The sequence below is a fragment of the Schistocerca cancellata genome, chromosome 10 (genome assembly GCF_023864275.1).
Source record: "Schistocerca cancellata isolate TAMUIC-IGC-003103 chromosome 10, iqSchCanc2.1, whole genome shotgun sequence".
Classification (NCBI taxonomy): Eukaryota; Metazoa; Arthropoda; class Insecta; order Orthoptera; family Acrididae; genus Schistocerca; species Schistocerca cancellata.
Genome location: NC_064635.1, coordinates 195,319,303 through 195,391,391, shown reverse-complemented (window position 1 = coordinate 195,391,391; position 72,089 = coordinate 195,319,303).

Here is a 72,089-nt window from a genome sequence, read left to right as displayed (position 1 = left end):
TCGAAGGACCCACTGCTAGGCGCCTAAGTTCGAACTGCAGAGTAGTGTCATGTAACTGTAGACGTTTACTGATATCATCTAACGCAATTCAGTTTTGTCGGAAATCCTCACCACATTATTCTTGTCAGTGGCTCGGATGTATGGCCTTCTAAGCTGATTATGCTATAGTTCTCGCACGTCTCTGCCATTTCTATTTTCGGGACTGCATGACGATATTCGTCCGCATATATGTCTTCAAACTCGTAGTTTCTTGAAACGAACTCGTTAGTTTGCCACTTCCCACAGTGACTTTAGAAATTCCGACTAACAGGGGATGCTGAAAGCTGGGCGCCAGGAATGGTGACAGGTTTGCTGGAGCCATGAGTGTGTGTCACGGCGATGCTTAAAAACCTGAATTGGCAGACGAAGATCGACGGCAACAGTTCGGAATCAGTCTATCTACAAAATTTCAAGGCTCAGTATTTAGTGAAGAACATAAGGCCATTACACAGACCCTCTAATCGCCACCCCTCCCCCAAGCACTACTCCCCCTACCTATTGGTTCCATATTGTGCACAAAGATGATAATGATCATTATCATTATGCTTACGCGTTTAAAGCGACTTAACATTGGCTATCGGTCCCTCGTAGCACTGGAAATTCAAAAAAATGGCTCTGAGCACTATGGGACTTAACATCTGAGGTCATCAGTCCCCTAGACTTAGAACTACTTAAACGTAATTAACCTAAGGACATCACACACATCCATGCCCGAGGCCGGATTCGAACCTGCGACCGTAGCAGTAGCGCGGTTCCGGACTGAAGCGCCTAGAACCACTCGGCCACAGCGGCCGGCTCTGGAAATTCACCTTAAACGACATGGAACGAGAATAGAAGTTTTTGACCGTGTCATCGTGGTTCAAAATTCGTGCCACACTGGCTTAAGTCAGATTACTAAAAAGGACGACTTTATAGAGTAGACAATAAATTAGCGTAAACTGTTCGATAAATCTGTGTCTACTGCGTCTACACGATAACTCTGAGGTCATCTTAAGCTAACTTAAACTAACTTATGCTAAGGACATCAAACACACCAATGCCCTAGGGAGGAAATGACTATTCGACTCAACTTCTGAGGTCATCAGTCGCCTAGAACTTAGAACTAATTAAACCTAACTAACCTAAGGACAACACACACATCCATGCCCGAGGCAGGATTCGAACGTGCGACCGTACCGGTCGCTCGGCTCCAGACTGTAGCGCCTAGAACCGCTCGGCCACTCCGGCCGGCCCGAGGGAGGACTCGAACCTTCGGCGGGAGGGGTCTTCGCAATTCGTGACATGGTGCCTCTAACCGAGCGGCCTCTGCAGTTCACAATCAAGTGCCTGGTAGAGGGTTCATCGAACGAATTTCAAACTTTTTCTCTACAGTTAAAATCTCGAATAGGGCGCAGGGAAAACCAACACTTAAATATTACAAAATATATGCCTGTGACAATGGTATTTATTCTGCTTTCGGTTTCGGTCTTAAGGGGCTCCGGAACGCCCTATTTTTGCAATGTTATAATAACGCTTATAAATTACATCTTTCCTCACAAAGTATTTGAGGTAGGAAGTTGAACTTTTTACAGATTATTTATTGGAATATGGGCTACAACTTAACACAGGGATTTTACAAAATTTTAGTTCAGTTATTAAAGATGATTTTTTTTCAATTGTAATGAAAATTCACAACATTTTTTGCAATTTTTTATTTATGTATTCAAAAATATACAGTTTTTTGGTAAAAGGCTGTGTTAAATTATGCAGAAGGTACTGTGTAACATTTACTGAAAGTTTGAAACAAATATGTTTGGAAGATCGTTAGAAAACATGTAATTAGTATGAGAAAATAAAAGTTTTGGGAATCGAGCGACAAAGATTGGATTAACTTTTTAGTGCATTCCAGGTCCATAGGATGGATTATCTTCATCCTCTGCAAACTCCTCCTCCAGCTTCCTCTTGTTCCTCCTCCTGTTTACTCTTGCTTGTATTTCTAGACTCTTTACAGCCCTGTCTGCAGCCCGAAGGCGTTCCTTGTCTAAAGCAAGCATCGCTCGTACCATGTTAGAACCTATCTTCATTCCCATATTTCTAAATACCTTGCACCTTACAATGTTGCCATCATTGAAAGTCGCAACAGCATCATACACACCAAAGTGAAGTGTTTCTATTCCAACAAATACAGTCTTGGGGATTCTCGACCATATAACACTATTTACACTTTCATTGGGGTTTTGAGTTTTTCCGTGAATACACTTTTTCAACAGTTCAGGTGTTGCTAAGTCTCTGAAAATAGGTTTTATCACCTCCATTATTGCATGAGGCAGACTATGCTTATGAGTGTACTACACTTCACCAGTTAGCAATCCTTTGTTATACACTCCTGGAAATGGAAAAAAGAACACATTGACACCGGTGTGTCAGACCCACCATACTTGCTCCGGACACTGCGAGAGGGCTGTACAAGCAATGATCACACGCACGGCACAGCGGACACACCAGGAACCGCGGTGTTGGCCGTCGAATGGCGCTAGCTGCGCAGCATTTGTGCACCGCCGCCGTCAGTGTCAGCCAGTTTGCCGTGGCATACGGAGCTCCATCGCAGTCTTTAACACTGGTAGCATGCCGTGACAGCGTGGACGTGAACCGTATGTGCAGTTGACGGACTTTGAGCGAGGGCGTATAGTGGGCATGCGGGAGGCCGGGTGGACGTACCGCCGAATTGCTCAACACGTGGGGCGTGGGGTCTCCACAGTATATCGATGTTGTCGCCAGTGGTCGGCGGAAGGTGCACGTGCCCGTCGACCTGGGACCGGACCGCAGCGACGCACGGATGCACGCCAAGACCGTAGGATCCTACGCAGTGCCGTAGGGGACCGCACCGCCACTTCCCAGCAAATTAGGGACACTGTTGCTCCTGGGGTATCGGCGAGGACCATTCGCAACCGTCTCCATGAAGCTGGGCTACGGTCCCGCACACCGTTAGGCCGTCTTCCGCTCACGCCCCAACATCGTGCAGCCCGCCTCCAGTGGTGTCGCGACAGGCGTGAATGGAGGGACGAATGGAGACGTGTCGTCTTCAGCGATGAGAGTCGCTTCTGCCTTGGTGCCAATGATGGTCGTATGCGTGTTTGGCGCCGTGCAGGTGAGCGCCACAATCAGGACTGCATACGACCGAGGCACACAGGGCCAACACCCGGCATCATGGTGTGGGGAGCGATCTCCTACACTGGCCGTACACCACTGGTGATCGTCGAGGGGACACTGAATAGTGCACGGTACATCCAAACCGTCATCGAACCCATCGTTCTACCATTCCTAGACCGGCAAGGGAACTTGCTGTTCCAACAGGACAATGCACGTCCGCATGTATCCCGTGCCACCCAACGTGCTCTAGAAGGTGTAAGTCAACTACCCTGGCCAGCAAGATCTCCGGATCTGTCCCCCATTGAGCATGTTTGGGACTGGATGAAGCGTCGTCTCACGCGGTCTGCACGTCCAGCACGAACGCTGGTCCAACTGAGGCGCCAGGTGGAAATGGCATGGCAAGCCGTTCCACAGGACTACATCCAGCATCTCTACGATCGTCTCCATGGGAGAATAGCAGCCTGCATTGCTGCGAAAGGTGGATATACAGTGTACTAGTGCCGACATTGTGCATGCTCTGTTGCCTGTGTCTATGTGCCTGTTGTTCTGTCAGTGTGATCATGTGATGTATCTGACCCCAGGAGTGTGTCAATAAAGTTTCCCCTTCCTGGGACAATGAATTCACGGTGTTCTTATTTCAATTTCCAGGAGTGTATTTACACCAACTGTCTTCTTCTTTGGGACACAAGCTACGTTGGGGATATTCATCGGTTGAAGAAGTATGAAAAAAAGAGCCCAAACAGCCTTCTTCATTTCGTCGACACTTTGTGTATTTTGCCTAATAGCCATTCCATAATAGTTCTGTATTTTGTCAATTACACTGTCAGTTAACCTTCCCTTCCCATCCAACCCTTTACCATCACTGAGTTTTTGTTTTTTGTACGAAGCTTTCAGTCGCCGAAGTCTTGTTCCCATTCGCTTCTGTACGTGTCCAATACACTCAAATTTCTGCACTACAACATCATCACCATAGGGCTTCAGTCCTTGAACATGTGTGAAGATTTTAGAATCACCGTCACCAAGGTAATTAACATATCGCACATTATCACACGCCTCAGAACGCTGGAATATACTGGCAACACCAGCCACTTCCATTCCTCCACTACTGCCACTATAGTTAGCTTTGCAATTATTTTCATGTGTACCTTTATATTTTTGTGGACATCTACAATACTTTGATATTACTGCTACATCTAAAACTTTCCCTGTATACATACTGGTGGCAGATACTACACCATGAAGAGATGTGTGTCCCCGTTTATGCCAGGTACCATCGAACGCTGCAGTCAAATCTCTGTTACCATTATTTTCCATTACTGCCTATTCCACAGCGTTCTTCATAGATTCTATACAGACATCTTCTACTTTAGACTCTATTAATTTATTATAGATCGTAAACTTGGTTGGGGGATTTGGAAGATTCATGATGCCACAGAAAATTGCACCTGCAGTAGCACCCTTACCAACTGAACGCAAGGAATAAACAAATCTAATGTTGTGTTCGTAGAGTTTGCTACCATTTTCTTCAGTTGCAGTTACTGCAACACTGTTCCAAAAGGTGGTCATATGTGAACACTTATCACATTTCAGTTGTATTTCACTAGTTACGTGCTTTATTATGGAGAGTTCCAGACCAACTTCACTACAATGAATACATCTTACACAGTTTGAAAAAATTCCTTTGAGAACCGACATATCAAATATTTCATTCACATTCGATTCGCCCATAAAACATTCATAGTTTTCACTCATTGAACCAAGCTTCTTCTGTGAAGTATTTTCTTTCCCACTTTGACTGCTATGGGCAGGTGTACTTGAGACGTTAGGTTCACTCACTTGGTTATCGTCTTTATTGTTTACAGTAATAACACATACCTTTGGCTTTCCAACATTTCTCCTTTTCTTAAAAGCCTTCAGAGGATTTCTAATAACTTTACTTTTACTCATTATTATACTTCAACAAAACAGAGACTCAAGAAACAGAATTAATTACGAATATTTTCGAGATAACGACAGAGTAAATAAACATGAAACAATCGACAATCACACCAGCGATATATATTGAACCATCACAGGTTAGCCACAACACATACTTTATCTCACATCACTAAAATGTACCTGATGAACACGGACGTTAATAATAACACCATTTGACAGCAGTTTAACAGCGCCACAGTGGGTAACGCCCATGTAGAACACATTTCAAAAAAAATTTAAAAATAGTTTTAGTCTTCGGAATTGAATAAATTATATATCTATTAAAAGGTAATAGTCTGCAGATTCAGAAAACGCAAAAAAGTAAAAATTGAACTTTTCATGATTTTGAGCCTTTCCGGAGCCCCTTAAACCATCTTCAACGGCAGAAAACTTATCACATCGTACATGCTTTGACATACGTTAGTTTTGAAAACCATAGTAGCCAATATAATGGAAAGTCGTAGAACGATTACTTATTGTACACTGGAGGCCAGCGATCTTAAAAACGAAACTAAATTAAATCGCACAGAGGAACTAGGCACTCCTTCTCATCGCGTTCCATAACCGGTAGGTGCATTCGAAAGTACCCTCCGTCACACACTTCACAGTCGTTTACTGAGTGTGACCGTAGATACAGATGCCTCCTGCATTGGAAGGCGGCTACTACGGCGTAAACCGCAATGCTAAGTGATCATTTCAAATCTTCGCGAGGGTCCTTTCACTCCGACAGCAATAACACCGCACTGCTTGTTGCAGGCCTTTACTCGTTTCTCGAGCGGCAACTGGGACAATTGGAAAAGCGCGTGGGACCATTCCGCAATAGCCCACAGGCGTCTTCTGGACACTACAGTAGGAGCGGAAGACACCGGCGCTGAAAGGTCAACAGCACCGCGACATTTGTCCGCGAGGACGCCTACACTACGTCCGCTTCTCTCTGCTTTTCACCGCGAAGGCCAAAAGCCGAAAGTCCGGTTCCTTGCCAGGGAGTCGGGCGAAGCACTGGGGAAACGCCTCGACGTCACAATTATACATCATTACCAGGACGTAACTCTCGATGACAAACGTCAGGAAGGGTACCAGATGTATGTTGCTGTCAGACAAACACTCGGGGAAATTTTCAAAACTTACAGCTAATGTTAAAAATAAAATAGCCTTAGCGCCACTGGGGAAATGATGTATCGCCACATGAGCGTAAGAATTGCAAAAACCCTGACGCTGTGGGGTCACGACGTTCGACTTCAGTTATTAATCTTGTATCGATAAACGTTTTTTTCTAACCTTAGCTGCACTGCCAGAAAATATTATGCCATTGCGCAGTATAACGTGAAAGAAGCCAAAGTACGCTTTCGCTTCTGTTGATGAACTATTGAGAGAGTTTTCTAACTATAAAGCAAACTGAACTGAGCGTCGTTTTAGAAGGTTACCCATTATTTTGGCAGAGCCTCACATTGTTACCTGTCTGGGTACGTATGAACTCAATTCAAGCAGGTTTATGTACTATTTCGTCGTTCATAACTGTTTGTAGTATCAGCGAGACATTTTTATTTGTGTAGGATTATATAATATGCGTTTCTCTAATAATTAGAGTTGAATTTGAATCAGTTATGATCCAGTTATTCCCTCACCTGTGTGATGTAGGAGTGTGTCTGGGACTTCTTATTTTATTGGATCTTCAGCGAAACACCAAAGTTTATGAACAATCTTTCAATACATTTGGCGCACCCTTTACGTAGGTCAGGAAGTGAAGTGGACAAAACACTAAACCTTGTCGGACATCATATTTCACGTTTCTTCACACTAATCATCATCATCATCACCGTCATTATCATCATAATTTAAGACTGATTATGCCTTTCAGCGTTCAGTCTGCAGCACAGTCCCCCTTATAAAATTCCTCCATGATCCCCTATTCAGTGCTAACATTGGTTCGTCTTCTGACGTTAAGCCTATTACTTCAAAATCATTATTAACCGAATCCAGGAACCTTCTCGTTGGTCTATCCCGACTCCTCCTACCCTCTACTGCTGAACCCATGAGTCTCTTGGGTAACCTTGCTTCTCCCATGCGTGTAACACGACCCCACCATCGAAGCCTGTTCGCCCTGACTGCTACATCTATAGAGTTCATTCCCAGATTCTTTTTTATTTCCTCATTGTGGACACCCTCCTGCCATTGTTTCCATCTACTAGTATCTGCAATCATCCTAGCTACTTTAATATCCGTAACGTCAACCTTATTGATAAGGTAACCTGAATCCATCCAGCTTTCGCTCCCATACAACAAAGTTGGTCGAAAGTTTGAACGGTGCAGAGATAACTTAGTCTTGGTACTGACTTCCTTCTTGCAGAAGAGAGTAGATCGTAGCTGAGCGCTCACTGCATTAGCTTTGCTACACCTCGCTTACAGTTGTTTCACTATGTTGCCATCCTGTGAGAATATGCATCCTAAGTACTTTTGTTCCTCCTATTTGGCACTCAATCCGTTTATATCTCTTTCCCACTGACATTACTTTCGTTTTGGAGATGCTAATCTTCATACCATAGTCCTTACATTTCTGATCTAGCTCTGAAATATTACTTTGCAAACTTTCAATAGAATCTGCCATCACAACTAAGTCATCCGCATATGCAAGACTGCTTATTCACACTGATAACAAAATTTAAAAATTACGAAGCTATACACTGCACCGAGAGATGGACGAAATCCGGAGTAGAAATCTCCGAAATTTATGACAAGGCTTGGAATTTGTATCTAAAATAAAGGTTAGGCGCGATGGGAGGAAGGATGTTCGTTGCACTGAACGAAAATACTGACTATCGATGTCGAAATGTGACTGCATTGCTATCTGGACGGGACATGCCGATCTAGGTGGGCTCAGTTAATTGTCAGACGATTTTACCGGCGACCTGATTCCGACGTAACAGTCGTAGAAACATACAAAGAAAGTCGACGCTCAGTAGCGCTGAAGCATCAGGGTCAGGCAATACGAATTGCGAAATTCACCTGTCGAATATAGGCGGAGAAGTTTTCTTGTGACGTAGTTCTGAACCCAGTTTTCGGAAAGCTGTCCTGAGCAGCTAGTTCGAGAGCCCACATGCCAAGTGAACATTTTAGACCTTGTAGCTACAGTCACGAATACCCTGTCACTATAGTGGCAGGGATCAGTGGTAACGATGATATTATAGAGGCAATGGTTACTAGTATTGTATTGTATGCTAAGTTGGTGGCTACAAACGACGGAGAGGCTCCGTCCCCGCCGCAGCCGCAGTGGTCCACAATCCCACGACGACTACCGCAGTCCACTTCACCCCTCCGCCGCCCCACACCGAACCCAGGGTTATTGTGCGGTTCGACCCACGGTGGACCCCCAGGGAACGTCTCACGCCAGACGAGTGTAACCCCTATGTCTGCGTGGTCGAGTAATGGTGGTGTACGCGTACGTGGAGAACTTGTTTGCGCGGCAATCGCCGACATAGTGTAGCTGAGGCGGAATTAAGAGAACCAGCCCGCTTTCGCTGAGGCTGATGGAAAACCGCCTAAAAACCACCCACAGACTGCCCGTCTCACCGGACCTCGACACAAGTCGGCCGGGCGGATTCGTGCCGGGGACCAGGCGCTCCTTCCTAATCCGGAAAGCCGTGCCTTAGACCGCACGGCTAACCTGGCGGTCGTTACTATAGCTAATAAATCAATCAGAAAGCTATGAGGTTTTTATGGTGTTTATGGTATTTAACAATGAAACTCCGGAAATGGTAAGGAAACAGAGATTGTAGCGATCTCAGTTCAAAAAGTAACGTGAAAGTGCCGAAAAACAAAACTTAGTACAAAATATTTTGCGTCTATAAAAAGTTCCTTGGGCTAATGGTACAAGAACTTCCATCGTTATACTTCAGATCTTGCCTAGAACCCGATAAAATTCTGGTCCTACGTAAAATTAATAGGAGCCACACGTCGATAAGGCTAGTGTGGTAACAGAAGACAGCAAAAGAAAAGCTGAAGTTTCAAAGTTAGCGTTTAAGTAATCACTAACGCACAAGGAACCTACAGACATATTACCGTTTGCCTGTCGCACAGTCACACGTATGCAGGACATTGAAATAGGAATCTCTGGCAAAAGAGTTCAAAACAAATATTATGATGATGATGGTTTGTGGAGCGCTCAACTAAGTGGTTATCAGTGCCCATGCAAAGCCCCAATCTTTGCGCTGTCCTGTCTCGCCACCTTCCCGAAAGAGGATGAAATGATGGGGACGACACGAAGACGCAGTCCCCGGCCGGGAATCGAACCCGGAACCCCACTAAAACAAAAAAGTCGCCAGGTCCGGCTGGAATCCCAAGTCTGTTTTAAATGGAGTACTCTATGGCGTTGGCTCTGTACTTAGCTTGCATTTATCGCAAGCTTTTCGTCCAGCGCAAAGTCCCAAGCGGCTGCAAAAAAGCGCACGTGATTCCTGTATTTTTTTTTTTTGGTCATCAGTCTACTGACTGGTTTGATGCGGCCCGCCACGAATTCCCTTCCTGTGCTAACCTCTTCATCTCAGAGTAGCACTTGCAACCTACGTCCTCAATTATTTGCTTGACGTATTCCAATCTCTGTCTTCCTCTACAGTTTTTGCCCTCTACAGCTCCCTCTAGTACCATGGAAGTCATTCCCTCATGTCTTAGCAGATGTCCTATCATCCTGTCCCTTCTCCTTATCAGTGTTTTCGAGATATTCCTTTCCTCTCCGATTCTGCGTAGAACCTCCTCATTCCTTACCTTATCAGTCCACCTAATTTTCAACATTCGTCTATAGCACCACATCTCAAATGCTTCGATTCTCTTCTGTTCCGGTTTTCCCACAGTCCATGTTTCACTACCATACAATGCTGTACTCCAGACGTACATCCTCAGAAATTTCTTGCTCAAATTAAGGCCGGTATTTGATGTTAGTAGACTTCTCTTGGCGAGAAATGCCTTTTTTTGCCATAGCGAGTCTGCTTTTGATGTCCTCCTTGCTCCGTCCGTCATTGCTTATTTTACTGCCTAGGTAGCAGAATTACTTAACTTCACTGACTTCGTGACCATCAATCCTGATGTTAAGTTTCTCGCTGTTCTCATTTCTACTACTTCTCATTACCTTCGTCTTTCTCCGATTTACTCTCAAACCATACTGTGTACTCATTAGACTGTTCATTCCGTTCAGCAGATCACTTAATTCTTCTTCACTTTCACTCAGGATAGCAATGCCATCATTCTTCTTCACTTTCACTCAGGATAGCAATGTCATCCTGTATATAAAGATAAAAGAACGGACTCGCAAAACTACGGACCAAAACCTTAAAGACCGGTTTCCTTCAGAATTCTTGAACACATTCTGAGCTCGAATATAACATATTTGCTTGAGCTTCTGTCCAAAAGTCAACAAGGATTTAGAAAGCAACGTTCGTGCGAAACGCAGTTGTCTTTTTCCTGAATAGCCGGCCGGTGTGGCCGAGCGGCTCTAGGCGCTTCAGTCTGGAACCGACGACCACTACGGTCGCAGGTTCGAATCCTGCCTCGGGCATGGATGTGTGTGATGTCCTTCGGTTAGTTAGGTTTAAGTAGTTCTAAGTTCTAGATGTTAAGTCCCGTAGTGCTCAGAGCCATTTGAACAATTTTTCCCGAATAATATCCAGCAAATCGCGGATAACTCAACCAGTCTGCAGACTGTTAAGGAAGATCCGAGCATGCGAAATGGGCTTACATGTATAGCAGGTTTCTTCAAAAAATTCCGAAACTTTGTCCACAAAATTTTTCTGCATTTGCCTTTTACGTTTTGTGCGTGATCTCCTTCGAAATACTCCCCTTCACAATTGATAAACCGCTTGCAGCGCCGTTTCCACTTCCGGAAGTAGTCTCCATGAGCCTCTTGCTGGATCACGCGAAACGCCATCTGCGTATTTTCTTGGATCTCGTCAATCGTTGCAAATCTTTGTTCCTGCAACGGGGTTTTCAACTTTGGAAATTAAAAGAAAAAAATCAGCAGGGGCCAGGAAGCGGCAGCACAGTGATTTTCTGTGCAACAGTCAAGCACCAACAGAATGAATGTACGTTTGCGATACCGTGAGGCATCAGCCATGAACTGTCTCGCCACATTTCAGGCTGTTTCCTTCTCACATTTGCTCGTAGGCGTCGCAACGTCACCGAGTAACAGTTTGTCTCCGTGGCACGAATACATGACAAACTAACCCTTCAAAGTCAAAACTATCAGCACGGCTTTCACATTCGACCTGAGCTGACGAGCTTTTCGTGATCGTGGAGAACATTTCCTGATCCGTTGTAAAGGTTGAACCTTGGTGCAACACCATAACCCTAGGCCCACAACTCATCACCAGTAACGATTCTTAAGGAACATCTCGTTCTCATTTTCGCAATCCAAAAGCTCCTCACAGACTGCGAGGCGAAGGTCTTTCTGGTCTTGACTCGTAAGCCGTTGGACGAACTTGGCCGCTACACGATGAATTCCAAGATGCTGTGACAGGATTTCATGAACCAACTGAAATGTTATATTTTTTCTGCAATCTCTCTGACAGTCAGTTTTCGATTGGCAGCACAATTCCATTGACGTTCTTGACATGAGTGTCGTCGGTATACCTCGAAGGACGTCCTGAACGAGGGTCACCTTTAACTTACTTCCAGCCATTTTGAAACCGTATGAACCATTCTTAACACCGAATACGGTTTAAACACTCATCACTGTAGGCTTCCTGCATAATTTTATGGGTCTTTGTAAAGGTTTCCTAGAGTTTCACGCAAAATTTACTACAGACGTGTTGTTCCTCTAACTCTACCATCTCGAAATTCGCAAATTGTGCGGCAAAGAGGCCTATACAATACAGCACTGAACAATAACTACAGTAACTAACAGACATACAACTGTGAAACTTCCTGTAGCTGCCGGCCGGAGTGGCCGAGCGGTTCTAGGCGCTACAGTCTGGAACTGCGGTCGCAGGTTCGAATCCTGCCTCGGGAATGGGTGTGTGTGATGTCCTTAGGTTAGTTAGATTTAGGTAGTTCTAAGTTCTAGGGGACTGATGACCTCAGCAGTTATGTCCCATAGTGCTCAGAGCCATTTGATTTTTCCTGTAGCTACACGTGAAACACAGGCGTGTGCATCGATGCCAACCACATTTCGGTCTAACCCACCATTGGCGTAAAATTACGAATGTTCCGGAATTTTTTGTACAGACCTCTTAGAAACCAGAATGAACACACTTCCTAGTCCGCGATCGCAGTCTAGACACTTTTGTTGTTCAACAATAGAAGTGCCTACGCTGCAATCGCGGTTTGGAAATGTGTTCGTTTTCAACCATGCCGACTGCCCCACAGCACACCATGTGCACCGTACAAAAGAAACCAGAATGTCATCTGGGACAGCAAGGGTTCATCAGAGACAAGGGTATCGTGAGGAAAGCCCCAACAAGTTGTGGTGTTGCCGCTGTTTTCTTTACGTAAATAAATGATGTGGTGAATAGGGTAAGCAGCTATCTGCATCTATTTTGTCATGACGTTGGGATGTACGGAAAGTGGGATTAACTGATGCTTTTAAAAATATCGGGAGTCCTATACAGGGAGTAAATTTTACGTTGGCATACCAGAATAACTCGAAAAATAAGCTTCACACGAAAAAATGTGTAGAATCCAAAGTTGATAATTTTCGAGGCAGACCTGCTGGTGCTAAAATTATCCCACCACCCCAGTCCCCTGCGGTGGGGCGGGAGGCAAGTTTAAAATATCAAATGGAAACCACCATTTTTATTGCAGAATCAGATTCAAGAAAAAACTACTTACATTTTATCTTAAACATTTATTTTGATTCTTGCTAGTTGGCGCTGTAATTCAAGAAAATCCATGTTCTCATTTTTGCGTGGAAAATGGTTACGGATAAATAAAAAAAACTTATTTACTTCGTAAATTTTGATTCGCTAAAACTAAAACTCTCCCTCTCTCCCCATTGGGTGGGGTTTGAGAGAGAGGAATTATAGTTTTACACATGTTGACCCAAATACTGTATTAATTTTTGTCCGCAGATTCGGATAAGTTTTGTTTGTTTCGTGGTAATGAGGCCACAGAACCTTTAATTACCAAAAAAATCATCTGACTAACTAACTAACTAACTAACTAACTAAACGTCCTACTTTTTACTTATCCGTAACCATTTTCCACGCAAAAATAACATAGATTTTCTTCAGTTATAGCGCCTACTACCAAGAATCGAAACTAATATTTACGACAAAATGTATGTAGTTTTTTATGTAAAATCTGATTCTGCAATAAAAAATGGGGGTTTCCATTTGAAATTTTAATCTTGCCTCCCGCCCCATCCAAAGGGACTGGGGTGGGGGGCTAGTTTTAGCACTAGTAGATGTCCCCCCTCGAAAACAATCAACTTTGGATTTTACACATTTTTTTCGTGTAAAGCTTATTTTTCGAGTTATTCTGCTTTGTCAACTTAAAATTTACAGCCTGTATATCGATATTTAAAAAGTATGTCATATTAGGTATGGAATCCTGCTCACTCATCTCTTATTGAGTGCCTAGGAAACTGTTTTCTCGGATAGCTAGACAACATACAAGCAAATCATATTAATAGAGTTTATTACAGTAATTGAATTGACATTACTTGACTTGCGTATGTACAAGGCGGTGTCGCAAGCAAATGGCGACATGGAAATAATCAGTGTACTCCGAAAAGTACAGTTTCCGTGCAAGCTAATCACACAAGTTCATAAGTCACGGCTCTTCTAGTGCGTGACTTCCAGTGCGTGGCTTTTATTCTCTTCGTGTGGAGGCCACTCCTGTCGTGGTGACGTCCTGGTCAGCGTGCTAATCGCTGACGTCATCTCACAGCCCCCTTTACTGTATCGTTCTTGATCTTCGTGCCAGAGCTTGCCTTTACACCTGAGCATTAGGTACTCTGTATACCTAGGGAGACTGTATACAGAGAGAGTGGCCATAGGTGAAGTTACCCGTGATTGGTTGATTATCATTGGCGCCATTTTTCTGCCAAACGTCTCTCGCGCTTCCTATGTTCGCCGTGCCTTTGGGTTGAATTGAAGTTCAGAGGACTTTTGGAAACGATTAAAAGGTATTTGAATTATTGAGAGACTTTTTATGCGTTGTGCATGCATGTTCGATTTGGTTGTATATCGTTTTTAGTACGTAATTAGCGTTTGCGATCTGACAGTGCTTGCTGGAAACGAAAAGTTCCTGTAATTGTTGTGCCATGCTCATTCGACTTTATAGCGTCAAACTTTATTCCTTTCCGAATCAGGACACTAGTCATTATTTTGGTTTCAGTATTATTTGCTGACTGTTGACCCAGGCAAGTTGTGAGCACGTTTTCCGCAGTTGTCGTGGTTCCTGAGACATTATTCGTAGTAAATAATTGTAGGTACTCTTGAAGACAGTTTTTAATAGGCCTACTTACTGTGGGGTAGAAGGGATACGGTAGTTTTCTTGTTATATTTGGTCGTTATTACAGTTGTCTACATTTAACATTACCTCATTTTTGTAATCTTTTTCGTTTGTTATCTACGAGAGGTATTCAGTATATATATATTTACTTGTGACCTGCAAAAAGTTTGGAGACGTGACAAGAAGTACTAATACGTCTCACACTTTTTGCGTGTCACATGTAACCAATTGTTTACGACTTTCATTCATCTGACGTAATACAGGCACGTTAAATCTTTAGCGTTATGCACTTCCGATACAAAACAAATGCTATACACTATATTTTTTTTAATTTACGTTACTTTCATTGCAATATGTCTAGTAAACGAACTTTAAAGGAGATAAATGCAAGTAACGAATAATTTTTACAGCCACTGTATCAAATTTTCCTGTGTTGTACGTAGTAGACTACTATGAGTACATTATAGCTGTAAAGAAAGGCATTTAACGAATGATTTCGCCATAATGTCTGGTGCTTTTGATTCGGTGAGTGTGTACTCCACTACTCCACTACTGGCCATTCAAAAGTCCCGCCCGCAGTTTGGAAGAAAAATGGCCGCCGTATCGTCCGGTTGGCCACTCTCTCCCTGTACAGGCTCTCTAGGTATACCGAATAAAGTATCGATATATTGATATGTCGACGTAAAAAACAGCGACACCGGCCTAAAAAAATATCGTCTGCACATTGTAAATATACTGCCGGTTTTACAGATGTATATATAAATATTAATTTATTATTAGATATTAGGTACGTCAACAAGTTATCAGTCTGCTTATCCCCATTAGAGCAAGAATTGAACGGAAAAGGATCCACGTTCACTCTTGCCGATAACCACTTTTCTAACAATTGTAACTGAATATAAGGGGCACGATAAAAAGTTTCCGACGGGTCCGTCGTTCGGTTTCGTCACATTTCGGATTTGTCCGGAACACTTCATGCATGCTTCTCCGTTATTTTATTTCTGCAAACGCCAGTGACCGAGTAGTTGTAGAGTCAAAATTTCGAGGTGAACTTTCTGTTGGCAGCGCCGAGCGCCGATTACGTCAGCATTTCCCCTCACACATCCGCGCCCACTGCAAAGGTCAATCTTGTCATTTAGATTTTAGTTCATCACTTTCAGCAACTGTTTTTGAAGAACGCCGATGTGAAGAAATAGCACACAAGCAGTCGCAGCATGTTGACGTTACTTGAAAAGGCGCTTTTAGTGAAGCAGTATTATCAGAATTGGGAATGTGCTAGTTCAGCGTTATGATCCTGTCGCCATAGGAAGGGCATTCGAACGAGTAAAGGTCCGTTGACAAATGCAGCTGTGGCGAGAATGATTTCGAAGTTTGAAGCCACGGCCTGTTTAGACGACGTAGTGGCCGACCGAGCACAAGGCGTAATGCTGCTGAGACAGTTCAAGAAGAAATGGACACTGTAGCGGGTTCTTCTATGCACGGGGAAGTCAGCGCTCGTGCAGTCGCACGTCGCACCAGCATTCCATACACTACTGTTTGGTTGGCACTTAGGCGTACCCTCCGATGTTATTCGTACAAAATCCATCTGCATCATGAACTGTTACCTGGCGATTTAGTGAAGCGGAGGGCATTTGCGGTGTGGGCGTTTCAAAAGATGGCGGAAGATGACGATTGGTTGAGTAACGTGTTGTGGACCGACGAAGCTCATTTCACGCTCCGAGGGTCTGTCAACGCCCACAACTGCAGAATTTGGGCTACCGAAAATCCTAGAACTGTCGTGGAAACTCCATTGCACGACGAGAAAGTCACGGTCACTGGCGTTAAGTCTGGAACAGGATACGTAAATAATGTTATAAAGAAAAGTACGTAGCTCATGTGATACTTAACTTTTAATCCATCATTTGCATACAGTATTCTTGATTATACAAGTGAGACTCTCTCCAGAAATGGTTAAAGGCGCCTTGCTAGGTCGTAGCCATGGACTTAGCTGAAGGCTATTCTAACTGTCTCTCGGCAAATGAAAGAAAGGCTTCGTCAGTGTAGTCGCTAGCAAAGTCGTCGTACAACTGGAGCGAGTGCTAGTAAGTCTTTCTAGACCTGCCATGTGGTGGCGCTAGGTCTGCAAGTACTGACAGTGGCGACACGCGGGTACGACATGTACTAATGGATCGCGGCCGATTTAAAGCTACCACCTAGCAAGTGTGGTGTCTGGCGGTGACACCACAGTATGGGTTGGATTTACCACATCTACCGTTATCGGGCCTTTTTTCTTCGAGGAAATGCGTGATTCTGGTTTTGTAACTGCTACCGTGATGGGTGAGAGGTACGCCGATATGTTACAGAATCGCATCATCCCCAGCCTGGCTGATAAACACCTGCTGGAACGTACGATGTTTATGCAGGATGGCGCTCCACCCCATATTGCTACACGCGTGAAAGATCTCTTGCGCGCGTCGTGTGGTGATGATCGTGTGCTCAGCCGCCACTTTCGTCATGCTTGGCCTCCCAGGTCCCCAGACGTCAGTCCGTGCGATTATAGGCTTTCGGGTTACCTGAAGTCGCAAGTGTATCGTGATCGACCGACATCTCTAGGGATGCTGAAAGACAACGTCCGACGCCAATGCCCCACCATAACTCCTGACATGCTTTACAGTGCTGTTCACAACATTATTCCTCGACTACAGCTATTGTTGAAGAATGATTGTGGACATATTGAGCATTTCCTGTAAAGAACATCATCTTTGCTTTGTCTTACTTTGTTATGCTAATTATTGATATCCTGATCAGATGGAGCGCCATCTGTCGGACATTTTTTGAACTTTTGTATTCTTTTGGTTGTAACAAAACCCCATGTCATTCCAAGCACGTGTGTCAATTTGAACCTCTCTATCTACATTATTCCGTGATTTTCAAATTTATACTGACTTTTTGATCACCTGGTACATAAGCAAACGTCCTAGTTAGTGCTCCATATCTGATGTCTGTTTTGTGCGCCGGAAAGTTTCGAACCGTTCTGGCAGATGGCAGAGCCGTAGTGCATTGTCAAAATGGCGTCTACGTACGACTCACGTTGCAAGCAGCGTGCTGTTATTGAATTCTTGTGTGGAGAAAAAGAAACCGTGGTGAACATCCAGAAACGTTTGTGTGCCGTGTATGGCGATCGATGCTGTAGTACAGTTGAGGGATGGGTAAAGAAAGTTACAGCCTCAGATAATGCGGAACAGAGCTCCTAGATCAGCCACGCTCGGGACGCCGTGCCACAGCCACTGCTCCAGACATGCTGAATCGTGCGGATGTCATTATTCGTGCGACCGGCGCATCACAAATCGACAGTTTGCTCTGCAGTTGTCGGTCAGCACTGGAAGTGCGTCTGGAATGATCGAGACTCTCGGTTATTCAAAGAAGTGCTCACGATGGGTTCCGCGAATGCTCACAGCGGACCACAAGAGTCAAAGAAAGGCCATTTCGTCTGAATTGTTGGAGCGTTTTGAGACCGACGGAGAGGCCTTTCTGTCGCAGGTCGTTGCGGGGGCGAAAGTAGTGAAAACATGGCTACGCCTACAGGACAAGACCCAGCAGGGGGCAGCCCGCGGTGGTCTAGCGGTTCTAGGCGCTCAGTCCGGACCCGCTGCTCAGTCCGGAACCGCGTGACCGCTACGGTCGTAGGTTCGAATCCTGCCTCGGGCATGGATGTGTGTGATGTCCTTAGGTTAGTTAGGTTTAAGTACTTCTAAGTTCTAGGGGACTGATGACCACAGATGTTAAGTCCCATAGTGCTCAGAGCTATTTGAACCATTTGGAGTACCTGGCGGTAGGTGGCAGCCCAACGCATCTAATATGAAAATCATATCTCAAAATGGTTCAAATGGCTCTGAGCACTATGGGACTTAACATCTGTGGTCATCAGTCCCCTAGAACTTAGAACTACTTAAACCTATCTAACCTTATGACATCACACACATCCATGCCCGAGGCAGGATTCGAACCTGCGACAGTAGCGGTCACGCGGTTCCAGACTGAAGCGCCTAGAACCGCACGGCCAAAAATCATACCTTTTTGGGGGTGTCTGGATACTTTTGATCACATACTGTATGTGTACCTGTTTTGCTCTTTAAATCTAACAGCACTTTGTTGTCCTGTCTGTCCTACGTAAAACGCTAGGCATGTGACACAGCTAATTTTATAGATACCTGAGTCTTGTAGGGTGGAATGGACTGGTTTCAAACTATGTATAAGATTGTTTTACAAATATTGTTAGTAGAAAGTGCTGCTTTGCTGTCACATGCGTTTTGGAGGAGCCGCTGAATACTGTATGGTAGAGGTCCTCAAAAATGATACAGATTTTTTTTATCATTTCATTACGTTCGTTATTAGGAGAAAGATTTTTATTATCTAACGACAGCAGCTTGGTATTTTGATCACAGTGTAAGTCTTTCATTTCACTAACACAACTTTGACTGTTGAATAATTGAATAAGTACTTTGAAAGACGTAAGTTTTTTTTAAAAATTGTCGTGAAGAAACCTTGCTAAGTCGTGATAAGCACTATTCATACTACTTGAAATATGGCGAATCGGATGATCCATTTTGTGAACATCAAACTTAGAGCGCAACTTTGGAAGTTGAGGGTTCATGTTGATCAACTGTCTAATATGAAACGGTCCAAGAAAAAAATTTAGCGTCATCATGAGATGATCTAATTTCTCTTTGCAAAGCTGAGTGTGGTTCCCATGTAGCTCAAAAAAATTGATTCAGTCAAAAATTAGTAAATAAATAAAAATAAAAGTAAAAAGTACTATAAAATTATTTGAGCCGTGCATCGACTCGTGCTACTCCTTGTGTTTAGATTGCATTGGTTTTCCTTTTCCTCCCCTGACATGTTTGTTTGATATGTTGTCTGTCATTAAGTGGCTGCTTGGTTGCCTTTCCCTCTGATATCGATATCTGCGTTCGCTTCCGGGAAACTGCTATGGAGGAAGTGAAATCTTTGACAGGTGGTAACCTCGTGTGGTGGCGCGGAAGTAGGGGCGTGGCGCGCTCAGAGAGTGTGGTGGACACGGGAGGGCAGTGTGGCTCTCCAGCGCGGACCAGGCGTGGTCGGCTGTACCGAGTCGCCACGTGATGTACAATCGCACCAAAAAGTATTGGCACAGTTACATTTTAGTGGTTGTAGGTTAAACGAAACATATATTTCAGAACAGAACCCATACATGTGACACCTTACATTACATAGTTTACAAATATGTCAAAATCACCTGTCCTTAAAGTAACATACAGTGTCATGAAAAAAAACATCGCTCTTCTGCACCCAAAAAAGTATTGGCACACGCATATGAATCGGACAGTGTGTTCGTTTTCTTCATTGATGTTCACCATCTAATAGCTAGTGTGCATCCCTTTAGCATCTATAACAGCACGTAAACGCCTAGGAATGCTTTGTATTAAATTCCGGGTGATATCAGGGGTAATTTTCGACCATTCCTCCAGGAGCACTTTCTCCAAGTCGTTTTTACCGGACGGACGCCTTTTTCTGACTTGTGTGTCAAGATGAGCCCACAGGTTCTCAATGGGGTTCAAATCAGGGCTCTGAGGTGGTGTTAGAACCCTTCTGGGGGCATTGTACAGTAACCACTCCCGGGTTTTCATGGCGGTATGTTTTGGGTCGTTGTCTTGCTGGAACTGAAACACCCCAGTAAGGCCCAATTTCTGTGCACTAGCGTGTAAATTACCTCGCAACACGTCAATGTATCTCATATGATCCATTGTGCCGTGAATTACAGCTAGATTTCCAACGCCGGAAGCCGCCATACAGCCCCAGACCATGATACCGCCCCCACCGTGTTTGACTGTGGGATGCATGTGTTTGATGTCGAGGTGCGTATTCGGCTTGCGCCAAATTTTCTTTCTTGCATCAAATCCGAACACATTGAACTTCGATTCGTCGCTAAATATCACAGTGTTCCAAAACTCCATCGGCTTGCTGATGTAGTCCTTGGCAAACTGCAGGCGTTTCTGCCGGTTAATTTCCGAAATGTATGGCTTCTTCCTGGGAGAACGTCCATGCATGTCAGCCTCATTCAACACATTTCGTATAGTCTGAACACTAACCGTCTTGTCGGACGTTGTCTGAACAATCTCAGCAATAGTTGCTGCACTTGTAGCAGGTTCCTTCCGAGCAAGTGCGATGATATGGCGACGCTCTCGGGTTGTAAGCACTTTTGGACGTCCAGGACGACACTTATTCACTGTTGTTCCAGTCTCTTTATATTTCTGAATGATGGCTCTTACCGTGGTGTAGCTCACAGACACCTCTGCTCCGATTTGTCGATAGCTTCTCCCTTGTGAATTGAGCAATACCACTCTCTCACGCAACGCCACTGAATGTTCCTTCTTCTTCGGCCCCATGCTGACCACTATCGCGCACTACAGCAACATACTGGCGACCGGGCCGTCAACAACACGCAGTGTCTAATGTGTCAGCAGATGGCGTTCCGGTACCTGAAAACCCAGCAATATACCGAGATGCCATGCTCTGTGCCAATACTTTTTGTGTGCAGAGGAGATACGTGTTTGCCCATAACACTGCATTTCTTTGTTAATGGTAGGCACTATGGGCAGAATTGTAATGTCTGGTATGTGAGGTAGCACGTACATGTACTGTGTACCGGAAAGTGCGGCGTTTGTAACCAGCAACGATAAATACGCACGTGTGCCAATACTTTTTGGTGCGATTGTATGTCGGTTGTGTGTGACGAGCGGGTCGAGTTGACGGAAGAGTTCCCCGCTTGTTGGTTGTATACGGAATCGCCCCACGACTAGTTGCTGTTCATCTCGCCTTGGTGGGACGTTAACAAGCTTCTTTAAATCCTCAGTTTCTACACTGGAGTTTAAAAAGGAGGCACCTAACATGCAGGAGCGGTCACTACCCGTCAACGTTGCAGAGAAGACGTGAACTCCGGTGACAGAGCGTGTTGTCGCTTGACCGTGGCGTGTTGGGTACGCTGGCGACGCGTGCGCGGTCGGATGTGTGGATCCTTGCCATAATTGCAAGATAAGTTAGTGGAAGGTTTAATCATTGAGTAATAAGTTTGCGTAACCAGTGTCTCTTCTGCCCTGTGGCCTCCGGCGACCGGGTTTCCCTTCCCCGCCACCGGTGTAATTGAAGACAGTGATCTTTCCTTCTCCTCTCGTTACTGCCCGATGGGAGGTGTAGTTTTGGCAGTTTAATTGTTTCGCTATTCTGTCGTGTGTTACGAGTAAATTCATCCTTCTTGTTGGTTGATCATGTGGTCGCTCATTCAGGACTGTCATGGTGTAGTGTTTCATTGCACGGGGTTAGATCTAATTCTGTCAGCAAGTTAAGCCATCTTATTACAAGTTTTCGCTGGCTAAAAGTCGATGCAGAGACCAGCCTGAGAGTGGCAATTGTGTTTACGGGCGTATTTAAATTAGTCAGTATTCTGTCTAGCCTGAGCATCCCTGAGTGGGTGATTTGTGGCCGCCTTACACGGGTCCGTCATATCTGTCATGTTCTAATGACATTCCAGGACACTTTTCTTTAACAACTTTTTAAATTCCTCCATTCCTTTATTGCCATTAATTGTGTGTTTTCTGAGACCTTTGATTTTTATAATGGCGGTGTTGGTAGCTTCACTGCCTCACCATACTTTATTAACAAAGTTCTGTATTTACTTTAGTAGCCTGTTTACTAATGTTCTTTAAATTTTTTTAAACTGTTGTATTGCTATAAATGACTTGATTGCCGTTTTTAAAAGAAATTTTAAACGGTTGCATAGCTGTAAATGACTTGATTGCCGTTAGCGGCGTGTTTTGAAAGGTTGTTGATTGCCGTACTGTTACTTTTTTTTAAAAAAAGCAATTTTTTCTTAAATTGTTGTATTGCTATAAATTACTTGATTGCTGTTAGCGGCGTGCCTAAAAGGCTGTTTACTGCCGTACTGCTAGTTTCTATAAGATATGAATAAAACATTTGTGTGTGAAAATCTCAACTCGACAGTAAACTACTAGAAATTTGGCCCCGTTTCCCAACTTGTGGTGTGGCTTGTAGTAACCGTAACCACTGTGTGTGTCATTATCCTTACTTACCACTGTCTGTTAGCAATAATGAGGGCATTCTCTCTATCGTTATCTTTACTTTGAAAATTAGCTAAATTTTTGCTTCCAATATTGCTCATGTCACGAGCTATTCTGGTCTGGCGAAGACTTCCCATTTTTATGCTGTCGAGACCAATTTTTAGATAAGAATCAGGCATAAATTACAGATGAGACACGAAGAGCAAATCTATTCACATTCACAGACAACTAAGTTCACATTCCAGAACGAAACTGGATGTGGAGGACAGTAACAAGTGGTGACTATACAGACATCACTGCTCAACTGGCAACGACCAGGCGTTAAAAGCTACCATTACATACGCTCTCTAATCAGGCGTATCCGGACACGTATTAGTGAACACAAATATGGGATGTGTCCACCCTTCCCATTTTTGACGGCTTTAACTCTGTTGGTCCACACGCATCGGTCCCTCGACTTTCACATTACTTAAACGAACTTATGCTATGCACAACACACCGCCATGCCCGAGGGAGGACTCGAACCTACGTCGGGAGGGGCCGCGAAATCCGTGACATGGCGCCTCAAACCGCTCGGCCACTCCGGGCGGCCCAAAGGTGTTCCAGTGCGTCCGGGTGTCCCAGTGCAGAAGGCCTGACAATTTCTGGAATGTTATTGTGCGCAAGACATTGCCTCTCCTGTACGTAGTACACAACGCTGTAAAGTGTGTTCATATCCACCTGCATCTAAAGCAATAAGAGGAGCACACCGTAACCGCGAAAAACAAACCAAATCGCAACATCACCTCCTCTTTACTTCACTGTTGGCACTAGAGATGAAGGATGTTAATCTTCTCCAAGAATTTCTGCCAGCACTCCAGAAGTGAGAATGTTGCGGAAATATCGCTCAGCCACACCCAGCGGAATGCATCCAGAAAGTTTCACTGTTTTAAGTTACATTTGCTGTACTGAAAATGACCAGACAGAGAACTAAATCTGCATTTTCGGTGTAAACATTACTTGCGACTGATTGCTGCAACCTTTACTACTTAAATCCGCCAGACACATTTCAGCTCTTTTGAGGCTGCCCCATTAGATTGTTGGCGTCGGGATTTTGAAGTGGAAACAGAAGGAGCAACAACAACAGCGAAACCAAGATAAGGCAAAGGTCACGCACTGGCGAATCACTCGTGAGTTCCAAAGTACTACCAACTACCAACAGTCCAGCAACGGTAATAAATTTGTTCAGGCAGTTGCAAATATTGGGATGCTGAAACTTCCTGGCAGATTAAAACTGTGTGCCGGACCGAGACTCGAACTCGGGACCTTTGCCTTTCGCGGGCAAGTGCTCTACCATCTGAGCTACCGAAGCACGACTCACGGCCCGTCTTCACAGCTTTACTTCTGCCAGTACCTCGTCTCCTACCTTCCAAACTTTACAGAAGCTCTCCGGCGAACCTTGCAGAACTAGCACTCCTGTTACGCAAGATGGAGGACCCGGACGACCGTTTACCGCCACAAATGAAGATACCATTGAGCATTCACGTGAAATGATGGACAAATGATTAACTATTCAAAATTGGTACATCGTATGCAAATTAGACACAGTTCTGCCTACGAAATCATCCACAACCGACTGGGTTTTCATAAAGTTTGAGCAAGATGGGTCCGAAAACAACTCACACAGTTGCATAAACAAACGCGATTCGACATCTGCAAAAAATCATTTGGATCGCTATGGTGACGAAACATGGATCCAGCATTACGAGCCGGAGAGCCGGCCGCGTGGCCGAGCGGTTCTAGGCGCTTCAGTCCGGAACCGCGCTGCTGCTACGGTCGCAGGTTCGGATCCTGCCTCGGGCATAGATGTGTGTGATGTCCTTAGGTTGGTTAGGTTTAAATAGTTCTAAGTTCTACGGGGACTGATGACCTCAGATGTTAAGTCCCATAGTACTCAGAGCCATTTGAAACATTTCGAGCCGGAGAGTAAACGGCAGAGTATGCACTGGAAACATCCAAACTCGATGTGTAAGAAAAAGTTCAAGACCCAACCGTCTGCAGGAAAACTGATGCTTATGGTTTTTTGGGACTTACAAGGTCCAGTACTGCAACATTATGAGGAAAATGGTACAACAATAAACAGTGTACGTTACAGTGAGATGCTTACTTCCAGGCTAAAGCCTGCAGTTCGAAGTAAACGCCGAGGATTGCTGTCAAATGGTGTTGTGCTGTTGCACGACAATGCTCGTCCGCATACTGCTGGCCACACTGCTGAAACGCTCCAGAAACTCTAATCTGAAGTACTGGATCATCCTCCATATAGTCCCGATCTTGCCCCTTCTGATCATCACTTGCTTGGTCCACTCAAACAGGCATTAAGCGGCCGTCGATTTGCCTCGGACGAAGCAGTGAAAGAAGCGGTGCATTCCTGGCTCGCAGCTCAACCGAGAACCTTTTATGAGGGCATCAGGTAGCTTGTACAACGATGGACCAGCTGCGTTGAAACGCAAGGAGAAAATGGTTCAAATGGCTCTGAGCACTATGGGACTCAACTGCTGTGGTCATAAGTCACCTAGAACTTAGAACTACTTAAACCTAACTAACCTAAGGACAGCACACAACACCCAGCCATCACGAGGCAGAGAAAATCCCTGACCCCGCCGGGAATCGATGCCGGGAACCCGGGCGTGGGAAGCGAGAACGCTACCGCACGACCACGAGATGCGGGCAAACGCAAGGAGACTACGTCGAAAATTATGTTATTGTAAGTTTACTATTTGATTACAATAAAATTTTATAACTACACTACTGGCCATTAAAATTGCTACACCACGAAGATGATGTGCTACAGACGCGAAATTTAACCGACAGGAAGAACATGCTGTGACATGCAAATGATTAGCTTTTCAGAGCATTCACACAAGGTTGGCGCCGGTGGCGACACCTACAACGTGCTGTCTTGAGGAAAGTTTCCAACCGATTTCTCATACACAAACAGCAGTTGACATGCGTTGCCTGGTGAAACGTTGTTGTGATGCCTCGTGTTACGAGGATAAATGCGTACCATCATATTTCCGACGTTGATAAAGGTCGGATTGTAACTATCGCGATTGCGGTTTATCGTATCGCGACATTGCTACTCGCGTTGGGCGAGATCCAATGACTGTTAGCAGAATGTGGAATCGGTGGGTTCAGGAGAGTAATACGGAACGCCGTGCTGGATCCCAACGGCCTCGTATCACTAGCAGTCGAGATGACAGGCATCTTATTCGCATGGTTGTAACGGATCGTGCAGCCACGTCTCGATCCCTGAGTCAACACATGGGGACGTTTGCAAGACAACAACCATCTGCACGAACAGTTCGACGACGTTTGCACCAGCATTGACAATCAGCTCGCAGACCGTGGCTACGGTTACCCGTGACGCTGCATCACAGACAGGAGCGCCTGCGATGGTGTATTCAACGACGAACCTGAGTGCACGAATGGCAAAACGTCTCTTTTTCGGATGAATCCACGTTCTGTTTACAGTATCATGATGGTCGCATCCGTGTTTGGCGACATCGCGGTGAACGTACATTGGAAGCGTGTATTCCTCATCGCCATACTAGCCTATCACCCGGTGTGATGCTATGGGGTGCCATTGGTTACACGTCTCAGTCACCTCTTGTTCGCATTGACGGCACTTTGAACAGTGGACGTTACATTTCAGATGTGTTACGACCCTTGGCTCTACCCTTCATTCGATCCCTGCGAAACCCTACATTTCAGCAGGACAACGCACGACCGCATGTTGCAGGTCCTGAACGGGCCTTTCCGGATACAGAAAATGTTCGACTGCTGCCCTGGCCAGCACATTCTCCAGATCTCTCACCAACTGAAAACGTCAGGTAGATGGTGGCCGAGCAACTGGCTCGCCACAATACGCCGGTCACTACTCTTGATGAACTGTGGTATCGAGCTGAAGCTGCATGGGGAGCTGTACCTGTAGACGCCATCCAAGCTCTGTTTCATTGAATGCCAAGGCTTATCAAGGCCGTTATTACGGCCAGAGCCGGTTGTTCTGGGTACTGATTTCTCAGGATCTATGCACGCAAATTGCGTGAAAATGTAATCACATGTCAGTTCTAGTATAATATATTTGTCCAATAAATACTCGTTTATCATCTGCATTTGTTCTTGGTGTAGCAATTTTAATGGCCAGTAGTGTACTTTACGGATAATAATTGACTTACCCTCGTATGTGGAGATTCTTATCACACGCGCATCGATTTTTGGCAGTACTGGCAGACTCCACATGCAAAGGCTGCACGTTGTTCGTGTTATGGCGCATTTGCCACGCCCCCACTAAGGTCGCATGTTTCCGGCGTGGCAGGTGCCCGCCATATTGGGAACGAAACGTTGCGACTAGCCCTTGGACTAGTTCCGCTTTACGGGAGTTTCAGCGGTCCGGATGGGCGCATTGTGTTTCCACTGAAAAGCCACAACATCAAGACCATTGACTTACTATCGATATAAAATGGTGCAAGCTGTTCGAGATTCTGAAAAAAGTAGGGGTAAGCTATAGGGAGAGACGGGTCATATTCAATATGTACAACAACCAAGAGGGAATAATAAGAGTGGACGATCAAGAACGAAGTGCTCGTATTAAGAAGGGTGTAAGACAAGGCTGTAGCCTTTCGCCCCTAGTCTTCAATCTGTACATCGAGGAAGCAATGATGGAAATAAAAGAAAGGTTCAGGAGTGGAATTAAAATACAAGGTGAAAGGATATCAGTGATACGATTCGCTGATGACATTGCTATCCTGAGTGAAAGTGAAGAAGAATTAAATGATCTGCTGAACTTAATGAACAGTCTAATGAGTACACAGTATGGTTTGAGAGTAAATTGGAGAAAGACGAAGGTAATGAGAAGTAGTAGAAATGAGAACAGCGAGAAACTTAACATCAGGATTGATGGTCACGAAGTCAGTGAAGTTAAGGAATTCTGCTACCTAGGCAGTAAAATAACCAATGACGGACGGAGCAAGGAGGACATCAAACGCAGACTCGCTATGGCAAAAAAGGCATTTCTGGCCAAGAGAAGTCTACTAATATCAAATACCGGCCTTAATTTGAGGAAGAAATTTCTGAGGATGTGCGTCTGGAGTACAGCATTGTATGGTAGTGAAACATGGACTGTGGGAAAAGCGGAACAAAAGAGAATCGAAGCGTTTGAGATGTGGTGCTATAGACGAATGTTGAAAATTAGTTGGACTGATAAGGTAAGGAAGGAGGAGGTTCTACGCAGAATCGGAGAGGAAAGGAATATGTGGAAAACACTGATAAGGAGAAGGGAGAGGATGATAGGACATCTGCTAAGACATGAGGGAATGACTTCCATGGTACTAGAGGGAGCTGTAGAGGGCACAAACTGTAGAGGAAGACAGAGATTGGAATACGTCAAGGAAATAGTTGAGGACGTAGGTTGCAAGTGCTACTCTGAGATGAAGAGGTTAGCACAGGAAAGGGATTCGTGGCGGGCCGCATCAAACCAGTCAGTAGACTGATGACGAAAAGAAAAAAAAAACCGTTCAGGCGAGAGCAGCGTCACCTGGCGCCGAATAATTGCTAGTCAGACACACGCACAGTGGATGTAGTATTAGCGAGCGTTCTGTCCGTGAGTAGAATGGGGAAGGCGCGCTATTTATGACTGCCAGCAGATTGCGATGGCTCGGAGGCTTGGCACAAGCATTACGGAAACTCCACGAATTGTTAGGTGTTCGAAGGATGCAGTGGTGAGTGTCTTCAGCACGTGGCGAAGCGAAGGTGGAACGGAGTCCAGACGTCGTGGTGATGGGTGGATGGACACCCCTCGTCGCAGACGTCGGACGTCGCAGGCTGGGAGACTGGTGAAACAGGACAGGCGGCCGGCCAACTGTAACGGAGCCAACGTCAGACTTTAATGCCGGGCAGAGTACAAGAGTGTCTCAACACAAACAGCACCGAACACTCCTAATGTTGGACCTGTGCAGCCGACGTCTCATCTGTGTGGCGACAATGGACGACAGAGGGGTAGAGAAACAATTAAACTCGCTCAAACGAGGAAAGGCCGCTGGACCTGATGGGGTACCAGTTCGATGTTACACAGAGTACGCGAAGGAACTTGCCCCCCTTCTTGCAGCGGTGTAGCGTAGGTCTCTAGAAGAGCGTAGCATTCCAAAGGATTGGAAAAGGGCACAGGTCATCCCAGTTTTCAAGAAGGGACGTCGAACAGATGTGCAGAACTATATCTCTAACGTCGATCAGTTGTAGAATTTTGGAACACGTATTGTGTTCGAGTATAATAACTTTTCTGGAGACTAGAAATCTACTCTGTAGGAATCAGCATGGGTTTCGAAAAAGACGTTCGTGTGATACCCAGCTCGCGCTATTCGTCCACGAGACTCAGAGGGCCATAGACACGGGTTCCCAGGTAGATGCCGTGTTTCTTGACTTCCGCAAGGCGTTCGATACAGTTCCCCACAGTCGTTTAATGAAAAAAGTAAGAGCATATGGACTATCAGACCAATTGTGTGATTGGATTGAGGAGTTCCTAGATAACAGGACGCAGCATGTCATTCTCAAGTAAGAGTGATTTCAGGTGTGCCGCAGGGGAGTGTCATAGGACCGTTGCTATTCACAATATACATAAATGATCTGGTGGATGACATCGGAAGTTCACTGAGGCTTTTTGCAGATGATGCTGTGGTGTATCGAGAGGTTGTAACAATGGAAAATTGTACTGAAATGCAGGAGGATCTGCAGCGAATTGACGCATGGTGCAGGGAATGGCAACTGAATCTCAATGTAGACAAGTGTAATGATCTGCGAATACATAGAAAGAAAGATCCCATATCATTTAGCTACAATATAGCAGTTCAGCAACTGGAAGCAGTTAATTCCATAAATTATCTGGGAGTACGCATTAGGAGTAATTTAAAATGGAATGATCATATAAAGTTGATCGTCGGTAAAGCAGATGCCAGACTGAGATTCATTGGAAGAATCCTAAGGAAATGCAATCCGAAAACAAAGGAAGTAGGTTACAGTACGCTTGTTCGCCCACTGCTTGAATACTGCTCACCGGTGTGGGATCCATACCAGATAGGGTTGATACAGAGATAGAGAAGATCCAACGGAGAGCAGCGCGCTTCGTTACAGGATCATTTAGTAATCGCGAAAGCGTTACGGAGATGATAGATAAACTCCAGTGGAAGACTCTGCAGGAGAGACGCTAAGTAGCTCGGTACGGGCTTTTGTTGAAGTTTCGAGAACATACATTCACCGAGGAGTCAAGCAGTAGATTCCTCCCTCCTACGTATATCTCGCAAAGAGACCATGAGGATAAAATCAGAGAGATTAGAGCCGACACACAGGCATACCGACAATCCTTCTTTCCACGAACAATACGAGACTGGAATAGAAGGGAGAACCGATAGAGGTACTCAAGGTACCCTCCGCCACACACCGTCAGGTGGCTTGCCGAGTATGGATGTAGATGTAGATGCGTGGCAATGTTAACACCACGACGTCGGCAACTACGACTGAAATGGACACGTGACCATCGGCACTGGACGCTGACGCAGTGGCAGGGCGTTGCATGGTCTGGTGAATCCCGATACCTTCTCCATCATGCCGACCGCACCGCACGAAACCACCGTCTTCCGGGGTAACAGCTCCTCGGACCGCGTACTGCGGGACGGAGACAAGTTGGCGGCGGCTCCATTATGCTCTGGGAAACATTCCCGCGGGCTTCTGTGGGTAATGTGGAGCTCGTGCAAGGCACCACGAACGCTCAAGGAGAAACGTACACTGGTTGCAGACCACGTAAAACCCCTTATGGCATTTTTCAACAAGACAATACGCCATATCACAAGATTGTGATGTAGTGGTTCGAAGAACACAGTGGCTAGTTCCAATTGATGTGCCGTACCGCCCCCCCCCCCCCCCTCCTGCATTGCTTCAGATTTGAACCCTATCGAACGCGCCTGGGATGTCATTGAACGCCGGTCACAGCTCATCTTGGAATGTACTGGAATTTTGCGCGTGCAGATATGGTGCTAACTCCATCCAACGATCTACATAGGTCTTCTATGCCACGATGTGCTGCCGTTGTTATCCGTGCCAAAGGACATATCGGCTATAGGGTAGGTGGTCATAATCTTCTGGCTGCTCAGTGTACGCGAAGAAATGTGAGAGTGAAGCCCAGCAAAGGGGGGGGGGGGGGGGGGGGTTGGAGGCATCGTGGCCAGGACTATCCACACTGTCTCCTCCAGCCTTTAGATGACTGGTGGGATCCTATTAAAAAAAAATCGTCCAAAGCACTGAGAAACCTCTCAGAGAGAAAAAGTTGGTGGATCACTTGCCAACGAAAGACGAAAGTCCCGAGTTTGATTCCCTGTCTGGCACGCAGTTTTGATCTACCAGGGAGTGGCAATAACATTGAACTTACATTTACTGCACTGAAGATGGCCACGCAGTAACCGAAATCTCGAATTGCGATAAACATTATTTACCACTGATTTATGTATCCTTTATACTTGAAATAAAAACAGTCTGCTTCCACGTACAATCTTGCCTGATGTGATGCATTTGTTAGGTGGAAGCAGCAGTACAGGGGTTAAGTAGTAATGGTAGACAGCGACTGAAGTACGCAACCAAACAGGTTATTGAGAAAGTTGTGCACGTAAGTGACGTTTAGCACAAAACAGGAAAAGATGGAGGCAGACTCCACTAAAAAACATATAACTTTAGAAAACAAGCCAATGCAATGTATGAAAGCAAGACACTGTAGTGCGGTTGATTTGTAACTGGTTTAACATCGCTCCCAAACGGGCAGAAAGTAACTTTGCCGGCCTGTGACACCAAGCGCCGCACCATTCACGCACTACGTAACCGTGTGAAGGCCGTGTAATACTTCTCCACTAGTGCAGGTAAACAGGTTAAAGAGACGAGTCAACTTGCTGTAGGAGCGACGCTATAAAACCAGACACAGACTGCAGCTTAGCTGGTCTCCTCTTTGGAAATGCCACCAACAGCAGCTTGTGAAAATGCAACCGTGGCTTCAATGGAATTTCAATATCCCTTACCAAATGCCACATCTCAGAGAAAAACCGCTAACTGCTTTACCAGTTATACAGGGTAGCGCAGGGAAACGGGAAACTTCGAAATAACGTAATTTCCATGAATAAATTCATAAAACTAGTAATTTATTAACGAAAGTGAATGTATTCAGTATGCCACTATTCAGCGTGTCTTTACAATCAGAATGTCCAAAATTGTCTCTTTACTTTTTAAAGATGAGGTCGGGAAGATGGGCTCCCATGCGGCGTTCACACTCTAACGGCCTGTTATGAAAACTCTGGAATGCGCGGCGCAGCAAATCTTGGGGAACGGCAGTGATTTCGTTTTAACGTTCTCCCTCAGTTCATGGATTGTTGCAGGACGTGTACGGTAAACCTTGCCTTTAAGATATCCCCACAGGAAGAAGTCGCACACACTAAGATCAGGGGATCTCGCAGGCCATGCAATGTCACCGTTACGTGAAATAATGCGTCTTCCAAACAACTGACGAACTGCTGCCATCGACTGTCGAGCAGTGTGTGACGTGGCTCCGTCCTGCTGAAACCACACGTTTTCGACGTTAAGATTAAGCTCGTACAGTGTCGGTGTAAAGAATGTTTGAAGCATTTCAACATATCGAGCGGATGTTACTGTCACTGCGCTACCATCCTCACGTTCAAAAAAATAAGGGCCGATAACACCATGACATGATACAGCAGACCATATTGTGACCTTGGGGCTATGAAGTGGTCGCTGGTGAAACTCACAAGGATTGTCCTGTACCCAGTAACGAAAATTCAGTTTGTTCACGAATCCGTTCAGGTGGAAATGGGCTTCGTCTGATATCCATTAAGTTACCAAAGAAATTCGCGTCCTCGTTGATTTTAGCCAATATCTGGCTGCTAAACTCCATACGTGACGCTGGGTCTCGTTCATGTAAGTGTTGCACAATCTGCAACTTACAGGGATGGAAGTCTAATTCGTGCAGTATTCTTTGTTAGCTTCGTCGCTTAATCCCTAGCGAAGACGCATGCTGTCGAACGGAGCGGCGAGGACTTCTCTCGACTGCAGCTCTGGCAGCTGCAATGTTCTCTGGGGTGCGTACCGTTGGAATGCCACCTGGAGGTTTCTTTTTCAAGGCAGATCCTGTCTCTTCAAAATTACGCACCCACGTTGTAATCGCATGCGCAGATGGGACACGTCCGTGACGTCCAAGCTGGTAATGCTGTCAAAATGTTCTCTGCGCGGCGGTCGCACTATCACCATTTTTGTAAAACGCTCTCACAGCTACTGCACGTTTCGCACCAGTCCAGTTCTCCATGATTACTAAATGGCAATGCGTTCACATCAATTGCGCAAAGTTTCGAACGTCTGCCGGCGCTACAGTGCTGCCAACTGTAGCGTTCAAAATTTCCCGTTCCCCTGCGCCACCCTGTACATCTTCATTAGTTCAAATGCTTCAAATGGCTCTGAGCACTATGGGACTTAACTTCTGACGTCATCAGTCCCCTAGAACTTAGAACTACTTAAACCTAACTAACCTAAGGACATCACACACATCCATGCCCGAGGCAGGATTCGAACCTGCGACTGTAGCGGTCGCGCGGTTCCAGACTGTAGCGCCTAGAACCGCTCAACCACCCTGGCTTCATTAGTTAATGGATACAAGATCTTTCGGTAATGTGCTGCTCCCGTCAGCTTTGTTGGTGTTAACAACAGTTAACGTTAGTATGTTCAATGGGGTTCTTATATTTCTTTATCTTTTGGGGGGCAGGAACAGTAGTGTGTAAAAGTAGGGTGAAGCAAACAGCTTGGTGGAATGATACAGTCAAGGCAGGCTGTAAAAGCAAAAAGAAGGCGTACCAAAAATGGCTACATACTAGAACCCAGGTAGACAGAGAAAGTTATGTTGAAGAAAGAAACAAAGCCAAACAGATATTTGCAGCATCCAAGAAGAAATCTTGGGAAGACTTTGGAAACAGGTTGGAGACTATGGGTCAAGCTGCTGGAAAACCATTCTGGAGTGCAATTAGCAGTCTTCGAAAGGGAGGTAAGAAGGAAATGATAAGTATTTTGGACAGGTCAGGAAAACTTCTGGTGAATCCTGTGGATGCCTTGGGCAGATGGAGGGAATATTTTGAAGAGTTGCTCAATGTAGGTGAAAATGCGATCAGTAATGTTTCAGATTTCGAGGTAGAATAGGATAGGAATGACGATGGAAATAGGATCACATTTGAGGAAGTGGAGAAAATGGTCAATAGATTGCAGTGCAATAAAGCGGCTGGGGTGGATGAAATTAAGTCGGAACTCATCAAATACAGTGGAATGTCAGGTCTTAAATGGCTACACAGGATAATTGAAATGGCCTGGGAGTCGGGACAGGTTCCATCAGACTGGACAAAAGCAGTAATCACACCAATCCTTAAACATGGAAACAGAAAAGATTGTAACAACTACAGAGGTATCTCTTTAATCAGCGTTGTGGGTAAAATCTTCTCAGGTATTGTTGAAAGGAAAGTGCGAGTATTAGTTGAGGACCAATTGGATGAAAATCAGTGTGGGTTTAGGCCTCTTAGAGGTTGTCAGGACCAGATCTTTAGCTTACGGCAAATAATGGAGAAGTGTTATGAGTGGAACAGGGAATTGTATCTATGCTTTATAGATCTAGAAAAGGCATATGACCGGGTTCCGAGGAGGAAGTTATTGTCCGTTCTACGAGATTATGGAATAGGAGGCAAACTTTTGCAAGCAATTAAAGTTCTTTACATGGATAGTCAGGCAGCAGTTAGAGTTGACGGTAAGTTGAGTTCATGGTTCAGAGTAGTTTCAGGGGTAAGACAAGGCTGCAACCTGTCTCCACTGTTGTTCATATTATTTATGGATCATATGTTGAAAACAATAGACTGGTTGGGTGAGATTAAGATATGTGAACACAAAATTAGCAGTCTTGCATATGCGGATGACTTAGTTATGATGGCAGATTCGATTGAAAGTTTAATATTTTAGAGCTAGATCAGAAATGTAAGGACTATGGTATGAAGATTAGCATCTCCAAAACGAAAGTAATGTCAGTGGGAAAGAAATATAAACGGATTGAGTTCCAAATAGGAGGAACAAAGTTAGAACAGGTGGATGGTTTCAAGTACTTAGGATGCATATTCTCACAGGATGGCAACATAGTGAAACTGGAAGCGAGGTGTAGCAAAGCTAATGCAGTGAGCGCTCAGCTACGATCTACTCTCTTCTGCAAGAAGGAAGTCAGTACCAAGACTAAGTTATCTGTGCACCGTTCAATCTTTCGACCAACTTTGTTGTATGGGAGCGAAAGCTGGGTGGATTCAGGTTACCTTATCAGCAAGGTTGAAGTTACGGATATGAAAGTAGCTAGGATGATTGCAGGTACTTGTAGATGGGAACAATGGCAGGAGGGTGTCCACAATGAGGAAATCAAAGAAAAACTGGGAATTAACTCTATAGATGTAGCAGTCAGGGCGAACAGGCTTAGATGGTGGGGTCATGTTACACGCATGGGAGAAGTAAGGTTACCCAAGAGACTCATGGATTCAGCAGTAGAGGGTAGAAGGAGTCGCGGCAGACCGAGGAGAAGGTACCTGGATTCGGTTAAGAATGATTTTGAAGTAATAGGTTTAACATCAGAAGAGGCACCAATGTTAGCACTGAATAGGGGATCATGGAGGAATTGTATAAGGGGGCTATGCTCCAGACTGAACGCTGAAAGTCATAATCAGTCTTAAATGATGATGATGATGATGATGATGATGATGATGGGGGGCAGGGACTTCTGTTTACTGAGGACAGCCATGTATTACTCTCCTATCCCCTTCAGGTTTGGTGGTCAGTGAATGATTTTGGAGTAAATTAGACTAAAGTACTAAATTTAAAAAAAATTCTTGTCACCCACGAACCTATTATGGCATGTAGCATACATGTTACTTCAGGACTCAGATACATTTTTTCCCTGTAATAACAGATTTTTAGGCATTGTTCTCATGGATTTTATTTTTATCTGAAACGCATAAATGTATTTATGTTTTTTTGAGTCATCAGTCTTCTCATTGGTTTGATGAATCCCGCCATGAATTCCTCTCCCGTGCCAACCTCTTCATCTCAGAGTAGCACTTGCAACCCAAATCCTCAATGATTTTCTGGATGTATCCCAACCTCTGTCTTCATCCGGTAGCGTGGAAGTTATTGCCTGACGACTTAACAGATGTCCTATCATTCTGTACTCTCTCTCCTCATTACTTACCTTATCAGTCCATCTAATTTTCGATTTTCTTCTGTAGCATCACAGCTCCAATGGTTAGTTCCTCCCTGTCCCGTTTTTCCCACAGTCCATATTTCACTATCACACAATGACGTGCTCCGAACGTATCTTCTCAGAACTATTTTCCTCAAATTAAGGTCTATGTTAGATACTAGTAGACTTCTCTTCACCAGGAATGCCCTGCTTGCCAGCTCTAGTGCGCGTTTTTGTCCTCCTTGCTCCGTCCGTCATGAATTATCTATGTAGCACAATTCCTTTACTTCGTGATCTGACGTGAAGTTTCTCGTTGTTCTCACTATTACTACTTCTCATTACTTTTGTCTTTCTTTGTTTTACTCTCAGTCCGTACTTCGTACTTAATAGGTTATTAATTCAATCTGACAAGTCCTCCTGATACCCTTTCACCTTGAATTTTAATTCCACTCCCGAACCCTTTTTATTTCCGTTATTGCTTCTTCGATGTACACTTGGAACAACTCGTGTACATATTGTATATTACCCATCTCTTCCTACAGCTTACCCCTATTTTTCTCACATCTTGCACGATTTTACACTGTCGAAGGGGTTTTACAGGTCGATTGATTTTCCTTAGTCTCACTTTCATTATCAATCACAACGTCAGAACTGCACCTCTGACTCACTTACCTTTCCTAAAGCCAAACTGATCGCCATCCAACAGGCCTTCAATTTTCTTTTCCGTTATTCTGTTTACTATTGTTGTCAGCAACTTGCATGTATGAGCTGTTAAGCTGACTGTGCGGGAATTGTCGCTCTCGTCGGCTCTTGCAGTCTTCGAAATAGTGTAGATGACGTTTTTCCGTAAGTCTAATGATAAATCGCCAGTTCCATAGGTTCTATACATAGTCGTTTTGTTGCCACTTCTCCCAATGATTTAATGTTACTTACCCCTTCCGTCTTGTTAATATTAAGTCGTCCAGTGCTCTTTTGAGTTTTGCTTCTAATACTGGGTCCCTTATCTCTTCCTTCTCAACTCCTGTTTCTTCTATGGCTTCATCAGACAAGACCTCCCCATCATGGATGTTTCGTTGTGTGCTTTCCACCTATCCGCTCTCGGATTTGCATTTAGCAGCGGAATTCTTGTCTTTACTCTTAATGTTTCCACCCTCGCTTTTAATTTCACCGAAGGTTGTTTTAACTTTTCTCTATGACGAGTCAGTCCTTCCGAGAAACATTTCTTTTTCGATTTCTTTCCATTTTTCCTGTATCTCTCAGAAACACGTCAATCCCTCAACAGATACTCCAGAAGCTGTCCTAGTTACCCCTCTAACAACCATGGAGAATGCATATATGCATCTCTGTTCTTTCAAAGAATAAACGCACTAGAAAATACTTTGGCGTCGTCGAGCTATCGCCGCATATATTACGAGAAAATCAGATCAGATAACTTTTCCACAGTGAGTGAATGTGGATGGTTTGATTGAAAATGATTTATTGGTGCGTGGCAGAGGGTATTTTCTGTGGGGACATTACATAAGGGACTTGTATCTATATTTCTGAATTCACCTGAACATTTTCGTACTTTCTTCTTTCGTTGATCAGGTGAAGTACTGTTTCTTTGCACTTTTCTTTCTTGTACCTATGTTTTTCTTTCCACCTTCTGTGACCGGAATTTTGAGAGATGTCCATTTCTCTTCAACTGAACTGCCTACTGAGTTATTCATCATGCTAGTATCTATAGCCTCAGAGAGCTGGAAGCGTATCTCTCGATTCCTTAATATCTGTGTGTCCCAGCTCTTTGCGGACGTACCGACGCAACATGTTGTAGATGAACTTCCACTTCTTAAATTTTATCAGTACTATCTTCAGCATTTACAGGGTGTATTCCAATCGCCATTGCCAAAGCGTTCACTAAATAAAGGGATGCGATAAACGTAGGGTTGTCGTTGTTCCGTCTGCAGTATCAGGGTCAGCATCACCTCGCGAGTTCCCACATTTCACCAGAACCCAATCTGGTCTTCCTCGAGGTCTGCTTCTGGCAGTTTTTCAATTCCCTTGCAAACAGTTCGTGTAACTATTTTGGACACTTCGCTTGGTAAATTTATGGTTCTTTGATACACGTTTAAGCACCCACCACCTCGGAAATACGATTATCATATTTTTTTGATAATTTTATGTGCTCAGCAGATCGAATAGTTTCACCACGGCTGACCTTCCCAAGGATATCAATAATTCTGAAAAGAAGAGATCCTCAGCGATGGATCGAAATTTTGAAACCATGTATACTATGATGCAGGTTAAGATCCCAGGAATCACAGCCTGCAACCATTCACCCTGGTGGACCCTCATTTCCGAGTAAGTGACGAAAAAAATGTCAGGATTTTGCGTTACCTTCAGTAGAGTTGAGAAAGGAACGTTGGGTGATTGTATAGTGTAGCGTGAACATCAAGTGACCACTGGTATAGATATGTTAGACATTTCAGGATTTAAGCTAGCTTCCTACTTCTTCTGCAGAGTAGATATGGATGGAGGAGTTGCCACATTTATTAAAAGCTGCCACAAATTCAAGAACATTGACATTAATGAATTCTGTTTAGAGCAGCATCTAGAAGCATGTGCAACAGTAGTAGAGTTCCATAACAGATCCTATATAATAGTAACTATTTACCGAGCACCTCCAGGAAACTATAATCTATTCATAAATCATCTAGAAGCTCTTTTGGGTTATTTAACATGAAGAAACAAAGAAATTTGGTTGCTGGTGACTTTATTACAGATATTCTAATGCAATTTTCCAGTAAACATTTACTGCAGTTAGTAATGTTGTCTTTCAATCTAACTCACACTGTAAACTTTCCAACTAGGATCACTATATCCTCAAGGACAGACATTGCTAACATCTTTATAGACAAATAAAATGAACAAAATCATATCATAAAACCTGTAATAAATGGACAATCAGATCGTGATCTGCAGCTCCTTGTTTTAGATGTAAATTCTATGCAGATCATCAAGATTGCTATATCTCAGTACAGGACAGTAGTCAATCAACCAAAAATTTTGTGTTTTAGAAAACTGCTCAAAGATATGAACTGGACAGATGTTTATAGTGCTCATGACATGAATGAAAAATATAACACATTCACGAACAATGTCAGTAACACGTTTTAAAACTGTTTTCCTCCAAAAGCTACTCAAATTAAACAGAAGTCAATAATAAAACCATGGATTACACAAGGAATAAAGATTTTCTGTAAGACAAAAAGGAAAATGTATCTGTCGACCAAGAATAGCTCCAATGCTGATGATTTAGCAAAATACAAGGAATACTGTAAAATATTAAAAAAAATCTTACATCCAAACAAATGCACTACGAGAAGAAGATAGAGAACAAAATAAAAACAATATGGGATATAGTGAAAGAGGAGACCTGTAGAACCAGAAAGGAACAGGAGCAAATAGCATTAAGAGTAGATGACACATTAGTTACCGATGGGCATAGTGTGGCAAATCTATTTAACAAGTATTTTATATCCATTACTGACAGAATGGGATTGTCAGGATCAGTAAATAATGCCCTTGAATATCTTAAACTAGCCTTTACAAACAGTTTCAGGTACATGAATATGTCACTCACTTCACCATAAGAAATAATTTCCATAATAAAATCTTTAAAAACAAAGCATTCTAGTGGTTACAATGCAATAGCATCAAAGTTAATTAAGACATGTTCTTGTGAGTTTAGTACAATTCTAAGTTTCTTGTGTAACCAGTCAATCATAATTGGGACATTTCCTGACTGGCTAAAATATGCAGATGTTAAGCCTCTATTCAAGAAAGGGGATAAAGAGATACCATCAAACTACAGACCGATATCACTTTTGCCAGCATTCACAAAAATTTTAGAAAAAGTAATGTACAGGCAGATTCTCAACTATCTGACCACAAATAACATATTATCAAGAACACAGTTAGGATTTCTGAAGGGTTCTGAGGAGGCTATTTACACCTACAGTGAAAATGTACTTAATTCATTAAATAACAAATTACAAGCAGCAGGTATTTTCTGTGATTTGTCAAAGGCATTTGATTGTGTGAACCACAACATCATTTTAAATAAATTAGAATTCTATGGTGTCACTGGCATTGCTGCAAAATGGTTCAAGCCATACCTCACTAACAGGAAATAAAGGGTGTCAGTGCAAGGGACTGGTGAATTAAGTCATCAGTCATCATCAGAATGGGAAGAAATTACATGTGGTGTCCCACAAGGATCCATCTTAGGGCCATTGCTTTTCATTGTGTGCGTTAATGGTCTCTCATCAGTTACACTGCCAGAAGCAGAGTTCGTTTTGTTTGCAGATGACACAAGTATTGCAATAAATAGTATGTCGAGTGTAGGTCTAGAAAGATCTGCTAATGATATTTTCATGGATATTAATAAATGGTTTAAAGCCAACTCACTGACATTAATCTTCGAAAAGACTCACTATTGAAACGTCCACTTAGAAAAATTATACATGACTTTGTTTAAACTGACACACAATATTTTTAGCGCAACGCAATCTGACTTTTAGAAATCCCTACAAAGGAATAACCCTGACTAACATTAACCTGTACCTTTCACAAATCACTTACCTCACAAAAATCTTCGTTACTCAAGCTACTGCAATACAGCGAGTGCCACTACTGCCAGCTAAAGAAAAGATTCAAACTACAGAAGGCACTAACTACTGATAGGCATAGTTAGCAATTGAAAGATGTTAATAGAGAACAAACAATGTAGTTACCTTAACAGTCATAATACATATAGTAGTTCATGACATCCAGTGTTACAAATTTCAAAACTCCGCTATTTCTCTCCCCACATCCACCACTGTTGGTGGCTCACCTCCAACTGCGCAACGCTATGGGCTGTTCACATCCAGCTGCCCAACACTACAATGGCAGACAACAATGCAAACCAGCCACAGACTGCACACAGCACAGCCAGTGATTTTCATACAGAGCGCTACGTGGCGTTACCAATATAAAACCTAAACAGCCTACTTATACTATATGCAATTCAGAACCTGTAAGAGGTTTCCACCCAGCAAATACATAAAGTGTGTAGAAGTGAAGATAGAAGAGGTTGACAGTCTTAAATTCCTGGGATTACAACTTGATAATAAATTCAGTTGGGAGGAGCACACCACAGAACTGCAGAAACGCCTTAACAAATCTGTATTTGCATTTCGAGTGTTAGCAGACATAGGTGACATAAAAACGAAAAATATTGCATACTTTACCTACTTTCATTCCATAATGTCATATGGTATAATATTTTGGGGTAACTCTTCAAGTCAAACAAAAGTTTTCAGAGCCCAAAAGCGTGTAATACGTATTATTTGTGGAGTAAATTCACGGACATCCTGTAGAAACCTTTTCAAAGAAGTGGGTATACTAACTACTGCCTCTCAGTATATTTACTCCTTAATGAAATTTGTCCTAAGTAATATATCTCCTTTTCCAACAAACACCTCATTTCATACATACAATACCAGGAACAAAAATGATCTGCACAAGGAGTTAAAAGCACTTACCTTAGTTCAAAAAGGGGTCCACTATTCAGGAAACATTCATCTTCAATAATTAGCCAGCGAACATAAAAAATTTAGCTACAACTAAAGATCAGTTTAAAAGGAGCCTGAAAGACTTACTAGTGGCCAACTCCTTCTACTCCATTGATGAACTTTTTAATAGAAACAAATTCATTTGACATGTTCCACATCCACAAGGATCTCCTCAGCATGGATCTATGGAATGAAAAACTAATCTAATCTAATCTAAGTGGGCAGGCTAAAAGTGGAAAATCTTAGGTTCGATTCTCGTTAGCTGTAGTATTTTTAATTTTTAAATCTTAACTGAAATTACATTGACCATAATTTTTTATTATTTACTAGTTTTAATTGTAATTTTATATTTCTATTCCTTTGCCACATCATTCTATTCACCATAAGAACTTTTTCATTTCTTCTCAGTTTTTCTCTACATCACTCTTTTTCCATTTGGAATTTTTGTGAAATCGAATTTAATATATTTGTGTTATACAATTTAAATATTTGAAAATACCCGGCTTTCGGTTAAAAAAATACGAAATAATCTGTTTGTATCATTTCTACAATAGTATCAAAATTGTATGTTTCATTATGAACTGTGAATTTTTTGGGATGGTAATTTACATACAACCATTGAAAAGATACCTTACATTCCCACTGCACTGTGGACAAAATAATAGAGATGAAGATGTAAACGAAGTAAGTGATTGTAAGTAACAAGAAATTCAAGCAAATGAGGAACAGAAATAATGAAAGCAGTAGTAATAAGGACCAAAGAAATATGATAGTCTAATGAAAGGAATTAAGTCGAAATTGATACATAAAATTAATTAAAATCACATGAACAAAGCTTTCAAGTGGAAAAAGAATGATAAGAATATAAATGAAAGCAAATGAAGAAGGTGATATGATGATTATAATAATGTGTCAAAAAATTACGTTTATACCAATTAAATGAATATAAATAATAATCAAAGTAATTTCGATAAAGATCTAAAAACAAACAAAGAAAACTTAAAGCACCTGACAAGATTCGAATCAAAGACCTTCTACATATGAAGTCTTGGCCCTATCCAATATCTCACACAACCAGTCCGTTAAATATTACGTATTTAATGCTATTTATTGTCACTCAAAACGCCGAAATATTTTTTCGTCGATTACTAGTAAACGAGGTCCACCAGGAGGAATAATTGCACGTCATGATACCTGGTATCTTAACATACATCACCATATAGATTGTTTCAAAAAGTCGATACCACTCTCCTTAAGAGTGAACGTCGTCTACCCAAGGTATCTTGTTTCGAAATGGGATTCTCAGGTTCTTTTCTTCATCTATGTCCACTTCCTCCTCCCAATCCATAATGGCTTTACGTTTGTTTCCCTGGCACACCCAATCTATTCCTTCCACCTCTGAGCCTTCCCTTTTTTTGGTTGCTTCTGACTTGCTGTGTGAGCTCTTAATTTACACTATGTTATCAGAAATGTCTGGGCAACTACTAGCGAACATTAATATTGGTTATGTCCACCCTTCATCCTTATAATGGCTCTGACTTTGCTGGGGACACCTGCAGTGAGACATTTGAATGTCTGTGGAGGAATAGCAGCCCATTCTTCTTCGTGAAAGCAGAGAAGGTAGTGGTGTTGAATTCTGGAGTCTGGAGCAGAGGCTATATTCTAACTCATTTCAAAGGAAATCACAGTTTCAGAGACTTTAGTAGTCTCATATAGATACGATTTTATGTATATAGTCTGAAGTAGAGGGTGAAAATTTCTACCAAGGCCGAAAATCGAACACAAGCATCCTGCTTCCTAAGCAGGGGCGTTAGCCACTAAGCCACCTTGGCACAGAGTTTCACACACCTGCACGGATTAAATTCCCCATTACATATGAACAGAACTGCTGAGGCTCTCCATGTTCTTTAACAGCATCTTAGCATCTAACGTAAATGCGAGATCCAGCCTTAAACACAGGACCAGCCACTTACAAAATGAAATGGCTCAATTTCAGAGACTTCACTAGTCTCATACGCTTTAGTGTATATCTTAAGTATCACGAGGCATGGCCTGCACCTCAATATGGGAAGGGGAGGCTGGCTAAGGTTATAGGTGACACTGTAGTGGGTGGTGGTGGTGGTGTCACTCATGGAAAAATTCCTGTAGTAGTTGGTGTTAGAGCTGCACCTTTTTTTAGATTGAAGTAAGGGATACCTGCTTAAAGGAAGTCCCTCTAACTAAGGACTCACCTTCTGAGGATGTAATGTTTCCAAGTAGAGAAGTAATTAGCATATTTCATCAAAATGTAAGAGGTATTGTAGATAAAGTTAGTGAACTGCTTATAGATTTTGACTATGATATTACTGGTATATCAGAGCACCACTTAAATAATGACAATTCAGAGGCTTCCTTTACCAGGCTACAGATTAGCTGGCTTTTTCTCAAGGAGTTCCTTGCGGGGTGGGGGAGAGGCTGTCTACATAAAATACTGTATTCCATTTGAGTCCATAGACGTATCACGACTCTGCACTGAGGTGATATTTGAATGTTGTGCAGCGGTAGTTCAATTTAGTGAAACTAAACTTCTGATTGTTGTTGTTTATATGTCCCCTAACTCCGACTTCAGAGCATTTCTGCTCAAGCTAGAGAGGGTTCTTGATTCACTTTGTAGGAACTAGTTATATGTGGTGACTTCAATATAAATTTTGTAAATGTTGGTGCAAGAAAAAGGATGTTGGTAGATCTCCTAAATTCATATGATCTGGTGTAAACTGTGTTTTTTTTTTCAACTAGAGTGCAGGGGAACAGTAGCACTGTCATAGACAATATTTCTATTCATTCTTCATTACTAGATGGGCATTCTGTTAGTAAAAGCGTGAATGGCCTTCCAGACCTTGATGCACAAATTTTAACACTAGAAGGCTTTTGTACTCAAACCGATGTCATATTTAATTGCAAACTATGTAGGAAAGTTAATCCAACAGGAATAGAGAGTTTTTTAAACCTTGTCAAGGAACAAGAATGGCAGGATGTTTATAGTGCTGATAACATAGATGATAAATACAATGCTTTCATACACATTTCTCATGCACTTTGAGAGTTGCTTACCATTAGAACATTCTAAACGGGGTTCTAGCAGTAATGGGCAGCCTGGCTGGCTGACTAGTGGGATAAGAATATCATGTAGAACAAAGTGGGAATTATATCAAAATGTTACAAGTAGTTACAATAAAGCTACAATAGCCCATTACAAACAGTGTTGTAAGGTGCTTAAAAATGTTATTAGGAAGGCAAATAGTATGTGGTATGCAATTAGAGTAGGTAATTCACAAGATAAAATTAAAACCATTGGTCAGTTCTAAAGGAAGTGTCTGGTCAGCAGCACAAGGTCAACGATATAAAGTCAGTTCACAGTAAAAATATTTCTGTTACTGATAAATCAAATACATGTACAGTATTTAACAATCATTTTCTGAGCATTGCTAGTGAATTAAATAAAAATTTAGTTTCTACAGGAAATCATTTTGTTGGCAAATGTCTTTCCGAGACTGATGTCTGAAATACTCCTCTGTGATACAGACAAGAGGGAGATTGAGCCAATAATTAAATCACTGAAGGCTAAAGTCTCTCATTGTTATGATGGAGTGTCTAGCAGAATATTAAAGTACTGTGCTGCACATGTTAGCCCTGTATTTAGCCATATTTGTAATTTTTCGTTTAGGAATGGTAAGTTTCCTGAGCTATTAAACTACTCAGTAGTAAAGCCGCTTTATGAAAAGGGAGAAAGGGATAATGTAGATAATTTTAGACCTATTTCAATGCCAGCAGTGTTTGCAAAAGTTATTGAAAAGGCTATGTATGTAAAGTTAATTGATAATTTTATATCACACGATTTGCTATCAAATGTACAGTTCGGCTTTAGAAGTCATTTAACAACTGAAAATGCTATATTATCTTTTCTCTGTGAGATACTGGATGGGTTAAACAAAAGGTTGCGAACGCTTGGCATATTTTTTGATTTAACTAAGGCATTTTATTGTGTTGATCACAAAATATTGCTCCAGAAGTTGGACCATTACAGAATACGGGGAGTAGCTCACAATTGGTTCACCTTTTACTTTAGCAACAGGCAGCGAAAGGTCATTATTCATGTGGGGTCTCAGTGGGGTACTATCAACTGGGGGTGCCCAGGGATCAGTGTTGGCGCCACTCATGTTCCTTATTTATATAAATCATATGCCCTGTAGTATTATAGGTAACTCTAAGATATTTCGGTTTGCTGATGACGCTAGCTTGGTAGTAAAGGATGTTGTGTGCAACATTGGCTCGGTTTCAAATAGTGCAGTGCATGACCTCAGTCCATGGCTTGTAGAAAATAAACTAACGCTAAATCACAGTAAGACTCGATTTTTACAGTTTATAACACACAATTCAACAAAACCTGACGTTTAAATTTCACGGAACGGGTATATGATTAGTGAAACTGAACAGTTCAAATTTCTAGGTGTTCAGATTGATAGTAATCTGTCGTGGAAAGCCCACATTGAGGATTTTGTTCAAAGACTTAATGCTGCCATTTTTACTATTCGAACGGTATCAGAAGTGTGTGATCGCTCGACACGAAAATTAGTCTACTTTACTTATTTTCATTCGCTATTGTCGTATGGTATTATATTTTGGGGTAACTCTTCCCATTCTGTTAGAATATTTTTGGCTCAGAAACGGGGGGTTCGGGCAATAAGTGGTGGGAGTTCACGAACCTCTTGTCGACCTCTGTTCACGAGCCTGGGTATTTTGACATTGGCCTCTCAATATATATTCCTTGGTGTCTTTAGCTTAGTGCCAAGAATAAGCAGAACAATATTAGCTTAGTACCAAGAATAAGCAGCTTTCACTCATTTAATTCTAGGCCGAAATGAAACCAGCATTTGGATCGGATTTCCTTAACTATTGTGCAGAAAGGTGTGCAGTATACTGCTGCGTCCATTTTCAATAAACTGCAACTCGACTTCAAAAATCTTAGCAGTAATCCACGCGCTTTCAAATCGAAACTGAAGAGTTTCCTCGTGGGTCACTCCTTCTATTCTGTCGAGGAGTTTCTTGAAAAATTAAGCTGATTTTTATTGTATTGCTGATAGCGTTTACTTAGACTTATGGACTGACTTTGTTAAGGTTCATGAATATTTACTTTTATCTGTTATTACGTTTATGTCGTAATTTCATGTACTGACACGTTCCATGACCTTGAAGATTTGCTCCTCAATTTGGTCCTAAGGAATTTGACGAGTAAATAAAATTTAAAAAAAAAATAATCTGGGTTGGCAGTGAGACTTGGTATCGGGGAGGGAGGCATGTCAGGGTACTCTGTGCATCGCTGTGCCAAGCTGACTTAGTGGTTAACGCACCTGCAGGAGACCCGGCCTCAGTTTCTGGCGTTGGTACAATTTTCAGTCGCAGCTTCAGTGTATATACATAAAATCATTTCAGAGGAGTATGCGCAGACTAGCCCATTTCAGGGATGCCACAGTCCATTGTCTCACAGATGCTATTTGATGAAAAGGAGCTTTGTCATGCTGATACAATTATCCTCTACGAAGTACTTCTCTACTGTATGCGGTAGACAGTAATGTAGAAAAAAATAGTTCAAATGTTCAAATGTGTGTGAAAACTTATGGGACTTAGCTGCTAAGGCCATCAGTCCCTAAGCTTACACACTACTTAACCTACATTATTCTAAGGACAAACACACACACCCATGCCCGAGGGAGGACTTGAATCTCAGCCAGGATCAGCAGCACAGTCCATGACTCCAGCGCCTTAGACGGCTCGCCTAATACCGCGCGGCAAAAAAAAAAAAAAAAAAAAAAAAAAAAAAAAAAAAAAAAAAAGTAATGAGAAATCTGCTGTAAAGCATTGCGTTAGCAGATACGAGCCAGTAGCCATCAGTGTTGTAACATCTGGGTCACAATGACAGAAGTGGCTCGAAACAGCATATCCAGACACTCCGGGATGATGAAAGCATTGAAACAGAGGATGACACGCGTAAAGCTGAAATACTAAACACCTTTTTCCAAAGCTGTTTCACAGAGGAGCACCGCACTGCAGTTCCTTCTCTAAATCGTCGCACAAACGAAAAAATGGCTGACATCGAAATAAGTGTCCAAGGAATAGAAAAGCAACTGGAATCACTCAACAGAGGAAAGTCCACTGGACCTGACGGGATACCAATTCGATTCTACACAAAGTACGCGAAAGAACTTGCCCCCATTCTAACAGCCGTGTACCGCAAGTCTCTAGAGGAACGGAAGGTTCCAAATGATTGGAAAAGAGCACAGGTAGTCCCAGTCTTCAAGAAGGGTCGTCGAGCAGATGCGCAAAACTATAGACCTATATCTCTGACGTCGATCTGTTGTCGAATTTTAGAACATCTTTTTGCTCGAGTATCATGTCGTTTTTGGAAACCCAGAATCTACTATGTAAGAATCAACATGGATTCCGGAAACAGCGATCGTGTGAAACCCAACTCGCTTTATTTGTTCATGAGACCCAGAAAATATTAGATACAGGCTCCCAGGTAGATGCTATTTTTCTTGACTTCCGGAAGGCGTTCGATACAGTTCCGCACTGTCGCCTGATAAACAAAGTAAGAGCCTACGGAATATCAGACCAGCTGTGTGGCTGGATTGAAGAGTTTTTAGCAAACAGAACACAGCATGTTGTTCTCAATGGAGAGACGTCTACAGACGTTAAAGTAACCTCTGGCGTGCCACAGGGGAGTGTTATGGGACCATTGCTTTTCACAATATATATAAATGACCTAGTAGATATTGTCGGAAGTTCCATGCGGCTTTTCGCGGATGATGCTGTAATATACAGAGAAGTTGCAGCATTAGAAAATTGTAGCGAAATGCAGGAAGATCTGCAGCGGATAGGCACTTGGTGCAGGGAGTGGCAACTGACCCTTAACATAGACAAATGTAATGTATTGCGAATACATAGAAAGAAGGATCCTTTATTGTATGATTATTTGATAGCGGAACAAACACTGGTAGCAGTTACTTCTGTAAAATATCTGGGAGTATGCGTGCGGAACGATTTGAAGTGGAATGATCATATAAAATTAATTGTTGGTAAGGCGGGTACCAGGTTGAGATTCATTGGGAGAGTCCTTACAAAATGTAGTCCATCAACAAAGGAGGTGGCTTACAAAACACTCGTTCGACCTATACTTGAGTATTGCTCATCAGTGTGGGATCCGTACCAGATCGGGTTGACGGAGGAGATAGAGAAGATCCAAAGAATAGCGGCGCGTTTCGTCACAGGATTATTTGGTAACCGTGATAGCGTTACGGAGATGTTTAACAAACTCAAGTGGCATACTCTGCAAGAGAGGCGCTCTGCATCGCGGTGTAGCTTGCTCGCCAGGTTTCGAGAGGGTGCGTCTCTGGATGAGGTATCGAATATATTGCTTCCCCTACTTATACCTCCCGAGGAGATCACGAATGTAAAATTAGAGAGATTAGAGCGCGCACGGAGGCTTCCCGGCAGTCGTTTTTCCCGCGAACCATACGCGACTGGAACAGGAAAGGGAGGTAATGACAGTGGCACGTAAAGTGCCCTCCGCCACCCACCGTTGGGTGGCTTTCGGAGTATAAATGTAGATGTAGATGTAGAAGCACAAAGGACTGCAAGGCAAGGATAGCCAAGCACAGCACCATACTGCACCATAGAGTGGTAACCATGTAGCAAGTGGTGTGACGTCACCGTGGCTAGGCCAGTGTCTTGTTAGGGGTGACATGACCGGATGCTGGGTTTAGATGATACAAATGTGTGCCAGTGGCATATATGTAAGTCAGGATGATGGGACAGGGTGGCACGTCTCATCGTGAGATAACCAGTTGCCCCATCATATCGACAGAGCTATGCTAGATGGTGAGACACCTGAGCACTGCCAGCAGCAGCCAGAGACTGGGCTGTGCCTGCCATCAACACTAAGACCTTCACGGGATTTGGTGCCACAGGCGCTCCAGTTTGTCGTCCGTGTCTGCTGGGTTCCTACTGAGACACCGAGCCACAGCACCAGTCACCATCCAACTCCTGCCAGAGGTCAGCGAGTCGAAGCCTGCGCACAGCTGTCTTCAGGTGGTGCCACAGTGACACGAGCAAAGCTACGAAGGTTCTGCGAGTCTGAGGATAGCAGTGAACCGCTGTGGCCGCTAGAGGCGGCCGACCTCAAATTGGACTTCCGTCAGCATCGCGAGGTGCTGGCCCAGCAGCCAGCGCGGAAACTGCCGCTCGTACATCACTACCATCCAGGGACAACGTACAGAGACACGTTTGCCTCGACACGCCATCTACTGGAGGTAATAAAAATTATTCTTAACTGTCAACAGTGCTTCCTCTGGGTCCACCAACCAACCACACGCCCTACGACCCCTTCAGTATAATATGTCATGGGAACAGTTTTGTGGAGTGTGCGCAGGTTCGAATCCTGCTTTGGGCATGGATGTGTGTGATGTCCTTAGGTTCGTTGGGTTTAAGTAGTTCTGAGTTCTAGGGGACTGATGACCTCAGAACTTAAGTCCCATAGTGCTCAGAGCTATTTTAACCATTTTGTGGAGTGTGGTTTAGTATCTTGAACCGTATCATCTTCACATTTGCCTAGGTGTGGTGTGTCGTATTCCGGAGCCTCGGTTTTGCTCTGCCGCGATTGGTCCGTTTGCTTTTAAATTTCGGAGGGCGCTGCGTTCTGAGGAGAGACCTGCTGACGACGAGAGTATCGAGTGCTGCTGCCGGAGTGAGACGGGAGTTCAGTTTCCGGTTGTGTGGCAGCGCAATGTTGCGGGAAAGGTGGTATTACTTCCTGTGCACGCACGTGATTGCTACGAGCGTGTTTACTCGGGAAGGCGGCAGTCGTTCTGGACGGGCTGCGTGATAAGGAAGCTCGGAGTGGCAACTGTTGACGCGGCGTGTCCGCGTTGCTATGGCGAAACTGGGGCGATTGACATATCTCGAGTTGGTGTTGGTTGCAACCTGTCGCCGAATGCTTGTCTGCCTCCTGGACTAACGGTGAGAATTTCTTGATTCACTCAATGTCTGCCCGTGTCGTCGGGTGTGTTTTGCTCTAAGGTCGTGCGCCATGGTGTTTCGCAATTTTAGTAGGCTCAGGCGTGCCCGATATCCCGGTTCAATGATCTGCTGTTATATTGTCAAGTGCAACTATCACTAGAAAAGAGTGTTAACTCTCTGTGCCTTAATAACAGAACCTAAAATATTTTCTGTGGCTGAAATTTTATTCTGACCCAAGTGCAATAACGAACTTGTATTTTACAATTTCTTGAGTGGTATTACCATTTAGTACTGGCCGTCACATTTACTAAGTCCAAGATTTACGAAGACCAGTGGGTGTCATTAACAGTTCCTGCTGAGATGGGCGTCATAATTTGAACCATGTGTTTCAATGTTTAGTAATTTTTATTTTATGTGTTATAGAGAGTTGCTGTCATGCCCTATGTGGACGATTCGCCACGTTGGTGAAGTTTCTAGTTGTTCTACTGGTCTGCGTCGTGTTGCTAAAGCAGGCAGTCCTAGCGCAGCTTATTGTAAATTTTTCCTAGTGGTGAGGAGCACGGGCTGGTTTTAAGTGCTAACTCACTAACTTCAACCATTCTCAAGTATTTATTACTACTGATATTCAGGCCCTTCAGGCCGAGTGGTGACGTCACTACCCCTTTTTCGTTACTAATTTTATCTTGTTAGCTTGTTTCATTAAAAGAAAAAACACCTTTGGTATATGAATTTGTCGTTTGGTCTTTACTGCTCCTTTGGGCGAAGTAAATTAACTGTTGGTTTTGCATTCTTGTAGCATTATCAAAACAGCATTTGTCGTTATATTTGATTGGCCCTTCTGGCCGAATGATTAAAGTCATTCCTTTCAGTAACTTATTGTATTGGTCAATACTTAATCAGAAGTGTTGGGTCCTTCAGACCGTGATTATCTTGAATCTTAAGATTTCATTCTAATGAAATACAATTGTGTTTGAAACTGTAACCTCATTTGGGTTTACGCTTTCACTCCCTGCAGCCTTTGAGCTCTGCTTACCTTACTTTTTGGTTACGTTTGCCCATACCACGACGTATCACATCTAAATAACAGCGTAAACCATTAAAAAGCATGGCAGAGGGTACAAGACGTCGTAACAGATTCTATGGTTTCACTTACGTAAGAAGTGGAGCAGCAATAACAGCGTGAATAGTTCTATGCATCCCACAATTAGCTTAATCTCTTATCTAAGGGGCTAAAGAATAGCTTCAGATTCTTCTGTTGGTAGTGGTTGTTGAAATAGATTTTTTCAGGATAATTGGCGACTATCTTCAGACGTCTGCCAGTTACGGTTTTTCAGCATTTCTGTGCTCCTCTTCCAGAGATCAAACAAATCCGTAACCATTCATGCCACTGCTGTTGTTTTATGTCTTGTTCAGGGTACCGAACTTTGCTGAATTAAGGTTGGGATTTTTTCCATAAGCGTTAGAGGTACAAAGTTTGTCTTTAAATGGGCAACAGTGTCTGTAACTGATGTTATAATGTTTACGATGTTTGAATACCACAAAATTTGTATTTTTTTGTCTGTGATATTGTGTTCAAATGTTTGTTTCGTATTTTAGTTATTTTTTTCAGGTACTTCTTGAGCAGTGTGTGGCAGTTGGGAGTTCGTCAGCATGCGTCCTTACATGATATGAGGTATTGGAGGGAGCTGGCAACATTGCTTGGACTGTTTAGGAGAACCTCGAAGTCCTCCACTAAAAGAGTCACCAATGACGAAGCAAAATAAGCATAAATCCTTAATTTTTCGTTAGTATGAATGTAGTGTGTATCTGTGGTGGAATCTGAAGTAAGTGATCGTGGATGTATTAAATCGTTGAAAATCACTGTAAAGAAGTACAAAAAAATAGAATTGTTTTTAAGTAGTACTTTAAGAAGGAAGCCGTTTCACTAATTTAACATGTTTTTGAAACCTAGTACCCTTTCTCTATCAATATACATTGTTAGCCTCTTGGGTACAGGTCTCACAAGCTCCATCGATATTCTAAAATTAATTATAAATGAGCAGTCTCCTCTGTAGAGTAGCGCATCAGACTGATTCCCTTGATCCTTAGCTTTGAGGGTATAATATGAGAAAAGCACAAAACTGATCAATATATTCGCAATTGATACTGTTCGAAATATCTCATGATGTCTGAGCTCATTATATGTTCTAGGATTCCACAACAGATGTATGTGTATGAAATCGGACCGTAGTTTTTTGGAGCACTTCTACCGCCCTATTCGTGGAAGGTTGCTATCTGTGATTTCTTCCAGTCACTAGACCCAGTATTTTGTGGAAGGAATCTACGGTATATTATTGTTAAGGTGGAAGCTAACTCAGCTGCAGATTATGTATACAATCTGACAGGTGCCCCATCGTGCCCTGTAGACGAATTGACGTTTTAACTACACTCCTGGAAATGGAAAAAAGAACACATTGACACCGGTGTGTCAGACCCACCATACTTGCTCCGGACACTGCGAGAGGGCTGTACAAGCAATGATCACACGCACGGCACAGCGGACACACCAGGAACCGCGGTGTTGGCCGTCGAATGGCGCTAGCTGCGCAGCATTTGTGCACCGCCGCCGTCAGTGTCAGCCAGTTTGCCGTGGCATACGGAGCTCCATCGCAGTCTTTAACACTGGTACCATGCCGCGACAGCGTGGACGTGAACCGTATGTGCAGTTGACGGACTTTGAGCGAGGGCGTATAGTGGGCATGCGGGAGGCCGGGTGGACGTACCGCCGAATTGCTCAACACGTGGGGCGTGAGGTCTCCACAGTACATCGATGTTGTCGCCAGTGGTCGGCGGAAGGTGCACGTGCCCGTCGACCTGGGACCGGACCGCAGAGACGCACGGATGCACGCCAAGACCGTAGGATCCTACGCAGTGCCGTAGGGGACCGCACCGCCACTTCCCAGCAAATTAGGGACACTGTTGCTCCTGGGGTATCGGCGAGGACCATTCGCAACCGTCTCCATGAGGCTGGGCTACGGTCCCGCACACCGTTAGGCCGTCTTCCGCTCACGCCCCAACATCGTGCAGCCCGCCTCCAGTGGTGTCGCGACAGGCGTGAATGGAGGGACGAATGAAGACGTGTCGTCTTCAGCGATGAGAGTCGCTTCTGCCTTGGTGCCAATGATGGTCGTATGCGTGTTTGGCGCCGTGCAGGTGAGCGCCACAATCAGGACTGCATACGACCGAGGCACACAGGGCCAACACACGGCATCATGGTGTGGGGAGCGATCTCCTACACTGGCCGTACACCACTGGTGATCGTCGAGGGGACACTGAATAGTGCACGGTACATCCAAACCGTCATCGAACCCATCGTTCTACCATTCCTAGACCGGCAAGGGAACTTGCTGTTCCAACAGGACAATGCACGTCCGCATGTATCCCGTGCCACCCAACGTGCTCTAGAAGGTGTAAGTCAACTACCCTGGCCAGCAAGATCTCCGGATCTGTCCCCCATTGAACATGTTTGGGACTGGATGAAGCGTCGTCTCACGCGGTCTGCACGTCCAGCACGAACGCTGGTCCAACTGAGGCGCCAGGTGGAAATGGCATGGCAAGCCGTTCCACAGGACTACATCCAGCATCTCTACGATCGTCTCCATGGGAGAATAGCAGCCTGCATTGCTGCGAAAGGTGGATATACACTGTACTAGTGCCGACATTGTGCATGCTCTGTTGCCTGTGTCTATGTGCCTGTGGTTCTGTCAGTGTGATCATGTGATGTATCTGACCCCAGGAATGTGTCAATAAAGTTTCTCCTTCCTGGGACGATGAATTCACGGTGTTCTTATTTCAATTTGCAGGAGTGTATTTCTCAACACCGTGGACTCTAATCTCTGTACAATGGTTCGAGAAGTATTCCACGGCAGCACTTCTGTATCATACGCAGTGGAGGAATATTTCAAAATGGACTTCTGTGCTGGTATGAAACGTGGACAATGAAGACGACAGAAGTGAAGCAACTAGAAAACAGTTCACAACATTGGTAGAGGAGACCATTAATGATCAGAAAAATTGGTTGCCTAGGGATTGAAGACGACCTGGAACAAGTCAAAGCAAAAAAGTCACAAATAAGTACCACAAATAATCTAATAGGTAAACTGATTACGCACACACACTGATGACTGAAAATGTTCTCAGTGCTGGTCACACCTAGACAGAAGGCGTCCTGGTGGCGTTGCAGACACTTTACGTGACAAGGAAGGTACCGTGTCAAAATTAACGTGCATCTAGTCAAGGCGTCGAGTGAGGGCTGCAGTGAAACATGGTAGATATTCTAATGCGTTAATGCGGAATTGACTTATGCTGGGAAAAAATTAGTTCACATTTCGACCCCCATGTGCAAGTCTTTCGCTGTGAATGCAAGAAAGACGTATAAAAATTTAAAAAAAATATGAATTAAAATTTTTGCCATGGCCAGTACTTGAAACTGGGTCTCCTGCTTACTTGGCCTATGTGGTAGCCACTGCTGAAGCAGTGTAGATAACTATATCACTCCAGTGCGCTCCCTAAGACAAATTTCAGTTCATGCCTTCAGTCCATTTTCCCTGTCTTAAATCGCCAGTACTTCCGATGCTCTCCAGTACTGGAACAGAAGACCAGCTTTGTACGTAATGGGTAAATATGTTAGGGAGAGCACTGGAGTACAGTAGTCTGTTCAGCTGTGTTACCTGTACTGCTGTGGTAGCATAATGTCTAGCACATCTGCTCAGTAAGCAGAAGACCTGTGTCAAATTCCCAGCTGTCGCACAAATTTTAAATCATTTCTTCAGCTTCTATCATTGTCGTAGATAAATCTGAGACTCGTATGTCCCAAGGAAAATTTAATTCCATCGGATCCACGCATATAAATGTCTCCATGTATAATGGATTAGAAATGGGATGTGGGCAGAAAAGTTGAAACAAGTGAGAAAGGCTTAATATTGGTTTTATTATTAACTGCCGCTTACAAAATTTGTCCAATATCAGCATCGGAGACGTCTATGAGATGCTGCATGCGTAGAACTACTTGATCATTAGTTACTCACTGTAGTGACCAACGGTCACAATGAAACCACGTGTAGCAATAAGTTGAAATACTTGCGAGTGCTAGTACTAATGGGAAATACTTTCGAGTGCTAGTACTAAGTTGAAATACTTTCGAGTGCTAGTACTAAGTTGAAATACTTCCGAGAGCTAGTACTAAGTTGAAATACTTCCGAGTGCTAAAGTTAAGCAGAATTACTGGCGTGTGTACTGTAAGTTGGAAATATTTAAGAAAAGGCGTGTGCAGGACTTGAAATTAGAGACGAGAATTTCCACGTGGTGAGTACTGTGTGAGTCTCAATCTATGTATGAGACAGAGGATAAAGAGAAGTACTCGTCCAAGGTATCAGTTGAGGACTCGCGTGTGTGACGAATATGATCTTAATAGTACTTTGCCTGTTATGTTTCCGTTTCACGTTAGATTCAAAGTCTAATATTCTGAGAGAGAAGCAAGGTGAGTGAGCCGTCTATCCAGCAACGCCACTTGGCTTGCATTGCACAGGAAGACATGCATATATGCTCCAGAGTTCGTAGTAGGAAAGAAAAGTTACGAAGTGTAACAGTGTCGTGTGAAACTGGGATGAATACTGATTGAAGTGGGAAAGCTGAAAGTGATGTGATTCTAACGTTGTGACTATTCTTTGTGTTGTATTGTATGTTGCCAGTGTGTTGTATTTCATGTAATTTAAGTATGTGTAGTTTGCATGGGAGAGTAGCAAGATAGGTTCAGAGGCAGTGGGTTATGCATATCCCTTTTGTACCACTCGGTTTGGAGTAAAATTTGGTGATGATGGGTGTGAGAGTCGAAGTGTGAGATACAGCAAAAGATCCACCATTCTATCCATAAAGAGCACTGTAGCGATAGATAATTACGAGACCATAAGATAGAGACTCACCAATTTGAAGCCATGCCCACTGGGCGGAGTTTCTCATGTGTAATTGTTGTATAAATGTCATGGTGTGTTTAGGTTATCTTTCAATCATAATAGAATTTATCGGAATAAAAAAGATAGTGTGTCCGCCGCTTGTGGTCTCGCGGTAGCGTTCTCGCTTCCCGAGCACGGGGTCCCGGGTTCGATTCCCGGCGGGGTCAGGGATTTTCACCTGCCTCGAGATGACTGGGTGTTTGTGTTGTCCTCATCATTTCATCATCATCCAGGAAAGTGGCAAAATTGGAGTGCGCAAAGGTTGGAAAATTGTACGGGCGCTGATAACCGCGCTGTTGAGCGCCCCACAAACCAAACATCATCATCATCATCATCATCATCATCATCAAAAGATAGTGAAAAGAAAAAGATTGGTGGCCTTGTTCTTCGAATAGTGTGCAGTCATGATATCCAGAATTTATAATGTGTGCCCCATTCATATACAGTGCGATGGTCACGTGTTGATCAAAGCCGTTGAGTAAGAAAGCAAATGTGGTATTGCCACAGCGTAGTGAACAGTCAGAGTTGTGTAAATTTCTAATAGTCAGATGTGCGTTATCCATTTCCGTTGCGTAATATTCAAACAGAAAATAACTTGTAGCTTAATTATGGGTACTAGAACTCATAATCAGTCATTGATGTTAAATCCACTCGCTTGGCAGGCCACTCATCTTGCAGGCCTGACTGCTCGATGCCACAGTATGAGCAAGGCATATGGGTGCCTCTCAAGTATCCGGATGCCCCCAAAAATATACGTTTTTCATATTTATTCATATTAGGTCCATTGTGCTGCCAGGCACTCCGTATCAGAGACCTCAGTAGTCATTAGACACCGTGTGAGAGCAGAATGGGGCGCTCCGCGGAACTCACGGAATTCGAACGTGGTCAGGTGATTGGCTGTCACTTGTGTCACTCGTCTGTTTTACACACTCCTAAAGGACCCTAGGTTCACTGTTTCGGACACACACCATCCAACAAGCCACGCCACATACCAACAGATACACTATTGTCCCAGCAATGCTGTACTATCCGACCACAGTATTACTGCACTTGGCCTCCCATGGCCGTTTAAAAACACACATTGTGACATTGCATTTCACAAATACAGTGGTGACTTGGTAAACGCATCATACCGTCAACGATTTCAAGACAGTTAGGCATGTACTATCAAGTGTTCCAGCGTGAAACGTCCCCTTGGAACAATTTATACGACTGTGCTTAAACTGACACACAATATTTTTAGCGCAACGCAATCTGACTTTCAAAAATCCCTACAAAAGAATGGCCCTGACTAACATTAACCTATACCTTTCACAAATCACTTACCTCACAAAAATCTTCGTTACTCGAACTACTGCAATACGGCGAGTGCCACTACTGCCAACTATATAAAAGATTCAAACTACTGAAGGCACTAACTACTGATAGGCATAGTTAGCAAATGAAAGATTTTGATAGAGAACAAACAATGTATTTACCTTAATAGTGTTGAAAAATCATAATATACATAGCAGTTCATGACATCCAGTCTTACAAATTTCAAAACTCCGCCATTTCACTCCCCACATCCACCACTGCTGGCGGCTCACCTCCAACTGCGCAACGCTACGCGCTGTTCACATCCAGCTGCCCAACACTACAATGGCAGACAACAATGCAAACTAGCCACAGACTGCACATAGCACAGCCAGTGATTTTCATACAGAGCGCTACGTAACGTTGCCAATAAGAAAACATAAACAGCCTACTTACACTATCAAGTGTTCCAGCGTGTCCTCGAGAAATATCAGAATAAAAACTGATTTTAGTGTCGGCTACTGAGGGAGTCAGCACTGGTACAAACAAGGAAGGAGAGAAGTTGAGATGGACAGAGGCAGAAATCCAAAATTATCTGTAAATAACACGTGTAGATTAACAGGACACTTTATTTCTAAAAAGGAAAGAAACATGACTTCTCGTAATGAGGTGGCTTGATGTGCTTCTGTGCCTCCTATGTGCAATTACATTTACCCACTATTACTACTCGCAGAACTCACTACTGATGCTCTTGAACACTGTGACCGAAATGGGCCCGACCAGCGACGGGCGGCTGGTTAAGTGAGCGTTGACAGGGGGCGCTGAACTCTGTCTTCCTAGAGGTGTGGCGCTGCCTGCTCTTTCCACTGGCGCGCAATTCAGCGCCTTCTTGATGCCGTTTCGCGGCGATGTGGTGCACGGTGTGCCGATTATGCTTCGGGACTGCGCAATAATGATACGCCGACCGAAGGGCCCTCACTGGTACGTGCAATAATATAGTGGTCGACTAACACAAATCGTCATACCATGTGCTTACTGCCTGTTTCTGTCGGCATTGTTATTAAAATAGCACTGATCACTTTCACTATTTTCTAAAATGAAGGAATTTTTGAAGGATTTTTTTTTTACAAAAAAGAAATTACTTACAATGGAAAAATTTTAGCACTGCTGCAACGGCTAATTGATATTTCGGTGTCTTCATCTGCTATTAGTAAAATATGATAAACAGCTGTTATAAGCGAGACCAAACAAATACCGAAAGGTACCGGATATTCACAAATAAATACCGGCATCGGTTTTAACCGTTCGGCTTTTCCCATGCCTTCTAGGACAGTCGTCGTAACAGTGGTCCAAGGGCCGCGTGTGGCCAAATCAAGTACAGGGTGATCAAAAAGTCAGTATAAATTTGAAAACTGAATAAATCACGGAATAATGTAGATAGAGAGGTACAAACTGACACACATGCTTAGAATGACGTGGGGTTTTATTAGAACCAAAAAATTACAAACGTTCTAAAAATGTCCGACAGAGAGCACTTCATCTCATCAGAATAGCAATAATTAGCATAACAAAGTAAGACGAAGCAAAGATTATGTTCTTTACGGGAAATGCTCAATATGTCCACCATCATTATAATAGCTGTAGTCGAGGAATAATGTTGTGAACAACACTGGAAAGCATGTCCGGAGTTATGGTGAGGCATTGGCGTCGGATGTTGTCTTTCAGCATCCCTAGAGATGTCGGTCGATCACGATACACTTGCGACTTCAGGTAACCCCAAAGCCAATAATCGCACGGACTTAGGTCTGCGGACATGGGAGGCCAAGCATGACGAAAGCGGCGGCTGAGCACACGATCATCACCAAACGACGTACGCAAGAGATCTTTCACGCGTCTAGCAATATGGGGTGTTTTTTTTTGTTTTTAATAAAACCCCATGTCATTTCAAGCATGTGTGTCAATTTTTACTTCTCTATCTGCATTATTCCGTGGTTTATTAAGTTTTCAAATTTATAGTGACTTTTTGATCATCCGGTATTTGCGCGACCGGCTGCTCTCAACCATACTTTATAGTAACACACGCCGAGCAGTTTAGACCCAAATCCAAAGACGTCTACTAACATTCAGTGCAGCTTAAGAGTGTAGTTATCCTGCTCAGCAACAAACAATAGAAGATCAAAACACGTTCATAGGATCTGTCGGCCTGCAAATAGCATTCGACAATGCCGGTGATGCAAAATGTTCGAAATTATAAGAAAAATAGGGGAAAGGTGCAGGGAAAGGCGAGTAATATGTCTACAAGAGCCAAGACGGAACAATAAGATTGGAAGATGAAGAAAGTATTGCTCGAGTTAAACAAGGAGCAAGACGGGGATTTAGCCTATCGTCCATACGAGCTATACATCGAAGAAGCAATGACGGAAATATAAAAAAGGTTGAAGACTCCGATTGAAATTAAAGGCGAAAGGATAATAGTAAGTGAAGAAAAATTACAGAATGTATTGAATGGAATGAACAATGTAGTGAGTAGATTGAATCGAAGAAAGACGAAAGTAATGAGAAGTGGCAGGAATGAGAACAGTGAGAAACTAAACGTGACTGGTAACGACGAAATTGAAGAAGTTAAAAATTCTGCTACCTTGGCAGCAAAATAGCTTACGATGGAGGACAAAAAAGTAGATTAGCCGTCGCAAAAAGAACATTCCTGGGTAAGAGAAGTCTACTTGTATCAAATTTACGCCTTAATTTGAGCAAAAGATTTCTGAGAATGTACGTTCGGAGAACATTTGTGAAACATGGACTGTGGGAAAACCCGAGTAGAAGAGAATCGAAGCGTTTGAGATGTAGTGTTACGGAAGATTGTTGAAAATTAGGTGGACGTGTAAGGTAAAGAATGAGGAGGTTCTGCGGAGAAAAGGTCGAGGAAAGGAATATATGGAAAACACTGACAAGAAGAAGGTGCAGAATCACACGACTTTTGATTCAAATGGTTCAAATGGACCTAAGCAGTATGGGACTTAGTATCTAAGGTCATCAGTCCCGTAGACTTAGAACTACTTAAACCTAACTAACCAAAGGACATCGCACACATCCATGCCCGAGGCAGGATTCGAACCTGCGACAGTAGTAGCAGCGTGGTTCCGGACTGAAGCGCCTAGAACAGCTCGGCCACAGCGGCCAGCACACACGACTTTTATCAGAGAATATTATCCACGGAACTACAGGGAGCTGTAGAGGGCAAGCCTATACAGGTGGACAGAGAACTGAATACAATCAGGAAATAACGGAGAACATAGGTTGCAGGTGCTACTCTGAGATGAAGAGGTTGTCACAGGAGAGGAATTCGTGGCGAGCCACATCAAACGAGTTAGAGTAGTGGAGTAGATCAGTGTTTAACGTCCCATCGACAACGAGGTCAGTAGAGACGGACCGCAGGCTCGGGTGAGGGAAGGATGGGGAAGGAAATCGGCCGTGCCCTTTCAAAGGAACCATCCCGGCATTTGCCTGAAGCGATTTAGGGAAATCACGGAAAACCTAAATCAGGATAGCCGGAGACGGGATTGAACCGTCGTCCTCCCGAATGCGAGTCCAGTGTGCTAACCACTGCGCCACCTCGCTCGGTCAAACCAGTTAGAAAACGGATGACTAAAACACTGAGGTGAGGGACCCTGGTCCGGGAACGACCGGGTCGAAAGTTGTAATCGAAAATCGTTCTGACCTTGGCGGTATACGTGTATCGTTACTATTGTTGCTAAGATTGTAGGATAGGCAACGTTCAGAGGAGTAGCATGGACCAAAACAACATAAAAATGTCCACTAAATGTGGTCTCTAAAGTGCTCACCTTAAGAGCTATGAGCGCTCGCTCAGTAGAGGTGTGTTTCACAGTATAGCAGGTGAACAAGTTCTCATATCTGTTAAGGTACGCATTTTAGAGACCGTATTACACAACGGGCTTAAAGTGAATTGCTACACTTTGTTTAATAGAAGTGACAAAACCTTAGTGTTATGCACCAAGTTTTATAAAGTTGAATTAGGACATGGCTTGTTTTAGGCAAACATTTAAATAATATTTTATGTTCTTAGGAAGACGTTATTACTAACGTTGAAACCTAGGTAAACGATTAAGTTAACCTGCAACTGTAGGCTGTATATTCTTATATAAACAATATCAGTTGCTGTCGCTGCATAAAAATGTTAAAAATTGTGACATCTCCTTCATTCTTTGGTTCATACGTATTCTACGATATCTGCCATGGCTACTCCAGCTTCTGTTAACCTGTGATTTTGCAAATCTTAATCACTTAAACATGTTACGTAGACAAACGTTTTCCCAGAATTTATGTATTCTTCATTAATAATTTTTATGTACCAACGGCCTTGCCGTTGTGGTAACACCGGTTCCCCTCAGATCGCCGAAGTTAAACGCTGTCAGGCTTGCCTAGCACTTGGATGGGTGTCGAGCGCTGTTGGCAAGTGGGGTGCACTCAACCCTTGCGAGGCAAACTGAGGACCTACTTGATTGAGAATTAGCGGCTCCGGTCTCGGAAACTAATATACGGCCCGGAAAGCGGTGTGCTGACCACGTGCCCTTCCATATCCGCATCCGGTGACGCCTATGGGCTGAGGATGACACGGCGGCCGGTCGGTACCGTTGAGCCATCCAGGGGCTATACGGACGGAGCTTAGTTTTTTTCAACAATTTTTATGTACTGCGCCAACTGCGACATAATCGCGTGTACAAACAGTGATCCAATTCTGTAAAATGCTTTTTTATTCCAGTCTCTGATCACAAATGACCTCTTTAGACGATGACTGGTTTCAGTCTGTAATGACCATCTTCAGATCTTTTTTATAGCATGTCCTAAAGTGATACGGCCATAGTGGCATCGCCCGGGTTCCCGGGTTCGATTCCCGACGGGGTCAGGGATTTTCTCTGCCTCGTGATGACTGGGTGTTGTGTGATGTCCTTAGGTTAGTTAGGTTTAAGTAGTTCTAAGTTCTAGGTCACTGATGACCATAGATGTTAAGTCCCATAGTGCTCAGAGCCATAATGGCATCGTCAAAACATATAAATATAATCAGCATAGCATATTTTAAATCTATGTGACGATGCTATATTATATTTATATGTTTTGACGATGCCATTATGGCCGTGCCACTTTAGGACATAGTGTAAAAAAGATCTGAAAATGGGAAGATGGGCATTACAGACTGAAACCGGTCAAACCTCTAAAGAATTCATTTGTGATCAGAGACTGGAATAAAAAAGCATTTTATGAATTGCATTTTTTTCCCGTCAGTGAATTTAAGATTGAAGTCCAAAACCGGTCAACTTCAGCCGATTTGATGTTATCGTGCAAGGAAAGAATCACAGCGACAGGCCTATGTATACGAAATGTCAGCGGTGGTTTGGGATGCAGCGGTTGTGAAAAGAAGACAGTAGCTGACGAAGTTTTATGAAAGGAGAACTGCGTGAAGCCAAGCTGAAGGTTAATGACCAGAACAATAGCAACAAAAAATAAAGTGCTGTGAAAGTCTGGCTGCTTGCCTGCATGCAGCAACCCTGGAAATACTTGCAACGTTCATCAGAGAGAAAACCCCCGACGACATCCCATTATACTCCTACTCGAATATTCTGGAAATGTCTGACGTCACGCCTACACAGAGAAAAGGTTTTCTTTCGGTGTCCGCCTCGTCTGCTTGTCATGCTCACTGCGAAACGTTCGTGCTGGACGGCTTCCAAGACGCAGAAGGCGAAACCCACCGCCAGACGGCGCGAGTGTCAAAACCGGTTACTCGGAACATACCGGCGGCGTTCGCACGCTCGTAGGGCGTCCTGTTTTGGAAACGGTCACGCTTGCGCGGGTTACCTTTTCTAGCTGAATGACCACCTAGACGTCACAAATTGGACCGATCGCAGTTTTTGCTGTGATCTGGAACTTTAGAATGTGAGTATGAACTGATTAAAAGAGTTCTTCACAGGCAAACCGGTCTGACTACAAATACGATATGCCATAACTCAAACAGACACCGGTCTGAATCCCGCTGGATGTAATTCGGTGTATTTTAATGTATCTCACACATATAGTACGCATTGTGGTGAAGCTTGAATCTCGATGATAGATTTAAAGGTAAGAATGAGGGCTCAAAATGTCTTGTCGGTTAGATCTGTAGTGAGGAGAATCCCAAGGCTATAGAACAAGTCATAAAGCAAGAACACATTGTGGTGTCATCGCCAGACACCACACTTGCTAGGTGGTAGCCTTTAAATCGGCCGCGGTCCGTTAGTATACGTCGGACCCGCGTGTCGCCACTATCAGTGATTGCAGACCGAGCGCCGCCACACGGCAGGTCTAGTCTAGAGAGACTCCCTAGCACTCGCCCCAGTTGTACAGCCGACTTTGCTAGCGATGGTTCACTGACTGCATACGCTCTCATTTGCAGAGACGACAGTTTAGCACGTCATTTGCTACGACCTAGCAAGGCGCCATATTCAGTTACTATGAACGTATTCTGAACAGATAATATTGTGAATCATGTACCGTCAAGAGCGACGTTCATCATTAATGGATTAAAGCTACGCATCAAACTAATTACGTCCGCTTTCTGAATTCTAATTCCTTGTCATGTTCCAGACTTCACGTCAGTATAGTTCTTCCCTCCTCACGCCAGCCTGCGTGAGCTAAAACGCATGCATTTCGGCCTCCACTAGTAACACGGGGTTGGCTCTTCTGCCAACACAACACACATAATAACAATTTGTAAAGAATAAGTTACGTGCTAATGTACTTTACACATCTCCCAAATGGAATGGTCCTCATGGATATGGAATAAGTAAAAAATACTTTGAACATTTTTTACTTTTCACATTACTACCCATCCGTTGTCCTACACACCAGCGTTCGATTTTTATCACACTGCAGGTTATAATGTTAAATACATGCTAGCTACGAAACATATTATTGAGCCCCTCCTTTAGACTATGTAAACTTATAAAGAATAAAATATAGGAATGCCAGTTTAATATATTGCTACTGCAACTCTGTATGAATTTCTGTCTTGTTTTTCTTTGTGAAACGCTTCACGTAATTAAAATCAACGTTATGAAGTTTGGCTAGAGACTTTTGTTAAAGAGACCGAATGGAAAGGAACTCTGCGAATCTTTTTCTGTATTTCTTTAATTCACGACGTACTTAGGCGTCTGACAACTGTAAAGTAAGCATCGATTTTTCTGTGTACCGTTATCTTCACTTAAACAGAGAGCATTGTTGTATCTGCGTATGTGGAATTCTTTTACAATATTAGACCTGATTATCTCGCATGTTAATGACCACAAATCTGTATGAATTTTTGCATTTTGTTTCAGAGACCGTAAGGATTTGTAACGGATTGTTAGAGCGTATAACGACCGACATATTACGTGTCCTTGCGTTGTTTACACTGATTTGCTAAGCAGAACCTGCTTGAGACTGATTTTCCAGTCATTTCTCTTAGTTTCCGGAGTACATTTAGTATGTAAGAATCTTGTCAATTTCAGAAAAGGTGTAAATTGTACTATAAAAATCAATAAATAAAATAAAATAGAAGCTGGTTTATTCGGTTGATTTATTGTGCTAATTTCATATCCTCTGCAGTTGCAATCATATTTAATTTTAGAATTAGTTTACTGAGACAAATGTATTCTTTCACCCTTTTCTAAATTTTTGTTTGTTTTGAAATCAACAGTGCGACTGGTTGATAAGGTTCTCATCACATTCTCTAAGTTAATGTCTATCAAAGAGAGTCTGTTTCACTCTTGTTGACCTACAAGCAAGAGAAACGTCGTTGCTATTATATGTAGACTCAAATATAGACAACATTTTCCCAGAAAGAATCTTGTCTGAATCGGTCAATTGGCTTCATGCATCGTGCCTCACAAAAATGAGCAGGCGGAAACCTGAAATATTACGTGAATGTGTAATTATCATCTTTTGACAGCAATCATTAATTCCGATTATGTAGAATTTTAGATCAGGTTTACCATCTTTGGAATTTCTCTCGATCGACACGGTATTGCATTATAATCGTATGGTATTATTGCCGGACTTCTTGGGAAAATTCTAATTTAAAATGAATCAAGCTTTTTCTTGAGGCAAATTAAACAGACAAACTTTTAAATGCAATTTTCTCGTTTGAATAACTTTATACGTATACACACATTTACCTCGCGTACTTCGTGTATCTTAGATTGATCATGCGTAATCCTAAGGAGTTCGTGAGTATCAAAATATGTGACATGCATGGTTGTATCTTTTAACTGCATTCGTTTAGAAACTACCTTTTTTTACATTGCCAGCTGACTATACACGTTATATAACCTTAGCTAATGGCAAACCGATCATCTAACCGATCCTGAATTTTCTTCTCAATCTTCTCAATTTTTCTGTATATTATTCTTGTCAGTAACTTGCCTGCGTGAGCTGTTAAGCTGTTGTGTGCGACAGCCCTCACGCTTATTTGCCCTTGATATCTTCGGGATCGTGTGGATGATATTTTCGCTTCCCCCAATGGTTTCAGAAATTCTGAAGGAACGTTGACCACCCCATGCACCTTATTTCATCGTAAGTTTGGCTACGTTCTATTACATTTTGACTACAGTACCGTGCCACCTATGTGTTCCATCATGACTTATTTCTTCCTCAGTCACATCAGATGGCCGTCCGCTGTGACCGAGCGGTTCTAGGCGCTTGAGTACGGAACCATGCGGCTGCTACGGTCGCAGGTTCGGATCCTGCCTCGGGCATGGATGTGTGTTATGAAACTTCCCCTTAGAACTATTATATAAAGACTGTGCTTAAACTGACACACAATATTTTTAGCGCAACGCAATCTGACTATATCAAAAATCCCTACAAAAGAATGGCCCTGACTAACATTAAACTATACCTTTCACAAATCACTTACCTCACAAAAATCTTCATTACTCGAACTACTGCAATACAGCGAGCGTTACTACTGCCAGCTAAATAAAAGATTCAAACTACTGAAGGCACTAACTACTGATAGGCATAGTTAGCAAATGAAAGATTTTAATAGAGAACAAGCAATGTATTTACCTTAATAATCATAATATATATGCCATCCAGTCTTACAAATTTCAAGTCTCCGCCATTTCTCTCCCCACATCCACCACTGCTGGCGGCTCACCTCCAACTGCGCAACGCTACGCGCTGTTCACATCCAGCTGCCGCTGCCCAACACTACAATGGCAGACAACAATGCATTTAGCTACAGACTGCACACAGCACAGCCAGTGATTTTCATACCGAGCGCTACGTTGCCGATAAGAAAACATAAACAGCCTACTTACAGTGTGATGTCCCTAGGTTAGTTAGGTTTAAGTAGTTCTAAGTTCTAGGGGAGTGATGACCTCAGATGTTAAGTCCCATAGTGCTCAGAGCCATTTGAACCACATCAGATGTCTCCCAATATCTAATGAACAACTGTGGATGTAGGGTGCAAGTTCTGATTGATTGTTTTGCGGAGAGAGGACCAAACAGTGACGTCATCAGTCCCATCGAATTAGGGAAGGAACAATTTGCCTGAAATGATTTCAGGAAATCACGGAAAACCTAAATCAGGGTGGCCGGACGCGGTGTTGAACCGTCGTCCTCCCGAATGTGAGCCAGTGTCCTAACCACTGCGCCACATCGCTCGGTAACTGCTTTAAGATTATGGGGTTGGCACAGTAGACGAATTCGTGGCAGCCGCAGTCAGATGACTCATGTCAAGAGAAAGTTCTCCACTTTTTTACCTTACCTCAATGTCTTTAGGGTTCCATACATCAACCGCTAAAAACTCAAACCTTATACGACCACTTTTTCTCCGTCTGTGTGTCTGTCCGACTGTTCAAAACGTTTTTTCTCAGGAGCATTTAGACATATCAAGTTGAAAATTATATAACGTACTAAGGTCTACTGTCAGTTGGCAATGTAAAAAAGGGAAGATTCTAAACGAACACAATCAAAAGATACAACCGTATATGTCACATATTTTGATACTCACGAACTCAGTCATCAAAATCTACACGGCACTTCCCGTTAGCCTAGAATCATGAAATTTGCCGGGAAGTAAGGTATCGCTTTACAACCAAAGTAAGAATTCTGAGAATAGTTGATCTGTGAGTATAGAACTTGAAAAAAAATTGTCATGCGTTATCAGAATGTTTCTGTCCGCCCCTCTGTATGAGACCATTTTCTGAGTAACGGTTAGACATTTCTAGTTAAAAACTGTATCATATTAAAGTCTCTACCCCCTTGGTCACGTAAAAAATTGAAGCTTCTAAGTCAATGCAATCAAAAGATTCTGCCATTTGTATCACATATCTGATAATTCCAAACTCGTTCATCAAAACCTGTATGGTACTTCCCTTTCTTCTATAACCATGAAATTTGGCAAGAAGTAAGGTTTCATAGTGTAAGTAATGTAGAAAAAATACGAAAATTGTAATTATATCAGACGCAAAAGAATTTTTTGTCATTTCTCATCAGGCATGAAATTAAACCATTCTCGAAAGTCTTGGAATCCCTGGATCCGATTTTCCCAGTATTGGTGTCCATAAGAGGCAAACATCAATGAAATCCTCGCTTCCCGGAATGGATGAACCGTCTGTATACATAACTAGTTTCCGTCTTTTTGATTTGCAGCTCCTTGTATTGGCCGTGTTTGCAGTTAAAATTATTGGATGTGAGGTCCGTCAGTTATGCAAAACACCGTTTTTTCTCAGTACCCAAACATGTTTCGGCACCACTGTGCCATCATCAGTGGGATTTCGTTTTTATTTATTCTGCAATGTGAACATTTTGTTATTTTGTTACATTCTCTTCACCGATGAGTGTCGCATATGTCTTCAACCAGACAATCGTTGGAGACGTGTTTGGAGGGAACCAGGTCAGGCTGAACGCCTTAGACACGCTGACCGCCGCGCTGGATTAGCCGAGCGGTCTAAGGCGCTGCAGTCATGGACTGTGCGACTGGTCCCGGCGGAGGTTCGAGTCCTCCCTCGGGCATGGGTGTGTGTGTTTGTCCTTAGGATAATTTAGGCTAAGTAGTGTGTAAGCTTAGGGACTGATGACCTTAGCAGTTAAGTCCCATAAAATTTCACACACATTTGAACACGCTGACCAGCGAATGCAGGAAGGTGGAGTTTCCCTGCTGTTTTGGGGTGACATTAGGTGGGATCGACGTACGCCGCTGGTGGTCATGGAAGGCGCAGTAACGGCTGTACTGTAAGTGAATGCCATCCTCTGACCGATAGTGCAACCATATTGGCATTCGTCTTGGTGGACGAAAACTCGCGACTCCATCGTGCTCACCTTGTGAATGACATCCTTAAGGGTAACGACATCGCTTTACTAGAGTTGCCAGCATGTTTTGCGGACATGAACCCTATCGAACATGTCTAGTATAGACTGAAAAGGGCTGTTAATTGACGACGCGACCCACAAACTACTGTGACGGTTCTACGCATAATCGCCATTAAGGAGTGGGACAATCTAGACCAACGGTGCCTTGATGATCTTGTGGATAGTATGCCACGACGACTAGAGGCAAGAGGAGGTGCTACTGGGTATTAGGGGTACCGGTGTGTACAGCAGTATAGACCACCACCTCTGAAGGTCTCGCTGTATGGTGGTAGAACATGCAATGTGTGGTTTTCATGAGCAATAAAAAGGGCATAAATGATGTTTGTATTGATCAGTATTCCAATTTTCTGAACAGGTTCCGGAACTCTCGGAACCGAGGTAATGCAAAACTTTTTTTGGTGTGTATATATAGATAACAACAGCGGTACTATCACACTGGTCTGTGGCTTTCCAGACTATACCCTTGTCTCTGATAAACACTCGCCATCGTGGACAACATACTGGACTCTATTACTTAACAAGTCTCTGAGCCTATGAACTTATTCTACGAGGTGCATTCAAGTTCTAAGGCCGCCGATTTTTTTTCTAATTAACCACTCACCCGAAATCGATGAAACTGGCGTTACTTCTCGACGTAATCGCCCTGCAGACGTACACATTTTTCACAACGCTGGCGCTATGATTCCATGGCAGCGGCGAAGGCTTCTTTAGGAGTCTGTTTTGATCACTGGAAAATCGCTGAGGCAATAGCAGCACGGCTGGTGAATGTGCGGCCACGGAGAGTGTTTTTCATTGTTGGAAAAAGCCAAAAGTCACTAGGAGCCAGGTCAGGTGAGTAGGGAACATGAGGAATCACTTCAAAGTTGTTATCACGAAGAAACTGTTGCGTAACGTTAGCTCGATGTGCTGGTGCGTTGTCTTGGTGAAACAGCACACGCACAGCCCTTCCCGGACGTTTTTGTTGCAGTGCAGGAAGGAATTTGTTCTTCAAAACATTTTCGTAGGATGCACCTGTTACCGTAGTGCCCTTTGGAACGCAATGGGTAAGGATTACGCCCTCGCTGTCCCAGAGCATGGACACCATCATTTTTTCAGCACTGGCGGTTACCTGAAATTTTTTTGGTGGCGGTGAATCTGTGTGCTTCCATTCAGCTGACTGGCGCTTTGTTTCTGGATTGCAAAATGGCATCCACGTCTCATCCATTGTCACAACCGACGAAAAGAAAGTCCCATTCATGCTGTCGTTGCACGTCAACATTGCGTGGCAACATGCCACACGGGCAGCCGTGTGGTCGTCCGTCAGCATTCGTGGCACCCACCTGGATGACACTTTTCGGATTTTCAGGTCGTCATGCAGGATTGTGTGCACAGAACCCACAGAAATGCCAACTCTGGAGGCGATCTGTTCAACAGTCATTCGGCGATCCCCCAAAACAATTCTCTCCACTTTCTCGATCATGTCGTCAGACCGGCTTGTGCGAGCCCGAGGTTGTTTCGGTTTGTTGTCACAGGATGTTCTGCCTTTATTAAATTATCGCAGCCACGAACGCACTTTTGACACATCCAGAACCCCATCACCACGTCTCCTTCAACTGTCGATGAATTTCAATTGGTTTCACACCACGAAAATTCAGAAAACGAATGATTGCACACTGTTCAAGTAAGGAAAACGTCGCAATTTTAAGTATTTAAAACAGTTCTCATTCTCGCCACTAGCGGTAAATTCCATCTGCCGTGCGGTGCTGCCATCTCTGGGACGTATTGACAACGAACGCGGCCTCATTTTAAAACAATGCGCATGTTTCTATCTCTTTCCAGTCCGGAGAAAAAAAAATAGGAGGCCTTAGAACTTGAATGCACCTCGTATATTCTCGTACCTTCGTTAACAACCTGCAATGGGGCACCATGTTAAATGTTTTCCGGGAATCTAGATATACGAAATCTGTTGCCTTTCATCCATAGTTCGCAGTATAACATGTGAGAAAAGGGCAAGCTCAGTTTCGTACGAGCGATGCTTGCTAATACCATGTTCATTCGTGGACATAGTTTCTCAGTCTCAGGATAGTTTAATGCATTCGAAATGAGAATCTGTTCAAGGATTCTGCAGCAAACCGAAGCTGGGGATATTGGGCTGTATTTTTGTGAGTCGGTCGTGCTGCTTTACCTCGGTGCCAGCTTTCATCGATGTTACGTGACTGGCAAGTGATTGCGTAGCAGTCTCGCAGCAAACCCTGTAAAATAGCTTCAAAGTGCGAGAAAGTGGAGAAAATGTTGGCCGCGGCAACTGTCGAACACATCTGTATCGGGGTAGATCAGGACAGTTCATGTGGTGTTGCGTTATCTTGTTGAAAGAAAACGTCACAGTGATGGGTCACAGCCACCGGCCTTAACACATCATTAATGAAGCGCCTCCTGGTGATATTACCTCCCATCTGAACCTGATGTGTTCGTGCTGAGTACCTGGTGGGACTTCATATCGTCGGGCAGCTTCTAGGCTCGTCCATCTTTGCAGTCCGGAAATGTTCCTTTTCCTTCGCAGGCTCCACACACTAAAACATCCATCGTTGTAGACATAACCGGAACTCGTCTGTAAGGACGATTCTTGTTGTGGTCTTCAGTCCGAAGATTGGTTTGATGTAGCTCTGCATGCTACTCTATCCCGTGCAAGGTTCTTTATCTGTGAATAACTACCGCAGCCTACATCCTTCTGAATCTGCTTACTGAATCCATCTTTTGGCCTCCATCTACG